Source organism: Bufo bufo, chromosome 6 (assembly GCF_905171765.1).
Source record: "Bufo bufo chromosome 6, aBufBuf1.1, whole genome shotgun sequence".
In the NCBI taxonomy this organism is placed as follows: Eukaryota; Metazoa; Chordata; class Amphibia; order Anura; family Bufonidae; genus Bufo; species Bufo bufo.
The window spans coordinates 298,883,877-298,955,965 of NC_053394.1; the positions used below are offsets into that span (position 1 = coordinate 298,883,877).

The window sequence follows — 72,089 nt, forward strand, 5'->3', positions numbered from 1 at the left end:
TAAACCAGTCCATAAAAATCAGCCCTCCAAAAACCAAATGGCGCACCTTTCACTCTACGCCCCGCTGTGTGGCCATACAGTAGTTTACGGCCACATATTGGGTGTTTCTGTAAACGGCAGAGTCAGGGCAATAAAGATACAGTCTTGTTTGGCTGTTAACCCTTGCTTTGTTAGTGGAAAAAATGGGTTAAAATGGAAAATTAGACAAAAAAATGAAATTCTCAAATTTCATCCCCATTTGCCAATAACTCTTGTGCAACACCTAAAGGGTTAACGACGTACAGTCGTGGCCAAAAGTTTTGAGAATTACATAAATATTGGAAATTGGAAAAGTTGCTGCTTAAGTTTTTAGAATAGCAATTTGCATATACTCCAGAATTTTATGAAGAGTGATCAGATGAATTGCATAGTCCTTCTTTGCCATGAAAATTAACTTAATGCCCAAAAAAACTTTCCACTGCATTTCATTGCTGTCATTAAAGGACCTGCTGAGATCATTTCAGTAATCGTCTTGTTAACTCAGTTGAGAATGTTGACGAGCACAAGGCTGGAGATCATTATGTCAGGCTGATTGGGTTAAAATGGCACACTTGACATGTTAAAAGGAGGGTGATGCTTGAAATCATTGTTCTTCCATTGTTAACCATGGTGACCTGCAAAGAAACGCGTGCAGCCATCATTGCGTTGCATAAAAATGGATTCACAGGCAAGGATATAGTGGCTACTAAGATTGCACCTCAATCAACAATTTATAGGATCATCAAGAACTTCAAGGAAAGAGGTTCAATTCTTGTTAAGAAGGCTTCAGGGCGTCCAAGAACGTCCAGCAAGCGCCAGGATCATCTCCTAAAGAGGATTCAGCTGCGGGATCGGAGTGCCACCAGTGCAGAGCTTGCTCAAGAATGGCAGTAGGCAAGTGTGAGCGCATCTGCACGCACAGTGAGGCGAAGACTTTTGGAAGATAGCCTGGTGTCAAGAAGGGCAGCAAAGAAGCCACTTCTCTCTAAAAAAAACATCAGGGACAGATTGATCTTCTGCAGAAAGTTTGGTGAATGGACTGCTGAGGACTGGGGCAAAGTCATATTCTCAGATGAAGCCTCTTTCCGATTGTTTGGGGCATCTGGAAAAAGGCTTGTCCGGAGAAGAAAAGGTGAGCGCTACCATCAGTCCTGTGTCATGCCAACAGTAAAGCATCCTGAGACCATTCATGTGTGGGGTTGCTTCTCATCCAAGGGAGTGGGCTCACTCACAATTTTGCCCGAAAACACAGCCATGAATAAAGAATGGTACCAAAACACCCTCCAACAGCAACTTCTTCCAACAATCCAACAACAGTTTGGTGAAGGACAATGCATTTTCGAGCACGATGAAGCACCGTGCCATAAGGCAAAAGTGATAACTAAGTGGCTCGGGGACCAAAACATTGACATTTTGGGTCCATGGCCTGGAAACTCCCCAGATCTTAATCCCATTGAGAACTTGTGGTCAATCCTCAAGAGGCGGGTGGACAAACAAAAACCCACTAATTCTGATAAACTCCAAGAAATTATTATGAAAGAATGGGTTGCTATCAGTCAGGAATTGGCCCAGAAGTTGATTGAGAGCATGCCCAGTAGAATTGCAGAGGTCCTGAAAAAGAAGGGCCAACACTGCAAATACTGACTCTTTTCATAAATGTCATGTAATTGTCCATAAAAGCCTTTGAAACGTATGAAGTGCGTGTAATTATATTTCACTACATCACAGAAACAACTGAAACAAAGATCTAAAAGCAGTTTAGCAGCAAACTTTGTGAAAACTAATATTTGTGTCATTCTCAAAACTTTTGGCCACGACTGTATGTAAAATCAGTTTTGAATACCTTGAGGGGTGTAGTTTCTTAGATGGGGTGACTTTTAGGGAGTTTCTACTCTAGGGGTGCATCAGGGGGCTTCAAATGGGACATGGTGTAAATAAACCAGTCCATAAAAATCAGCCCTCCAAAAACCAAACGGCGCACCTTTCACTCTACGCCCCGCTGTGTGGCCGTACAGTAGTTTACGGCCACATATTGGGTGTTTCTGTAAACGGCAGAGTCAGGGCAATAAAGATACAGTCTTGTTTGGCTGTTAACCCTTGCTTTGTTAGTGGAAAAAATGGGTTAAAATGGAAAATTAGACAAAAAAATGAAATTCTCAAATTTCATCCCCATTTGCCAATAACTCTTGTGCAACACCTAAAGGGTTAACAACGTATATAAAATCAGTTTTGAATACCTTGAGGGGTGTAGTTTCTTAGATGGGGTCATTTTTGGGTGATTTCTATTATGTAAGCCTCGCAAAGTGACTTCAGACCTGAACTGGTCCCTAAAAATTTAGTTTTTGTAAATTGCTGAAAAATTTCAAGATTTGCTTCTAAACTTCTAAGCCTTATAACATCCCCAAAAAATAAAATATCATTCCCAAAATAATTCAAACATAAAGTAGACATATGGGAAATGTAAAGTCATCACAATTTTTGGGGGTATTACTATGTATTACAGAAGTAGAGAAACTGAAACTTTGAAATTTGCAAATTTTTCAAAATTTTTGTTAAATTAGGTATTTTTTGGTGCAAAAAAAATATTTTTTTTTACTTCATTTTACCAGTGTCATGAAGTACAATATGTGACGAAAAAACAATCTCAGAACGGCCTGGATAAGTCAAAGCGTTTTAAAGTTATCAGCACTTAAAGTGACTCTGGTCAGATTTGCAAAAAATGGCCTGGTCATAAGGTGTAAAAAGGCTGTGTCCTTAAGGGGTTAAAAGGCATTCCGTTTTGCTTTCCGTCATAATAGAAGTCTATGGGAATCATAACGGATCCGTCTGGTCTCCGTTATGCAGAATGGAAAAAAAGTCCTGTCGACAGGACTTTGTTTTTCGTCTTGCATAACGGGAAGGCTTCCGTTTTGACCTCCGTCTAGTGGATTCCATTATTTTCTGTTATAACCATGTTATAACGGAAAACAAAAAACGGAATCCATAACGCTGATTAATTTTAGGGAAAGAGGGGTAATTTGAATTTTTGTATATTTTTTTTAATATGTTTAAAACTTTTTTTTTACTTTTTGAAGTTACCCTAGGTGACTATATCATTACATAATTGTATGCTGTAATGGATATTTATCCATCACAGAATTCGGCATTCAGTATATTAAAATGCAGTGCTGCCACCTGCAGGCCTGTATTGGAATATACTAATGATGGGCATCGGTGCCTCTGTGCACCCTAGTTCTGCTCCTTTGCTTTGCAGCCCCTCCCTCTCAAGGCTGATTAACAGGACCAGACTGTAGAATCATCATCTTGCCTGGATGTATAATCTCACACCTGCACTATTTGGTTCAATATTGGAGCATGCACTCTATAGAACATTTTTGCCTGGCAGCAACAATGTGCTGTACTGCGCATGCACTAAGGCTGTAACAAACAATGCAGGCGCAAGATTACACAGCCAGCGACAATGACAAATCTAAAGCCTTGTCCTATCAATCAGCTGCAAAGCAAAGTGAAGCATTGAGCTCGGGCCCACCATCAGTGCACTTAACAGCATCTTTCCATACAGTGTAAAAAATGTTTCTCTGCAATGATCAACTAATAAAAAGTATGGTTTTATAACATTGTGCTTGGTTTAACACTCATTTTTATGGTGGCAGAGTATAAGGCATTACTCCAGTAGCAGCAGTAACTGGTATCCAGCTCTGGATCCCTAATGGTCAAAAGAAACCCACCAGCACAATTCACACGTGGCACATCACAGTATAATAAACTTGGAACAATCTCAGAAGTATCCAGGAGGTCTCCACACCTTACACGGACCTAGACCAATACCCCAGTGCAATGCCAATACCCCAAGTATTCTTCAATAACACTGCTTCTGACTGGTATTAGTTCTGCTCCAGGGTGGCTTGCTTTGTGGTGGCTGTTACATGGCGACTACTTGACTGCTGTGCAGCAGGTAGGTTCTTCATGTGGTTATATATGTTGGGTGGCCTCTGTTACTCCACATCATGTTAACATTGGACCACTGACTGGATTGAAGGCCAGTATAGAAGACTATTTCCTCAGTGCTCTTCATTTTCTTTTATCATTTTACACAGTTTCTCCAAAGCTTCATGAAGACCTTCTCCTGTGATGCCAGAGCAACCACATACATCCCACTTTTTGGTTGTAAATTTATCAAGATTAAGATGAAGCACGAGTTCGGAAGGGCTACAAGCCCCGTCTAGATCCTGCTTATTGGCCAGTACAATGAAAGGCAAGTCCTGTGTGTCCAAGAAATGTACTGTGTATTGAAGCTTTTCCTGGACTTCTTTAAAAATCTCAGTGTCCTTACTGTCCACTACAAACAAAAAGCCTTGGCAACCCTCCAGAAAATGTCTTTTTAAGGGCCATCCCATGGCCCCTAAACTAACATCCCATACCAGAAGAGATAAGTCCTCAAATATGTCCAAGGTCTCTCTATTGAAACCAACTGTTGCGATAGTTTTCACGGTTTCATTCAGCTTTAGTCTGTACAGAATTGTGGTTTTGCCACTTCCATCAAGTCCAATCATTACAATAGCAGCTTCCCTTAGGTGTGTCCTTCTACACAGCCCCTGAACCCTGCTCACCAGGGTGCCCATGTTCTCTTCTGCAATGAAAATGTGGTGCATAGTAAGAAACATCCCAGGCTAGTGGCACGTGATCTCATGTGATCTCATTCTCCTCCTACTTCCTCCTAGTCATCGGTGTGCTATGCAATACTCTCCCTGCTGGACTCTGCTGTGTCACGTACAAACGCGAACAATGCAAAAAAAAAAAAAACTTTATTTATTCAGATGAAAACAAAAGCATTGAACTTTGACCCAGCTGTCAGGTTGCAAAACGATACAGATGCAGCTCTGTATACGAATTTAACTCCTTGTTTACAGCCTTAGGCTACTTTCACACTGGTGTTTCTGGGTCCGCTTGTGAGATCACAAGCGGCCCAAAACTGATCAGTTCAGCCCCAATGCATTCTGAATGGATAAGGATCTGTTCAGAATGCATCAATTTGGCTGCATTTGGTCTCTGTTGCGTTTCTTAGACGGTCATTAAAACGCAGCTTGCAGCTTTTTGGTGACTGTCTGACTATGCGGAGCCAAACGGATCCGTCCTGACTTACAATGTAAGTCAATGGGGATGGATTCGTTTTTCACTGACACAATATGGTGCAATTCAAAACGGATCCGTCCCCCAGTGACTTTCAATGTAAGTCAAGACGGATCCGTTTTGACTTAGACTTTTCTTTTAATGAATAATGCAAACAGATCCGTTCTAAACGGATACAAGCGTTTGTATTATAGGTGAAGATCCATCTGTGCAGATACAAGACGGATCCGCACCAAACGCGAGTGTGAAAGTAGCCTTAATGAGTACATTAGTAGTGGGAGATTTTGCTGCACCAAAGGGGGCCCTAAAGCCTGATAGACCAAGATCCTGAGGCATATTTAAATCCCTGACAGTCCAAGTCAGTCCCTGGTAATTTGTTGCGCCACCATGGAGTCATATCCTGGGGTTTCACCTGTGACATCATGTCCTCTGGGGCCCTCACCTGTTTCATTGTCAGGACTGGTTGCAGAGGAAACTTCTTATACATATTGGCCCCTGGCATCGCTCCCAGGAAATTCCACTGTAATGTAATAAAATTGTCTGTGAATTATGAATATGACTAGAGATTGTAATGCAAAGACATGTACTATAGCTATATGATATAATTAAATCTGCTTGCAGAGAACATTGTATAAATGAGTAGATTCACCATCTGGGCTTTAGGGAAATGACATGTCTGGGGCCAAGAGTCAGAGGTGGTTCACAACCCTTAAAGGGGTAGTCCAGCTATTTTTCTTAAAATGTGCACCCTAGCCAGCGGTACCTGTGGAAAAATTCATACTCAACTGCACTTCCCCACAGACAGGGTCACATGCCCAATCACCAAGGGGCACATCACATCACGTGCTGCTTGGGAACATGTCACTGCTGAGTCCAGTCATTGACTGCAGTGGCACACATGACCCATCCATCCAGAAGTTTACAGACACGGACCAAAATACCTATGAACAGAGCCAGGTAGCCAGACGACAGCAGTGGGGAGCCCCAGCAGAACCAAATACCACATTGCAGCACAAAATACCTCCCTAGAAGTTGCCCCTCTGTGGTGGCCATCGCCAACTGCCACGCTCCATCCTCCTACTGCAGATGCCTCAGCATGGCAATACAGTTGAGTGCAGAAGTCATGGGGGGGGGGGAAGGGCACCTGCGGCCACCAGCGGCCACCAGCCAGGTGCATAGGTTCTTGACATTCCATGTGTTAATTAATTCAGGGAGCGTCAGATCATTACTTACCTAGCTGGTGGCTATAAGTGAGGCCCTGGCCACTCTCTGGGCATCAGCCCAATGAGAAGTTTCCCTGTATGGTCTATGGCCAGTACACCCCTGGCAGCAGCTATCACCATGTGTATGGGCAGATGAAGTGTAGTGTACGGGAACTGTAATACCCGTCACTACCAAAGTGTCACTTGGTGTGCTGTCGTCCCTCCTTAGTTATGGAGGAGTTGGTATATGTCAGTTTTATAAATTGTCATGTAATGTAATGTTATGTATTTCCCTGTTACTGTGAAACTTGCATGTACAGGCCTGCAGGGGTGTCATTCCAGCTTCTAGTCGCTAGAGGGAGCTAGAGAGCCCTAGTTTATATAAGGCCCAAACAGGGAAGTGAAAGTCAGTCTTGTGGAGAGCTCAGAAGTTTCTAGAGCCTCAGGATGCAGAGAGAGAGACAGAGGCAAAGATCAGGAAAGCGAGAGGTACTAAGCAAGACAGAAGAGGTACTTATTAAAGCCATAGCCAAGGATATAAAGCCAGAATTAGGTTAATGGGCCTTGGTGAAGATATGCTATATTCCAGGATCAGACAGAATTAGAGTGCTAGCTCCTGTGCTGCAAGTCCTGTGTTCAACACTCTGTAATTACCTTGCTGTAACTGAATTGCCTGCATCGACCGAATTGCAAAATCGACTGTATGCCAAGGAACTGCGATTCCACTATTGTCTCTGCTGGAAAACTACTAAAGTTGGAGTTCTGTTTTAAGACTACGTTTCCTCGATTTATTCCTGCATCCGCAAACGGCGTGCCACCGTTTACTTGGCACTGGCGTCACGAACTATTCCTTACCTATACCTGCCCTTGCAGAGAGTCAGCTGTACCAGGTTAGTGTATATTGCACTACATCACCCAGAAACACCTACTACACACAACTTGAGTACGCTGCACCTCTCTTTTGGCGTCACGAACAGGATACGCACGCTTTCTAGTGCAAGAAGCGTGAACTTTGTGCCTTATACCGTTGCCCTGTGACCAAAGTGACAATTTTCCTGTTTTATTCAAATGGACTTTGTGGACTGAAAATCGTACCCAAAGTGTACCAAAAACCTCTAAAAAGCGCTGTGCAGTGTTGCGCTGCACAGAGGAAGAAAACCGCCGCATTGGAATGTGGTTTTGTGGACTTTTTGCAATCCTGCTTGCTGTCAGTGAATGGACAGCCTGGAGTAAAGTTTCCCGCGCCGCTGAGGACTTTCGTGGGCGGATCCCTGCAAAGACACAGAGTCCCGCCCCTCTTCATCATCGCACCGCCGCGGCCCTGCTTCTCCTGCGTCACCGCGGGCTCAGGACGTCCGGAATCTCGCGAGACTTGGCCTGCGCAAGACCAGCGATACCGGTAAGCACTTGTAACCGGAGGGAAGGGGAGTGTATCGGCCCCTTTAGTCGCCAGCGGTCACCTCTCAATAGACTACTATGTCAGAGCCAGGAGTGCCTGAGCAGCCGGCCCCAGGAGAGCTTGCGGCTCCTAATCAACCGACAGCCCCCAGCATGATGCCCTTTACCATGCCTTATTATTTCGGGGCCCCATGGTTCCCTCGCTACAGGGGAGAGACCCATACCCTAAGGGACTTTAAAGAAAAGTTGCTGGCACTATTCCGATTGTACCCTATAAATGCCGACCAGCAAATGGAAATCCTGCTGGCACAACTGGAGGGAGCTGCCCGTAGAGAAGTGTTATCCTGGCCTGCTACTGAGCGGAGTACTCTAGAACAGATATTCACCCGCCTCAGAGCCACTTTTGAAACTAGGACTGCCTCAGAGATAAAGATGCACTTCTTTGGCAAGAGACAGAAGCCCGGTGAGTCCCTCCGTGACTATGCCCTATCACTGCAGGAGGCTTTAGGGGCTGTAATCCAGATAGATCCCAAAGAGGCTGATAACCGGGACCAGACCCTGAGGGAACAATTTATCAACGGGGTGTCTAGTGAACAAATAAGGACCCAGTTAAAGATGCTGTCCGCCCAGCACCCTAACAGTGCCTTTCTGGACTTTAAAGAACTGGCTATAAAAATTCTGGGGTCCACAGTATCTCCTGAGTTGAGCGCCCTATCTGAGTCATCAGCCTGCAGGGTGAAACCACTTATCACTAATCGAGCTGAGGCCGGCCAAGCTGTTCAAGTGTCAGCTACTGATACTATTGCCATGCTGACAGAGCAAGTAAATCACCTCACTAAAAGTCTAGAGAAAGTGTGCAGAAAAATAGAGGAATGGGAAAAACCCATAAGGCTAGATGAAGAATTCCTGTCACCTCCTAGGCCGTTCCCACCTCCATACCAAGAGACTCACCCCAGGGATCCTGGGAGGCGTAATAGCGGTCGCAAGAAGCCCGTGTGTACATACTGCAAAAAGCTGGGACACACAGAATCCACGTGCTGGCAGTTAAACGGGCAACCCCTGAGGCTGAGGAGCAACCCTCGGGAGGTAGAACACTAGGTCCAGAGGATCCAAATTGGATGCCACGTTATGTAGGATCCCATCCTAAAATCAATATAGAGATCAATGGGATCCCCTTTGAAGCCCTATTAGATACTGGGTCTCAGGTCACTACTATTCAGCTGCCTGCATTTGAAAAGTTCTGGGACACCAACCAGTTGACTCAGCCGCCTGAATCCTGGGTGGAAATTATCGCCAGCAATGGCAAACCAGTAAAGACTCATGGATACTGGGAACCCACCCTGCAGGTGGGAGACGTAACCCTGCCTCAACAGGGAGTGATCGTAGTACAGGCCGGTGACAGAGGAGGACATCCTGTCATTCTAGGCACCAATGTCTTCAAAAACTGTTATTCAGAAATACTTGCTGTATTACATCAGACTTTGCCCACTGCTTCCTCTGCATCCAGGAGGGTGATTCAAAAGACTATTACTGTGTTAAGTGCCCAGCAGAGGTTTGCTAATGGGAAAGGAGAAATTTGTACTGCCAAGATCCGTGATAATAAACCTGTGACTTTGCCTCCTAATTCTCAAACTCTTTTATGGTGTCGTGCTGTCCTGGGAGTCCAAGGCCGAGATTATCCAGCCCTGGTGGAACCGATCCAGATGGAGGATTATCCTTATGTGAGAGCTGCCAAGTGCCTGGTGAACGTCTCCCAAGGTAAAGTACCTGTCCGTCTGATTAACCTGAGTAATCATCCTGTTGCACTTACTAAGCATTGCAGTGTTGCCCAGCTGTCCCAGGTGTCCTTCCAAGACGTCATTCGTCTTCCAGTGACAGAAAAGCCGCCAGCTGCAGTCAGCGGATGTTCGCCGGTGACCCAGCCACAAGTGCCCTGGTGGGAAGAGTTCCATGTAGGGGACGAGACTACCCCCCAACATCAACAAGAAGGGATTCTACAGCTTGTCAAGGAGCACCACCAGGCCTTCAGTAAGCATGCTACTGACTATGGAGAGGTTAGTGCCATACAACACACCATACCTACTGGCTCTCATCCTCCTATCAAGGAGAGATACAGACCCTTACCACCTACTTCATATCAGACTGTAAAGGAAATGATCCAAGAGATGAAAGACTCTAATGTGATCCGGGACAGCCGTAGTCCGTGGGCTGCACCCCTGGTTCTTGTAAAGAAGAAGGACGGTAGTATCCGTTTCTGTGTGGATTATAGGAAAATTAATCAAATAACCCACAAAGATGCATACCCACTGCCCCGCATTGAGGAGTCACTAACTGCTCTGGGCTCCTCTGCCTATTTCTCCACATTGGACTTGACCAGTGGCTACTGGCAAGTACCCATGGCCCCTGCAGATAGGGAAAAGACTGCCTTCACTACTCCCATGGGTCTGTTCGAATTCAATTGTATGCCGTTCGGGCTATGTAATGCCCCAGGAACTTTCCAGAGACTAATGGAACGGTGTTTGGGTCACAAAAACTTTGAAACAGTGCTGCTGTATCTAGATGACGTCATTGTGTATTCAAAAACATATGAAGACCATCTGAAACATTTGGCAGAAGTATTTGAAATCCTTATCAAATATGGCTTGAAGGTAAAGCCATCCAAGTGTCACCTGCTCAAACCTGCAGTAAGATACCTGGGGCATGTAGTAAGCGGAGAGGGAGTGCAACCTGACCCTGATAAATTAGCAGCTGTCCGTAATTGGCCGGTTCCTACTACCGTCAAAGAGGTGAGGAGTTTCCTTGGTTTTGCCGGCTACTATAGACGTTTTATCCCCCATTTTGCTCAAATAGCAATTTGGGGTCAACCCAAAAAGAGTCCTAGAACTCCGGTGCCCATTGAGTGGAATGAGAAAAGAGAGATAGCGTTCCAATTGCTAAAAAAGAAACTGACCGAGCCTCCAGTGTTAGGTTATCCAGATTATAGCAAGCCCTTCCATCTCTATACTGATGCTAGCAAGCGAGGCCTGGGAGCTGTGTTAGCCCAAATCCAAGAGGGAAAAGAGAGAGTGATAGCATATGCCAGCCGCTCCCTGAAAGGAGCTGAGAAAAATGACCAGAATTATAGTTCCTTCAAACTAGAGTTCCTGGCATTAGTGTGGGCGGTGACAGAAAAATTCAAGGATTATCTAGCCGCCACCCCGTTCATTGCATTCACTGACAATAACCCTCTGGCGCATCTAAATACAGCTAAATTGGGGGCCTTGGAGCAGAGATGGGCCTCTCGCCTTGCCAACTATAATTTCTCTGTAAAGTATCGTGCTGGACGTACTAATGATAATGCTGATGCTTTATCCAGGCTTCCCACGGAGACAGCTCCTGATGATGTGCGAGATGCTTGGGAAGATGTAGAGATGCCGGCTTTCTATAACAAATTTGCTCAACAGGATCAGGCTCGAGCTACCAATAACAGAGCTACAGTTCCTTCACCCTCCAGTAGGCCTGATCCTAAAGAAGAAAGGTGGGTGAAACTACAGTCTGAAAGTAGAGTGCTGGGTGAGTTGTTGGACTTCATTACTAGTGGCAGAGCCCCTGAGAGGATTCGGCGTAAGAGTGCAGATCCTGAGCTCATCAAACTGTGGAGACAGCGCCATCAACTCTTCATACAAAAGGGCCTATTACTACGGAGAAGCCTAGACCCAGTGTCCAACGAGAGAGTGCACCAGATTCTCATACCCCGACGAGATGCAGGTATGGTGTTGGAGATGTACCACAATCAATCCGGTCACTTTGGGGTCCAAAAAACTGAGGCTACTATCCGCCAGCGGTTTTACTGGGTAGGCATGAGAGAAGACATGGAGAAGTGGTGTCGAGAGTGTGTAGCCTGTGCCTTGAAACGAAGTGAGCACCATGATCAGAGGGCACCACTGAGACCCATTGTAAGTACCCGTCCTCTTGAACTTGTCGCCATCGACCATGTAAAACTGGAGCCTAGTCGCTCGGGGTATGCTTATGCCATGACTGTTATTGATCATTTCACAAAGTTTGTTGTAGCAGTGCCTGTGAGAGACCAGACAGCCAAGACTACAGCCGAAATGTTCTGGAAGCACTTCCTCCTGCCCTATGGATGTCCAGAAAAGATCCTCACCGATCAAGGACCTGCTTTTGAGTCCCATCTGTTCCATGAACTGTGCCGCTTACACAACTGTAAGAAGATCCGGACAACGGCCTACCATCCTCAAGGTAACGGATTATGTGAAAAAATGAATCAGACCTTGATAGAGATGCTGAGGGCCGTGCCTCCTGAGAGCAGAGGAGATTGGCCCAGTCTGTTGCCACAGCTCATGTTCACATACAATCATACCATACATTGTTCCACCGGGTATACCCCTTTTTACTTGATGTTTGGGCGCCAAGGGACATTGCCTGCTGATCATTCATTGGACATACACGTACCTGATTGCATTAACCCATTACCTAACACCGACTGGGTTGCTGAGCACCAAAGGCGATTGGAGGCCGCCAAAGCCATTGTTCAGGAACGTATGGACTTTGCTAGAGACCGACAGCAGAGAGACTATGATCAGGCAGCCCATGCAGAACCCTTGACCATAGGGGCTGTGGTATGGTTAAAGAATAACCGTCGTACCAGCAAATTGGACAGTAAGTGGGAACGAAGTCCTTATGTTGTCACTGCAATCCCAAATGTTGGAACTCACACTTATGAGATCACCCGGGAAGGCAAGGGATCCCAAATTGTACACCGAAACCGGTTAAAGCTCTGCCTGACACCAGAACCTAGTGACGAGAGTTCTGGATCTGAGTATCCTGTGTCGGAGTCAGCAATACAGCCCGAGGATCCTATGCAGGCTGTTAGTAATCTGAGGTATGACGCGGATCCCATGCATTGGCTTCTGACACCTTGGTTGAACTTGCTGGTGCCTGCTCCGGCACCTACTGTAGCTTCACCTCCAGAAGAGCCGGTTCAAGATGCTCCGGATCCAGTTCCCCCTCTCGTGGATATTGTTGTTCCAGTACTTCCTGTTGTTCCAGTTGTTCCTGACCGAGGTCTCACGGATGGAGACCCTCCTGTTGCTCCTCTCCCTTCTACCTCGTTGCTAAGGGAAGAGGAGACCCCTGTTTTGAGAAGGTCTACCCGGATGACCAGGGGACGTCCGCCAGTCCGTTTAGGAGACTTTGATTATTCTGGTGGTGTCTCCTCCCAAACAGTTGCCACGGGCAATACCTTACTTGACATTTGTGCGCAAGAATGGACTCCTCCACGTGAGCCCTTGCCTGTGATACACCCACGGGAAACTCCTGGGTAGTTCCGTTATTTTGCTGTTCTATCATGGACTTATTCATTGTCATGGACTATCCTGGTTATAATGTTACGCTGTGCCAGGTCAGCGCCCCCGTTCCATTCATTATCCTGAGAGAAGAGAACGACGCCCCTTGTCACTACCCTTCGCCAATTGGACCTGATGTAAATGCAGATGAATTACATGTATGTATGCCTGCATGTCTCTATTTTCTATTTCAGGTAGAGATTCCAGTTGGGAGACCCATGATGGAGTACGAGGTCGTACTCAGCTTAAAGCAGTGGGGTATGTAGTGTACGGGAACTGTAATACCCGTCACTACCAAAGTGTCACTTGGTGTGCTGTCGTCCCTCCTTAGTTATGGAGGAGTTGGTATATGTCAGTTTTATAAATTGTCATGTAATGTAATGTTATGTATTTCCCTGTTACTGTGAAACTTGCATGTACAGGCCTGCAGGGGTGTCATTCCAGCTTCTAGTCGCTAGAGGGAGCTAGAGAGCCCTAGTTTATATAAGGCCCAAACAGGGAAGTGAAAGTCAGTCTTGTGGAGAGCTCAGAAGTTTCTAGAGCCTCAGGAAGCAGAGAGAGAGACAGAGGCAAAGATCAGGAAAGCGAGAGGTACTAAGCAAGACAGAAGAGGTACTTATTAAAGCCATAGCCAAGGATATAAAGCCAGAATTAGGTTAATGGGCCTTGGTGAAGATATGCTATATTCCAGGATCAGACAGAATTAGAGTGCTAGCTCCTGTGCTGCAAGTCCTGTGTTCAACACTCTGTAATTACCTTGCTGTAACTGAATTGCCTGCATCGACCGAATTGCAAAATCGACTGTATGCCAAGGAACTGCGATTCCACTATTGTCTCTGCTGGAAAACTACTAAAGTTGGAGTTCTGTTTTAAGACTACGTTTCCTCGATTTATTCCTGCATCCGCAAACGGCGTGCCACCGTTTACTTGGCACTGGCGTCACGAACTATTCCTTACCTATACCTGCCCTTGCAGAGAGTCAGCTGTACCAGGTTAGTGTATATTGCACTACATCACCCAGAAACACCTACTACACACAACTTGAGTACGCTGCAGAAGTCTCCTACAGCATTCACAAAGTTTGCATTTGTGTGTAGTGTATGTGAAAACACAAGTGACAAGTGTGCCTTAATTTGGGGTATCATAGCTACAGTGGAGGACAAGGGGCCCCCAACCTTTGGTGTTTGGAGACTTTTGATGCCAGGGAGATCATTGGTGTAAAGACCATGGGCCAGATTTATCGTTAGGATACACCACAAATGCGTGTTTGCGACTTTTTCAAAAAGGTGCATGGTGAGGGCGGGGAGAGTGTAGGCCCGGTGACCATGCTTCATTCATCATCTTCTACGCCAGAAGAACACTGAAATCTATGCCAGCCAGACATACGCACAGACTGCCGGATGCTGCTCTTCATTTATGACGAGGCGTACATCTCATCATAAAACTTAGGTGCGCCATCCAGCAGTGCTGGTTATCATAGCTTAGTTTACGCTGCCGGGCTATAATAAATCTTCCCCATGTTATAAAGCAGCACTTTGACAGGAGAGCGTGAATATGTATGGGACGTTCAGGAGAGACATCTGTTAGCCAAACAAGAATTTAGCCGACAGTTATCTGGGACAGTTTGCTGGGACCATTCCTAAATATCAAAGACAGTCCCAGCAAAGTCAGGCAGTCCCAGGCTTAAAATGGGTGGGGCTTATTTGGGCCCTGTCCATAAGTGGGGCTCATTTCTATAGGTAGAAAAGAAAATCCCATTCCCAGTGTAAGCCGTGCACCGGGGTGGGCTCCCCAGGATACAGCGAAGTCACGAACGAGGAAAGCAATTTTGACACCAGCTTTTGTGAATCAGATTTCTTTTTACTGTAACAAGGTATTAAACAAAAACCCCAAAATGAACAAAAAATCAGGTTACATGCACTCAGCCGCAGCTGAGAACCCCTGTGCTGCACAGCAAGATGCCCCCCGGTGGATACCGAGGCAGTTTGCCGTAATTTGCCTATTGGCGGACACAACTAGAACTGTCCCACCGTACCTGTTATTACCCTTTGCAGAACGCTAACGATTGTGTGTATGCTTAGTTCTGGGTCATCTGCAGTACAGCACAGAAGCTTACAAACTTATCACTTCTATACAATATTTTCCCCTTATAATAACACTAGAGTTGTTGCGATACCAAATTTTTGATTCGATTTCGATACCATAAAAAAGTATTGCGATACTCGATACCATGCAAAAAAAAATAAACCAAAAAAGCCACGTGCATTCCGTATTTTAAAAAAATGGCGAATTGCGCTTTTTTTTTTCCTGTTCCGTCATTTACCGCATAGATTTTTTTCTATTTTAATAGTTTGGACTTTTCCGACGTGGCGATATGTGATATGTTTATTTATTTATTGTTTTTATATTTTATATGTAATTTATACTTAATATTTATTTATTTTTTTTACTTTTTATTTAATAACTATTTCCCCCTTAGGGGCTAGAACCTGGGATTTTGTCATCCCTTGTCCTATTCACCCTGATAGAGCTCTATCAGGGTGAGTAGGACTTTACACTCTCCCTGTTGCTCTGTGCTCTGTTCACACAGCAGCAGGGAGCCGACTATGGCAGCCAGGGCTTCAGTAGTGTCCTGGCTGCCATGGTAACTGATCGGAGCCCCAAGCTTGCACTGCTGGGGCTCCGATCAGAAGCTGCCACCAATGAAGAGGAGGGGACCCTGTGGCCACTGCCACCAATGATTTTAATAATGGGGGGGTTGAGGGGGGGAGGGGGCACTGAGCCACCAATGATAATTAACCTTTAATACAGAAGGCGGGTACTGGCAGCAAATCAGCGGCAGTTAACTGCCGTTGATCACAACTCCCTGTGAAAGGCAGGGTGCTGGCAATGTGATTCTGCTGCCGGCACCTGCCTCCTGTATTAAAAGTTAAAGACTACCTTTCGTGGGTTCGGACTTAGTTAAGTTAACAGGCTACATAGAGTGGCGCCCAGGGATCTCCCTGCACCTACTATTATTCCTGTGCGCCGCTCCGTTCGCCCGCTGTGCCCCAGTTACAGTCTCTTGCTCCGTATGCTAATTACTATTTTTGGAGCGATGGGGAGGAGACATCAGCTTCTATCCTGGACGTTCCTTCTCGGAACCCTGACTGACTAACTACAGGCCTAATCTTTAGGCACCAAACATCACTAGGTGGTGCGTGCACGATATTACTGACCCGGGTCTTGATCTGTATCCGATCCAACTGAACAACGACAAGTCCTTTCAGCAACTATGAGGTACTGCAGGTGAGGTAGTTCTCCGTTCCTCAGCTCCTATCAGCCTTCCTTTTCCTCCGGACAGGATCTGTACTGGACGGTGATTACTCAGCTGCCATTCCTGAAACTCTAGGACGCACTGACACCCTGGATGCAAGCAGATTCAGTTTACACACAGTCTCTTGCAAGATGTCTGCTCTCCTGCTTCCTGTTTCTTGCTTCTTCAGCTCAGCTCCACCTCCTATGAATATGCAAAAGCTTGCAGTCTGTTAGCAGTGTGGAGAAACAGCGGCCTCTTGTGGTCAAAACTCAGTATGACAATTACACACAAAGAGTGAATAATGAGAGCTGTTTCACAATCTCACACCAGCACAAGGGGCTCCATAATGAAGTACGTTCAATATAGGCACAAGACAGACAGAGATCAGGTTACTGCTCACCGGATGGTGAGAAAAGCACATGTGGGTAATCTGAAGGGAACAGCAGGTAATTGCAGCACCACCCGCTGGTGAGCCAAAGGAACTCCGATTATGTGGATGAAAAAGCAGGCTGAGGAAGTGCAGGATACCTAATAAAAAACTTCAGTGTCGCATATCTGATGAAGAAGTTTTTGTTTCTGGTATCCTGCACTTCCTCACCCTACTTTTTGTCACTGTTTACTACATGTTTAGGGCTCATGCGCACAAACAAAGTTTTTCCCGTGTCCTTTCTGGTTGTTTATGTGGCCCATAAGCAGAACTATTCACTTCAATGGAGCTGCAAAAAGACGGACATTCCATGTCCGTATGTTCGCATGGCCGTTCCGCAGAAAAACAGAACATGTCCTGTTATTGTTTCCATTATGAACAAGGATAGGACTGTTCTATTAGGGGCTGGCCATTCTGTTCCGCAAAATGCCAGTATCTGTGTTTTCCAAATCCGCAATTTGTGCATGAGCCCTTATAGGAGGGCAGCTGTCAATCGACTTGCATTTGTGACACATAAGCAATGTTAGCATATGCTGCTTTCTCCCTGATCCTGTTATGCTAGTTGTCTGTAAGGCCTCATGCACAAGGCCGTTGTGCAGCCGTTCCGTGCATTCCACGGGCAACATCCGTGGAATGCACGGGCGGACCCATTCAACTTAAGATGGGTCCGTGGTATGTCCGCACCGCGAAAAAATATGACATGTCATATTTTTTTAGGAATTACTGCAAATCTGCTGCCCGTTTGTGTCTACACTCCATAGCTGAAGGACCTTCGACGCCATCATAGTCATGTGATCTTTTCAGCAGTGGAAGCGGAGGTAGGACCTGTGATGAGGTCACAGTCATGTGACCAGTACAGAAAGCTCAGCAGTGGAAACCTATGATGCCATGGAATGAATGTAAGTGTCCGAGAAATGCTGGGAGATGTGGTTCTCCCCATTATACTTCCTCCCTGCTTAGTGGGAGGGAAATATGTTATTTAACTGGGACTGTATGTTAGAGGGGCTGAAGGGAGGGGAGGGGTGTCAGTTACATAGGACTGGATATTTTAGAAGACTGGAGGGTAAGGAGTAATGTTATTTATATAGGACTATGTGTTGGGGGGGGATTTAAGTTTCATACATGGGACTATATGTTATAGAGAACTGTAAGGAAGAGAAGGTATTTACATAGGACTGTAGGGAGAGGACTGGTGTTATTTACATGGGACTGCATGGTATAGAAGACTGAAGGGAGAGGACTGGTGTTATTTACATGGGACTGCATGGTATAGAAGACTGGAGGGAGAGGACGGGCATTTTAATTTATGGGGGCACTACAGAGATGATTATAACTCCAGGGGGTACGGCAGGAGGTATTATAATTACAGGGGGCACTGCAGGGAACATTATGAATACTGTGGGCAGTGGTTGAGGGCATTACTACTACTAAGGGCTCTATAGAAGTGCCTTATAGATTATAAGAGGTGCCCTATAGGGAGGCCTTATTAGTACTGAGGGCACTGTAGGGAGCCTTATAACCACTGGAGATACTATTTGGGGGTGGCTTCCGCCTGGCAGTGAGCCCGGTGATGTCACTGGCACTAATGGACATGCTTTAGCGCTCCCTTAGCCTGTAAAATGGCTAGGGCAGCGCCAAAGCCACCCATCAGTGCCGGTCTGTGTTGGGCCCATGTTCATATATGCCTGCATCATTGAGAGAAAAAATGAATATTTAAATATATGCAAATGATCCTCTAGGAGGGGCGTTACCATTACACCTAGAGGCTCTGCTGTCTCTGCAACTGCCTACTTTGACTTCCAGATAGAATTGACTATTCCATCTATTCAGATTCCCCCCCCCCCCCCCCCCCCTACCCTGTTTGCCTGCCTGCCAATAGCGAAGCAACGTCTTCTGCACTTAGAACTACTCTCCCTTCTCCGGAATAGTGCGATAGAGCGAGCTCCGCCTCATTCCACTGGAATAATCAGCAGCATCTTTCTGGTGGCAAAAAAGGACGGCCAGATGCGCCCGGTGATAAATCTCCGTCCTCTGAATTATGTCCGTTATCGCCATTTCAAAATGGAGGGCATGCACCTTCTCCGGGACATGCTTCTCCTAAACGACTGGATGGCCAAACTGGATTTGAAGGATGCTTATCTGACGGTCCCAGTTGCAGAGTCCTCCAGGGACCTCCTACAATTCTTTTGGGGCGATGAGACTTGGAGGTTTACCTGCCTCCCATTCGGCCTGTCATCGGCCCCTTGGTGCTACACCAAGCTAATGCGACCGGTCATGGCCTTCCTCCGCAGTCGCGGGATTCGTCTTATTATCTATCTAGACGACATCCTGCTCATGGCCCAGGATCGCAGTCTTCTCCTGGAGCACCTATCGTCTGCAATAGATCTTCTCTCCCGGTTAGGATTTCTCATCAATCTGGAGAAATCTTGATTAGTCCCATCTCACTCCATGGAGTTCCTGGGTTTTCGGATCGACTCCTCCTCAGAGTCTCTCAGTCTACCTTCTTCCAAGGTTCGCTCTATTCGCAGGGAACTTCGTCAGACTTTGTCTCTTCCACAGATCTCTCTTCGTCAGCTTGCCCGCGTCATAGGTCTACTAGGTCTACTATCCTCCTCCATCCAGGCGGTCTTCCCGGCCCTGTTACACTATCGGGCCCTTCAACACCTCAAACTGGCACACCTGCGGACTGGTGCTACGTACGAGGACCTGATTTGTCTGGACAGAGATACCAAGGACGAACTACGGTGGTGGATCCAGAATCTGGATGCCTGGAACGGCAAGGCGATTTCACGATAGAGTCGGACGCCAGCCTTTCGGGATGGGGTGCTTACTGCAACAGTGTCTCTACCGGCAGCCGTTGGTCTCCTACGGAAGCGAATCTACACATCAACTCCCTGGAGTTGCTGGCCGGCTCCTTTGCCATTCGCAGCTTTACGAACGGTATGGCCAACGCATGCGTCAGACTGCGGATGGACAACATTTCGGCTGTACGTTATGTCAACGCCATGGGAGGAACACGCTCTTCAGTCCTCTCCCACCTAGCGAGGGACTTCTGGGAGTTTTGCCTACAGAAGGACATCAGTGTTGTGGCGGAGTATCTTCCGGGCTTGCACAATACTCACGCGGATTGGTCCTCTCGTTTTCTGATGGATGCCAGCGATTGGAGGTTAGACGGGATGATATTTTCCTCCATTTCTTCCCGTTTGGGTCCTATGTGTAATCGACCTTTTCGCTTCCCGCCTGAACGCGCAGCTCCCGAGATTCTACAGCTGGAGACCGGATCCGGACGCGGAGGCGGTGGACGCATTCCTCCAGGATTGGTCCAATCTTCTGTTGTATGCGTTTCCTCCGTTCATGATGATCCCAAGGGTCCTGGCTCAACTTCGTCTTCAGACAGCCGAGATGGTCCTACTGGTTCCGTTCTGGACGGCCCAATCATGGTTTCCGCAACTGCTAGAGAGTCTGATCCTTCCTCCATTGCTGCTGCCATCGTTCCCGGACCTTCTTTTCGACCCGTCAGGTCGCCAACATCCGCTCGTTCTGGACGGTTCTCTACGCCTACTCGCCTGCAGGGTTTCAGGGGTTCCTGGGAAGTCTCGGATGTTCCGGAAGCAACTAGACGTCTTCTGGAGAACGCTTGGGCCCCTGGGACCAGAAGATCTTACCGTGCTGCCTGGCGATCTTGGGCTGACTGGTGCCTGGCAAGGGACCTGGATCCCTTTTCAGCCCCTGTGATGGAGATCTTACAGTTTCTCACGTCTCTTTTTGAATCCTGTAAGGCATACCGTACGATTAACTTGTTCCGTTCCTCCATATCTGCCTTTCATTCGGGTTTTTGACGGCCGTCCTGCTGGTCAACACCCGTTAGTTTGTCGCCTTCTCAGGGGTTCCCGCCTTTCTCGTTCCCCTCGTCCACGTTTTTCTGGAACTTGGGATGTCTCTTTGGTTCTCTCCCTTTTTTCCTCCTGGCCCTCCAATGACCAACTGTCCTTGCGACAATTGTCTGCCAAGTTGGTTACTTTGTTTTGTTTGATTTCGTGCAAACGGGTTTCTGACGTTAGGGCCTTGGATTATGATGCTAGGTCCTTTACTCCCGAGGGTGTCATTTTTAACATTTCTCGACGTACCAAGACCAACATTAGGTCGGTTTCTTACCCTAGTTTCCCAGAGGTTCCTGCCCTTTGCCCGGTCGCGTGCCTTCAGGTGTATGAAGCTCGTACATCTTCTCATCGTTTATCATCATCATCCGGAATTATTTCTTTCCTATCGTCGTCCCTTTGCTCCAGTTACTTGTGTCACTTTGGCCAGATGGGTCAAATGGATTATGTCCTTGGCTGGAGTGGATACATCTATTTTCACGGCTCACTCCACGAGAGGCGCCGCTTCTACATCTATGGCGGTTGCTGGTGCTCGCTTAGAGGATGTTCTTCGGTTGGCTAACTGGTCCCGAGTTTCCACATTTCGGGAGTTTTATTTCCGTCCTGCCACTCATGCTTTTTCTTCTATTATCCAGCAGCTTCAAACTTGCAATAGGAGCCTCCGTGTCATGTAATAAAATTACATGATTTTCCTAGTGTATGACGTAAAGTCCTGATTTTATTAAAGACACAGAGGCGAGTATTGCCCCTCCCTTTTAGGTTTTTCCCCGCCCTTATTTCGACTATGGTATTTATATAATTGTTGTTTTTATTGTTTTTTTGCTCCTTTATTTGTGCTGTTATTTACCCATATTTTGGCGCCATTTATACATGTATTTATTGTTATTGTTATCCGCCATTTGCTTATAATTTATTGACATGTTTACTCTACATTACTCTAGATTTTCATTGGATCTACGGTACGTTGGATCTATATTAGTCATTATTTCCTTTGTTTTTCTTTTTTCTTAGAATGAATGCCCACATGTTCTTGGAGCTTGAGGTCGTCTAGTTCCATTACTTTATCTGCAGTCATCCCCGTTGGATGTATTCCGATTGAGTTGGTTCGTGTTTGGAGTTAATCCTGTATGGTTCTCGGTTGTTGGAGGACGTTCTTCATCAAAGAAAGAGGAAGAGCTGTTGGATTCCAGGACTCTTATACTGGGTTAGGGGAGGGCTTGTTACCATAGTTACTCTGTGTGGTAAGGTTTTTCTCTTTGCTGCTATAGATTTTCAGTAAAGAAAGAGAATGCAATACTCGCCTCCGTGTCTTTAATAAAATCATGACTTTACGTCATACACTAGGAAAATCATGCAATTTTATTTGATACATTTGTGCAGATTCTTTTTTTTTTCTCTATATTAAGGGACACTTTAGTCACCAGAACCACAACAGCTAAACGTAGTAGTTCTGGTGTCTATAGCATGTCTCTGCAAGCTTTTTAATGTAAGCACTGCCTTTTCTGGAAAAAAAGGCAGTATTTACATTGCTGCCAAGGAACACCTCTAGTGGCCACTCATAATTATTAAAGTTTACTACTCTACGAGGTGTGTGGATAATTCATTTTTTTGTGTGTGTTGTGGTGGAGGCCGTGATTGCATGCTAGGGTGTGGGAAGGTGGGATCCAGGGGGCCCAAGTAAATTCTTGCCCAGGGTCCAATTAATATTAAGGATGGCCCTGAGTACAGAGGCGATCTGTCAGTTTTGCCAAACTGAAAGTACTGCCCATCCGCTTCACTACGGGCTCCTCGGCAGTCAGCGGCCAAGTGAATCTTCCCCCGCCCACCTCAGCTGCTATTGGATGAGAGGGAGAGGGCAGCACTGCTATTGGCTGCCTGTGTATTTCAGCCTATCAGGGCCTGCAGAGGCAGAAAAGAATGCGGTTTGGGGATTTAACATCAGAACGCAGGGGGCGGTGGTCAGGGGTGCATGTAACGCAGGGGTGGTGGTCAGGGGTGCATGTTATGCGGGGGCGCTGGTCAGGGGTGCTTCGCAGATAGAAAAGGTACTTTCAGTTCTGATGTGCTCTGTCCTCGTGCCTTCTTTCTCTAGGCATGGTGGCATGAGAGGGGCACCTTAGTATATGACCCAGCAGCCCAACAAGACTCCTGCTGTCAGACTAAGCCCCCTTGGCACTGGGCACCACCAGCCCTCTGGCTCAGTGTCACAGCAACAATAGCCACCATGGAGCACTGTTCTGTGTGAACAGATCTCAAAAGCTCACCTTTCCATGTTGAGTCAGAAACCAGACTAAGACCAAGTAGGTATTAATCCTTATGTAGTCTAATTAAAAACACCTATGTCAGGGGAGGAGTGCTGATACCATGAAACAAAATGAGGAAACAGAACTGTTCCCAGTACTGTAAGTGACTGTTGTTGCGGCCGTGGTGGTTGCCATGTGGCGCTGCACCAAACTGGAGTAATAATTAATAGCAGACTGTATTGGGGTTAATACCCACTTGGTCTCAATCTGGTTTCTAGAAATGACACAGTGTGATCTCTTGTTAATTCATTTTTCCACTTTTTCTCCACTGTGAGTTCTACCTCTTTTGTAGTCAACAATGCACTACAACAATGTTGTAGTGCTGGAGTAAATTTTGTTTTAAACAAACAAAAACAATATCACAGTAAAAATGTTTTTTTTTCTGTTTTGTTTTTTCTTTGTGTGACTGAGTGCAGTAAAGTAGCATTTACCAAATTAATCTTCTATATTTCTGCAATAAAGTTGCATGTATACAAACTCAGGAAGGATAGTAATGAAGTCATTTCCCTTGCAGTGCTCATCAGAGTCACTGTCATAACAGGTTGCAGTGAAATCTTCCAACACAACACAGAATGACAGAGCAACCAGGAAATACTAGACACGTGTTTTTGTCGTTATCAGCACTGGTAGGATTGACATGTGTATAAATATAGGTGAAGTCTACATACAGAATGCACAAGAGCAACCTGCTTTTTGATCCAGAAGAAAACATTCTTCAGCTATGGGTCTACTCCTGAGCAGCCTCCACCAAGCCCTAAAGAAGTTTACTGGATACGAAGCACGGCTCCTGATGCTGGGTCTAGATGCTGCTGGGAAGACAACAATCCTGTACAAACTAAAGATGCATGAGACAGTCACTACAATCCCCACCATTGGGTTCAACGTAGAAACTCTAGAACCCATGCGTAATGTCACCTTCACCGTGTGGGATATGGGCAGTCAGGACAGGATTAGAGCTCTGTGGAAACATTACTATCAAAACACAGATGGGCTTATATTTGTCGTGGACAGTGCTGACCCTGAGAGATTTCTAGAAGCCAACTCAGAGCTCACTGCCATACTTGAGAGTGATGAAAGAAGAGGAGTCCCCTTTGTGGTGATGGCCAATAAGCAAGATCTACCAGGTGCCAGGCGCTCCGGAGAACTCTCCGAAGAGCTGGGACTAAGGAAGATAAAAGGACACCAATGGCATGTCCAAGGATGTTGTGCTACCACTGGAGATGGACTTATTGAGGGGTTGGAGGTCCTTACTGACTTGGTGAAACAAGTTAAGAACAAGGCATTCTGACTATGTCAACAGGACTAAAAAATGTTGCATGCTACTCAAATCTTTTAATATCACCATAATGTAAAACACAACAATGTGACTTCCATTCTAGATCTTCTTTTAATGTAAAAATATGACTTGAGCACACCACAATGAACATAATACATTCATGTAAGGTATGAGCTGAGAATCACAATACACATGTACAGTATATATGCTGACTGACTATTGACATTTCATCGCAACACCTTATTACACTAGTGAATGGGTTAATACAGTATACTGGGTATGACAATGTATCATTCCCTGTCATTTCTATTGCTTCTCTGAATATTAACATTTGATTTCATAAATAAATTGCAATATAAAAATATCTGAAATATGAATATTATTATTGTCTGTCCTCTTTTTTATGAAAGCAAACTTAACCCAGCACAGTAGGCTCCTACATTAAACATGTACAGTTGTGTTCAAAATAATAGCAATGTGTTTACAAAAATTAACAAAGCTCAAAATCCTTCTAATAGCTTTTATTTCCATACACACAAATGCATTGGGAAGACTACACATTCTATTCTAAATCAAAACATGAAAAAAATATATATAAAATTTGTGTTGTTCCTCTAAAAAAAAATGAAGAAAAGTGAATATTAGACTGTTCAAAAAAAATAGCAGTGTTTGTATTCTTCTTTACAATCTCAAACATTCACTATATAAACTGAAAAATGTTTGAAGATTTTGCTCTACTTTGAATCACTTAAAGGGGTTCTGCACTTTGTTTTAACTGATGATCTATCCTCTGGATAGATCATCAGCTTCTAATTGGCGGGGTTCCGACACCCGGGACCCCCACCGATCAGCTGTTTGAGAAGGCAGCGGTGCTCCAGTAGCGCCTCGGCCTTCTCAATGTTTACCGCCGGCTCACTGACATCACGACTAGTATCAACTAGCATGGGTGGGCTAAGCTAGTGAACAGAGCTCAGCCCTGCCCACGCTAGTTGATACTAGTCGTGACGTCAGTGGGCCGGCGGTAAACAGTGAGAAGGCCGCGGCGCTACTGCCAGTGTCGCTGCCTTCTCAAACAGCTGATCGGCAGGGGTCCCGGGTGTCGGACCTCCGCCGATCAGATGCTGATGATCTATCCAGAGGATAGATCATCAGTTAAAACAAAGTACAGAACCCCTTTAACTAATATTTAGTTGTATAAACACTGTTTCTGAGAACTGCTGTACATCTGTGTTGCATGGAGTCAACCAACTTCTAGCAACTGTGAACAGGTATTCCAGCCCAGGATGATTGGACTACATTCCACAGTTCTTCTCTATTTCTTGGTTTTGCCTCAGAAACTGCATTTTGTATGTCACCCCACAAGTTTTCTATTGGATTAAGATCCGGGGATTGGGCTGGCCACTCCATAACGTCAATCTTGTTGGTCTGGAACCAATATATTGCATGTTTACTGGTGTGTTTGGGGTTGTTGTCTTGTTGGAACACACATTTCAAGGGCATTTCCTCTTCAGCAAAAGGCAACCACCGCCTGTCAACTCCCGGCAGAGATACGGCCGCACAGAATAGAGGATTGCCACATATGTAAGCAAGGTAAGAAAGGCTACTTAAAACAGGAGACCATGCCAAGGAATCAAAGGGGGTAAGGGATGAAGATACAGTCTGTCTATCCAATCTTTGCTGAGATCAAAACCATAGTCACAAACCCAGCAGTACCAAGCTTAGATATAGTGAAAACGATGGTAATTTATAATACCAGGGGCGTGTTGGTATATATATCCTCTTGCCAGATGAACCATATTGCGTATTGCTCGTCCAAGGGGCACCAGATGAGATATAACTTGTCCCCCCAAAGAGAAGACAATATATGGATAATGGATACCGACAGGTACTTAAAGTCTACCAACGTGCTGATGATAAATAAAACACCTTGTGGAAAACATCGCATATGGATCAATCGATAAAGCTGACATAGGAGATATGATCATTAAGTCCATGAGGTCGTAGCGTCTCTAATTTGAAGGTCCACTGGGCCTCCTTCTGTAGGATTCTTTGATCTAGATTACCTCCACGAGGCGAAAGGTCGTACCACCTCGATCCCCTGAAAAGATATTGCCCGTATGTCACCTGAATGACAGGTGTTAATGTGACGGACAACCGGGGTGTCAGCTGTTTTGCGGACAACATTTAAATGCTCTCCGATACGACGTCGGAACTCGCGTATGATTTTTCCCACGTATTGTATAATAAATATTGTAAGGGATTCGTCAACCAGGTAGATGACACTGGTGTCTGAAAAAAGCTGTGGCAGAGTCGATCTTTAAGATTGCGACCTCTTCTGTACGTAACCGCTGGCGTGGGACTAACGAGATGACCAACGTCGGGATCCATCTGCAAAATACCCCAGTATTTGTGAAGGATTTTACGGATTGGGTCATTGACCTCATCATAAGTGCCAATCAACCGAACATGACCCTGAGCACTATCCCCTTCATGAGTATTGAGAAGTGATTCCCGGGTACATGATAACGCATGCTGATACACTGAAGAAAGTACTTTCCGGGGATAGCCTCTAACTTCTTTATTAACTTCAACCTTTCTTCATATATAACACTGCCGCCTCCGCAGCAGATAGTCCATGTAGAAAACACGTGTTGAAAAGATATCACTAAAATGGCGGTATGCATAAGATTGTGGTTCAACTGTTCAATCTTGTCATTCAACATAAAATGGTGGATATATTTCTCTCTTGAGTATCTGTACTCTCACTTTAAGTTATTTATGAACCTTATGATCTCTCTAAGAGGTATATCTAAGATTTGACCGATAGTTCTACTGATCTGTATGCAATTTGTATGGATTGCTATTTGTAGTTTGCAATTGGTGGAACTGCAAGTAAACACATATAACCAGTTCAGTATACAGCTCTAATCACACTATTAACAATAGGAACACATCATAACTGTATTAAATACCTATTTTGGCCTCTTTGCTTCCATAAAACTAAACTCTGGCTGGATCTGTTTGTGTTCAGCTCCTGTCTCTGGTGAATAATGATTCTAGCAGCTCCTGCTAGGGGAATTCCCAGACATGCTGTGTGTGAGGCTGGCTGTGATTGGTCTAGACTTCTGCCCAGCAAAAACAGATTAACACTATGCTTTCTGTTGTTTCTGCTGTGTCACTAAGCTTACCTTTCATTACAAAATGAATCTTAAAGGCATATTATCTTTTTCTGTTTCTGTGAACACAAAATATAACCGTTATATGACATCCAAAACATGATGTCACAGTAAATAACTCTGCTTTTGTCTTTAACACATAAACATAGGAACTGTATTATGGTTATTAGCAGGTTTAGCTGTATACACATATAATGCATATTAGCAAACTAGGACAGGTCTTAGCTGGCCAGCTACACCCCTGACCAGCATATCCTGAGTTACACGCACCCCTGACCGCCGCATTCTGCGTTACAAGCCGAATAAGTCGTATTAGTTGCACACACCAACAACACCCACAGGGTTATTTCACAAAAGGGTGAAGAGTTTGGAGAAGTGAACAATATAGGACAACATAGCTGATTTGAAAAAAATTCTCCAATTCAGCTCACTTTCCTTTTCAGTTATGTTGTCCTAGATTGTTCCCTTCTCCAAACTCTTCACCCTATTTGTGAATAAGCATGTGAGCGTCTGTTCATTGGTCTTCTTTAGTGAAATGTTTAACATATGGGATTATTTACACAGCCCTGGTGTTTGCTGAAACTGCTTTAAACTATAAAGAAAAGTTTTCGAGAGTGTTTTTCTCTTTCTTAGGTCTGAAGCAATACAGAGAAAGAAAGGAAAACTCTCAAAAAATTGTTTTTTAAGTATTAGGTTAGTACAATAAAAAGGTATCCCAGCATACCGCAATACTCTCGTATTTTCTCATCTTATTTATAGAGTCGCCACTACTGACATGTGAAGGAAGGTTTATATGTTTAGTAGAAAGGATTAGATGTCGCTAAACCACCAGCAACCCCCTTACCAAGTAAATACGTCTGGAAACTGTTTGTTCCAGGGGGTTTACTGGCACTGGAGAAGCACTATTATATTTGGCTTTGTTCTGTTTGCCATGTGGTTCACAATTACTCATCCCTTGCATGTGCTGTGCCTTTAACAGTTCACTGCAGGTTATGGATGGTGTGGGATGTGGCCCCACACAGGTTCTATATAGGGTAGGGCCAGACTATATATATATATATGGGGCTGCTTTGCACACTTGGGGAGTCTGTGATTGTGTGCCAAGCAGTGAGGGGCACAGAAGTGTCAGATGTGATTTTGGCTAGCTGCACAGGACCAATGAGAGCTGCAGAGCAGACTGACCTACTCTGCAAGTGTGGAGTTTTGTTCGAAGTTTTGTTCGGTATTTTGTCATCTTATTTATATATACTTACTAGCAGAAGGACCCGGCTTCATTTAGGTATATTTAATCTATTTAATTTAATGTTTGTGTGTGTCGTTAACCCCTTCAGGACCGGGCTCATTTTCACCTTAAGGACCAGGCCATTTTTTGGAAATCTGACCAGTGTCACTTTAAGTGCTAATAACTTTAAAACGCTTTGACTTATCCAGGCCATTCTGAGATTGTTTTTTCGTCACATATTGTACTTCATGACACTGGTAAAATGAAGTCCAAAAAATTATTTTTTTTGCACAAAAAAAATACCTAATTTACCAAAAATTTGGAAAAATTTGCAAATTTCAAAGTTTCAGTTTCTCTACTTCTGTAATACATAGTAATACCCCAAAAAATTGTGATGACTTTACATTCCCCATATGTCTACTTCATGCTTGAATTGTTTTGGGAATGATATTTTATTTTTTGGGGATGTTATAAGGCTTAGAAGTTTAGAAGCAAATCTTGAAATTTTTCCAAAATTTACAAAAACTCAATTTTTAGGGACCAGTTCAGGTCTGAAGTCACTTTGCGAGGCTTACATAATAGAAACCACCCAAAAATGACTCCATCTAAGAAACTACACCCCTCAAGGTATTCAAAACTGATTTTGCATACATTGTTAACCCTTTAGGTGTTGCACAGAAGTTATTGGCAAATGGGGAGGAAATTTGAGAATTTCATTTTTTTGTCTAATTTTTCATTTTAACCCATTTTTTCCACTAACAAAGCAAGGGTTAACAGCCAAACAAGACTGTATCTTTATTGCCCTGACTCTGCCGTTTACAGAAACACCCAATATGTGGCCGTAAACTACTGTACGGCCACACAGCGGGGCGTAGAGTGAAAGGTGCGCCGTTTGGTTTTTGGAAGGCTGATTTTTATGGACTGGTTTATTTACACCATGTCCCATTTGAAGCCCCCTGATGCACCCCTAGAGTAGAAACTCCCTAAAAGTGACCCCATCTAAGAAACTACACCCCTCAAGGTATTCAAAACTGATTTTACATACGTCATTAACCCTTTAGGTGTTGCACAAGAGTTATTGGCAAATGGAGATGAAATTTGAGAATTTCATTTTTTTGCCTAATTTTCAATTTTAACCCATTTTTTCCACTAACAAAGCAAGGGTTAACAGCCAAACAAGACTGTATCTTTATTGCCCTGACTCTGATGTTCACAGAAACACCCCATATGTGGCCGTAAACTACTGTATGGCCACACAGCGGGGCGTAGAGTGAAAGGTGCGCCGTTTGGTTTCTGGAGGGCTAATTTTGCTGGACTGTTTTTTTTACACCATGTCCCATTTGAAGCCCCCCTGATGCACCCCTAGAGTAGAAACTCCATAAAAGTGACCCCATCTAAGAAACTACACCCCTCAAGGTATTCAAAACTGATTTTACAAACTTTGTTAACCCTTTAGGTGTTGCACAAGATTTAATGGAAAATAGAGACACAATTTCAAAATTTCAAATTTTTGGCAGATTTTCCATTTTAATATTTTTTTTCCAGTTACAAAGCAAGGGTTAACAGCCAAACAAAACTCATTATTTATGGCCCTGATTCTGTAGTTTACAGAAGCACCCCATATGTGGTCGTAAACCGCTGTACGGGCACACGGCAGGGCGCAGAAGGAAAGGAATGCCATACGGTTTTTGGAAGGCAGGTTTTGCTGGACTGTTTTTTTTGACACCATGTCCCATTTGAAGCCCCCCTGATGCACCCCTAGAGTGGAAACTCCATAAAAGGGACGCCATCTAGGAAACTACACCCCTAAAGGTATTCAAAACTGATTTTACAAACGTTGTTAACCCTTTAGGTGTTCCACAAGAATAAATGGAAAATAGAGATTAAATTTCAAAATTTCACTTTTTCTGCAGATTTTCCATTTTAATATTTTTTTTCCAGTAACAAAGCAAGGGTTAACAGCCAAACAAAACTCTTTATTTATGGCCCTGATTCTGTAGTTTACAGAAACACCCCATATGTGGTCGTAAACTGCTGTATGGCCACACGGCAGGGCGCAGAAGGAAAGGAACACCATATGGTTTCTGGAAGGCAGATTTTGCTGGATTGTTTTTAGACACCATGTCCCATTTAAAGCCCCCTGATGCACCCCTAGGTTAGAAACTCCAAAAAAGTGGCCCCATTTTGGAAACTACGGGATAAGGTGGCAGTTTTGTTGGTACTATTTTAGGGTACATATGATTTTTGGTTGCTCTATATTACACTTTTTTGTGAGGCAAAGTAACAAAAAATAGAAATTCTGAAATTTCATCTCCATTTGCCATTAATTCTTGTGGAGCACTTAAAGGGTTAACAAAGTTTGTAAAATCAGTTTTGAATGCCTTAAGGGGTGTAGTTTCCAAAATGGGGTCATTTTTTGGAGTTTATACTCTAGGGGTGCATCGGGGGGGGCTTCAAATGGGACATGGTGTCAAAAAACCAGTCCAGCAAAAACTGCCTTCCAAAAACCATGTGGCGCTCCTTTCCTTCTGCGCCCTGCCGTGTGGCCATACAGCAGTTTACGACCACATATGGGGTATTTCTATAAACTAAAGAATCAGGGCAATAAATATTGAGTTTTGTTTGGCTGTTAACCCTTGCTTTGTTATGGGAAAAAATGAATTAAAATGGAAAATTTGCCAAAAAATAGCTGTTTTGGCACAGTTTTTATTTTTTATTATTTACAACGTTCATCTGACAGGTTAGATCATGTGCTATTTTTATAGAGCAGGTTTTTACGGACGTGACGATACCTAATATGTATACTTTTTTATTTATTTAGGTTTTACACAATAATATCATTTTTGACACAAAAAAAAACATGTTTTAGTGTCTCCATAGTCTGAGAGCCATAGTTCTTTCAGTTTTTTGGCGATTGTCTCAGGTTGGGTATCATTTTTGCGGGATGAGATGACGGTTAGATTGGCACTATTTTGGGGTGCACATGACTTTTTGATCGCTTGCTATTACACTTTTTGTGATGTAAGGTAACAAAAAAATAGCTTTTTTGACACTGTTTTTATTTAATTTTTTTTACAGTGTTCACCTGAGGGGTTAGGTCATGTGGTATTTTTATAGATCAGGTTCTTACGGACATGGCAATACCTAATATGTCTACCTTCTTATAATTTATCAGGGTTTTACACAATAATATTTTTGAAACAAACAAAAAAATCATGTTTTAGTATCTCCATAGTCTGAGACCCATAGTTTTTTTATTTTTTGGGGCATTGTCTCATGTAAGGGCTCATTTTTTGCGGGATGAGGTGACGGTTCGATTGGTACTTTTTTGGCGTACATGCGACTTTTTTGATCACTTTTATTACCTTTTTTGTGAAGTAAGGTGGGCAAAATTTCAATTTCTTATAGTTTTTATTTTTTTATTTTTATGGCGTTCACCGTGCGGGGAAAGTAACATGACCGTTTTATAGATAAGGTCGTTACGGACGCGGCGATACCTAATATGTGTAGTGTATTTATTTTTTTATTTTTTTATTCAGTGATAAATGTGTTTATTTGAAACTTTACTTTTTTCACTTTTTTTTTTGACCCAGACCCACTTGGTTCTTGAAGATCCAGTGGGTCTGATGTCTGTATAATACAGTACAGTACAATATATATTGCACTGTACTGTATTTTACTTACACTGAACAGATCTATGCTTTTAGCATAGATCTGTTCAGCACCATAGACAGCAGGACGCCTGAGAGGCGTCCTGTTGCCATGGGAACCTTCCCCGTCTGCTCAGTACTGGTCAGAACTGCGCAGACGGGGAAGGGTAAGCACAGGGCTGAGGGGGGCTCTCTGGGGGCTCTCTCCCTCTCCCATCGGGGGGCTGCAAAGGCACAGCAGCCCCCCGATGGGAGAGGGAGGGAGCTCCCTGCGCTGTTAACCTTTTCCATACAGCGGTCCGTACGGACCGCTGTATGGAAAGGGTTAAACGGCTGACATCGCAGATGTCAGCCGTTTATACCAGGGTGCCAGCAATGTGCTGGCACCCTGGTATCCCCACTAGACACCAACGATCATTGAAGGGGAGGCGGGGGATCGCGATCCCGCCTGCCGCACCGCCCGCCTCCCGCAGCTTACCGCACCTCCCCACCGCCTGCGACACCCCCCCTGCACCACCCGCCCACATAACATCATTCAGGGGTGCAGGGGGGGTGAAACCTCTTTATTTTGGGCATACTAAAGTTTCTGATCCCCGCGGTCAGGGACCACGGGGATCAGAAACCGCAGAAAGCGCTACAAACCGCAGGTCTGAATTGACCTGCGGTTTGCAGCGATCGCCGACATGGGGGGGTCACAGGACCCCCCTCGGCATTGACCTAAGGTGCCCGGCTGTGTGTGACAGCCGGGATCTCAGCGCTGTCACCATGTCTGCAGACATGGTGACAGTTTATTCCATGACGTGTATACTCATCATGGCGCGCTAAGTAGCAGTGCGCCATGACGAGTATACTCGTCATAGGTGGGGAATATTTTCACACTTTCTCCTTCTCTGATCGCTTCCCTGACAGGAATTGGGGCGATCAGAGAAGGAGAAGCACATAGTCCCTCCCTAACCCCCCCTTACCTGCCCCGATGCGCTGCGATTGGTCCCTCTGCAGTAATGGACCAGTCACAGCGATCGTGGGCGGGTCAGAGCTCCAATACAGCTCCTGCCGGCTTCTCTGGTTGCCTAGCAACCCCAGCACGCCGGCTTCACTGGAGCTTCAGCGCTTCGCTCCCTGCGCTGACAGTGAAACCCGATCACGTACATGCACGTGGGAATGCGGTGAGGCACCACATTCCCCCACGTACATGTACGTGATGTTGCGTGAAGGGGTTAAAAGATATCAACACTATCCACTATAACAGTGACATCTACAGCACTCCACCCCATAACACTGACCCCCTTAGTCCCCCTCCACAGCAGCCCACCCCCTTAACTTTGACCTTTACAGCAGCCTTCCCCTTTAACAGTGACTTTCAGAGCATACCACCCCCTTGACAGTGACCTCCACAGGGGCCTGCCCCTTAACAGTGGCCTTTACTGGATCGGGGGCGTGTCCTTTTGAACAGCTCACTCTAAGACAGCAGCACTATGCTGTCTGAGTGTGAGCTGCAGGGAGAAAGTCACCCTCCCTCCCACCCCTGCAGCTGACAGAAGTTAATTTTTGCCTTCATTTTTTCCAATCCCTGTTGGCTCAGGAGTGGGAGGGGGCATGGCCAAACTGGATCAGAGGCATGGCTTAATGGGACCTGGGAGTGGGGTTTTAAGTCTTTTGAGGGTGGACACATTGTGGCAGGGGGCGCCCCTCTGGGCACCTTATTGGCTCATTTGCATACCAAATAAACTGGATTTTTAGAGGATACAAACATCTATTGCTGGAACAAAAGCACATCTCGAAATAAGGTACTAAGTGCTATTACGCCATGGCTTGGTGTGGGTGTGGTCGCTTTGGGCTATTTAGCTTCTGCTTGATGCCTGTAGCTCAGTGTTCCTCCAGGCTTGGTGTGTGCTGGTGGTTCACTGCTCCTGGCTTTACCATCTGTCCAGTGAGGGCCACCCTTGTGGTCATCAAGATCTTCTCAAGTCTCTCCTTCCTATCCTATCCTTTGTTGATTGGTGTGGGTTTTGTCCAGGATGTATTTATGTCTAGTGTGTTGTGACTGTCTGGTCTGTTTATGTAGTTTTCAGCATGTCTGCTAGATATTCCCCTGTTGTATGTTGTACCTCCGTGAGGGGTCTGGTTTCCCGGAGGGGTGAACCGTAAGCCTGTATGCAGCGCTGCCTGGGGCTGCCGTGCACTTTGCTGCATGGGGGTCCAGGCAGTAACTGGTATGCTGGTTTCCTGTATGCGTTGTTTGTGTTGTGCCCTGTTTGGTGTGTGGGCTCCGGTTCGTATGCACGGATTCCAGTCGTGGTGGCAGCGGCAGGAAAGTGAGTTTTCCGGTGTTCTTACCTGCCGATCCAGTTGCTGCATATTCCTGACCTCTATGCCAGGGACCGTCAGGGTCAGCAGGATCCAGGTTCCAGTGCATGAGCCCTCCCACCTTGGCACTGGGCACCACCAGCCCTCTGGCTCAGTGTCACAGCAACAATAGCCACCATGGAGCACTGTTCTGTGTGAACAGATCTCAAAAGCTCAGAAACCAGACTAAGATCAAGTAGGTATTAATCCTTATGTAGTCTAATTAAAAACACCTATGTCAGGGGAGGAGTGCTGATACCATGAAACAAAATGAGGAAACAGAACTGTTCCCAGTACTGTAAGTGACTGTTGTTGCGGCCGTGGTGGTTGCCATGTGGCGCTGCACAAAACTAGAGTAAGAATTAATAGCAGACTGTATTGGGGTTAATACCCACTTGGTCTCAGTCTGGTTTCTGGAAATAACACAGTGTGATCTCTTGTTAGTTTACTGTTTTCAACTTTTTCTCCACTGTAAGTTCTACCTCTTTTGTAGTCCACCATTTTTAGGTGCTGGAGTAAATTTTGTTTTAAACATACAAAACAATATCACAGTAAAAATATGTTTTTTCTCTGTTTTGTTTTTTCTTTGTGTGACTGAGTGCAGTAAAGTAGCATTTACCATATGAATCTTCTATATTTCTGCAATAAAGTTGCATGTATACAAACTCAGGAAGGATAGTAATGAAGTCATTTCCCTTGCAGTGCTCATCAGAGTCACTGTCATAACAGGTTGCAGTGAAATCTTCCAACACAGCACAGAATGACAGAGCAACCAGGAAATACTAGACACGTGCTTTTGTCTTTTTCAGCACTGGTAGGATTGACATGTGTATAAATATAGGTGAAGTCTACATACAGAATGCACGAGCACAAGAGCAACCTGCTTTTTGATCCAGAAGAGAACATTCTTCAGCTATGGGTCTACTCCTGAGCAGCCTCCACCAAACCCTAAAGAAGTTTACTGGATACGAAGCACGGATCCTGATGCTGGGTCTAGATGCTGCTGGGAAGACAACGATCCTGTACAAACTAAAGCTGCATGAGACAGTCACTACAATCCCCACCATTGGGTTCAACGTAGAAACTGTAGAACCCATGCGTAATGTCACCTTCACCGTGTGGGATGTGGGCGGTCAGGACAGGATTAGAGCTCTATGGAAACATTACTATCAAAACACAGATGGGCTTATATTTGTCGTGGACAGTGCTGACCCTGAGAGATATCTAGAAGCCAACTCAGAGCTCACTGCCATACTTGAGAATGATGAAATGAGAGGAGTCCCCTTTGTGGTGATGGCCAATAAGCAAGATCTACCAGGTGCCAGGCGCCCCGGAGAACTCTCCGAAGAGCTGGGACTAAGGAAGATAAAAGGACACCAGTGGCATGTCCAAGGATGTTGTGCTACCACTGGAGATGGACTTATTGAGGGGTTGGAGGTCCTTACTGACTTGGTGAAACAAGTTAAGAACAAGGCATTCTGACTATGTCAACAGGACTAAAAAATGTTGCATGCTACTCAAATCTTTTAAAATCACAATAATGTAAAACGCAACAATGTGACTTCCATTCTAGATCTTCTTTTAATGTAAAAATATGACTTGAGCACACCACAATGAACATAATACATTCATGTAAGGTATGAGCTGAAGATCACAATACACATGTACAGTATATATGCTGCCTAACTATTGACATTTTATCGCAACACCTTATTAGACTGGTGAATGGGTTCATACAGTATACTGGGTATGACAATGTATCATTTCCTGTCATTTCTATTGCTTCTCTGAATATTAACATTTGATTTTATAAATAAATTTCAATATAAAAATATCTGAAATATGAATATTATTATTGTCTGTCCTCTTTTTTATGAAAGCAAACTTAACCCAGCACAGTAGGCTCCTACATTAAACATGTACAGTTGTGTTCAAAATAATAGCAGTGTTTACAAAAATAAACAAAGCTCAAAATCCCTCTAATAGCTTTTATTTCCATACACACAAATGCATTGGGAAGACTACACATTCTATTCCAAATCAAAACATGAAGACAAATATATCAAATTTGTGTTGTTGCTCTAAAAAAAATTGAAGAAAGGTGAATATTAGACTGTTCAAAAAAATAGCAGTGTTTGTATTCTTCTTTACAATCTCAAACATTCACTATATAAACAGAGAAATGTTTGAAGTTTTTGCTTTACTTTGAATCACTTAACTAATATTTAGTTGTATAACCACTGTTTCTGAGAACTGCTGTACATATGTGTTGCATGGAGTCAACCAACTTCTGGCACCTGTGAACAGGTATTCCAGTCCAGGATGATTGAACTACATTCCACAGTTCTTGTCTATTTCTTGGTTTTGCCTCAGAAACTGCATTTTTTATGTCACCCCACAAGTTTTCTATTGGATTAGGAGTCGGGGATTGGGCTGACCACTCCATAACGTCAATCTTGTTGGTCTGGAACCAAGATGTCGCACGTTTACTGGTGTGTTTGGGGTCGTTGTCTTGTTGGAACACCCATTTCAAGGGCATTTCCTCTTCAGCATAAGGCATCATGACCTCTTCAAGTATTCTGATGTATTCAAACTGATCCATGATCCCTGGTATGCGATAAATAGGCCCAACACCTTAGTATGAAAAACATCCCCATATCATGATGCTTGCGCCACCATGCTTCACTGTCTTCACAGTGTACTTGTGGCTTGAATTCAGTGTTTGGGGGTCATCTGACAAACTGTTTCCGGCCACTAAACCCAAAAAGAACAATACTTTCATTAGTCCACAAAATGTCTCTTTAGGCCAGTCAATGTGCTTTTTGGCAAATTGTAACCTCTTCAGCACGTCTTTTTTAAAACAGTGGGACTTTACGGGGGCTTCTTGCAGATAGCTTGGCTTCACATAGGCATCTTCTAATTGTAACAGTACTCACAGGTAACTTTAGACCTTCTTTGATCTTCCTGGAACTGATTGTTGGCCGAGTCCTTGCCATTTTGGCTGTTCTTTTATCCATTAGAATGAAAGCTTTTCGCTTTCTTCCACGTCTTTCAGCTTTTGGTTGCCATTTTAAAGCATTTGCGATCATTTTAGCTGAGCAGCCTATCATTTTTGCACTTCTTTATATGTTTTCCCCTCTCCAATCAACTTTTTAATCAAGGTACGCTGTTCTTCTGAACAATGTCTGGAACAAACCATTTTCCTCAGAATTTCAGAGAGAAATGCACTGTAACCAGCATGTACAACATTCGCTTCCTTCCTTCCTTCCTTAAATAAGGGCAATAATTGCCTCCTGATTTTCAAAGAATAAATGAGCTCACTCATTGAACTCCACACTGCTATTATTTTTTTATATGCCCCTTTCAATTAGTGATTCAATTACACAGAATCAGCAGCATGCATGTCATGACTGTTGGGTCTGTTGGATTTCTATTACTCTACTACACCTGCTAGTAAATTATTTTCCATGTAGAAATTTCCTTTCTACTAAAAACAGTGATTGATCAGGTTAGTGATGTCTGACTGCTATTATTTTGAACACAACTGTATATGCATATATAAATATAGAAACTAGATAGGACTGCGTGACTAACTCCTATAAGAGTCGAACCATCCACCCATATATGTACAAATAGAGCATCAGATTTTCCAAATATCCTCCTACCACAACAGCTCCTGTGAAAAAAGAGGCACTAATAGCGAAGCACTGCGAATGCTTCTCACACGCGCTTATAGCTGATATACTCACAAGCGCAGGTGCGAGTCAGGCACATCAAACCAGTATATTCATCTGAAATTCCTCCAAATATGTCTCTTCAATTGCTGTTCTCTAGAACATAAATCACTCCAATAGTGAAGAACCGCTGTTTACTTTTTTAAACAGGGCAGGAGCACATTGCTGTGAATTTATTTATCGGTTTTATACTAACTTACCCTTGTGAGTATATTAAAAGGATTTAAAAAAAGTAAACAGCGGTTCTTCACTATTGGAGTGATTTATGCTCTAGAGAACAGCAACTGAAGAGACATATTTGGAGGAATTTCAGATGAATATACTGGTTTGATGTGCCTGACTCGCACCTGCGCTTGTGAGTATCTCAGCTTTAAGCGCGTGTGAGAAGCATTCGCAGTGCTTCGCTATTAGTGCCTATTTTTTCGCAGGAGCTGTTGTGGGAAGAGGATATTTGGAAAATCTGATGCTCTATTTGTACATACAGTATATGAGTGGATGGTTCGACTCAGAGGAAATCTTATAGGAGTTAGTCACGCGGTCCTATCTAGTTTCTGTACTATATGAGTGGATGGTGGCAATGCAAGCCCAGGAGAGGACAAGCAACCAGGTAGACATCAGAGGCAGGGCCTCTGGGCCTAGCAGAGCAGGCAGCGCCCTGCTAGCCAGCACACAACCTCTCCCTAAGGAGGGTAGAGTAGAACTACTCACTAAGTAACTAAGGCTACTTTCACACTGGCGTTTTGGCTTTCCGTTTGTAAGATCCGTTCAGGGCTCTAACAAGCGGTCCAAAACGGATCAGTTTTGCCCTAATGCATTCTAAGGTTCCTGTCCTTGGTGGAGTAAAAGCCAGTTTTCATGTGTCAGCAGCAGTTGCCGTTTAACACTTTGCTATTTAGTATGGCTGTAAATAGCTGATCCGGAACGGCTCTTACTGGGAGTAGTCAAAGTGCTGGGTGGGTGACTACTCCCCTCGTTCCAGGCCAGGTTTTTTCAGACCTATAAAAAACAGCCAGCAGTGTCAGGTGTGGGGAATTATCTCTCTCTGGCATTGGAGCTCTGGCAATCTCTGTACCGGGATCTGAGCCTTGTGCCAGGCTGGAGGCCTGAATCTGGGAGGACTGCTCTGTTCTGAGCTATGCCGGTCGGATGTGGATTAACACCCAGGACAAAAGGTGACTGTTTTGTTGTTGAGCTATCTGGGTGTGAACTAACAGCAATACTGCAAATGAACTGTCGTGCTGTGTACTTGCAACAAGTGTGAATAAACACTGAAGTTTTTGAGTTATAAACTGGTCTTTGCCTCTATACTGCGTCCACTTGTCCTCACTACAAGAGCGAGTCCCCACAATATATACAGTACAGACCAAAAGTTTGGACACACCTTCTCATTCAAAGAGTTTTCTTTATTTTCATGACTATGAAGGCATCAAAACTATGAATTAACACATGTGGAATTATATACATAACAAACAAGTGTGAATCAACTGAAAATATGTCATATTCTAGGTTCTTCAAAGTAGCCACCTTTTGCTTTGATTACTGCTTTGCACACTCTTGGCATTCTCTTGATGAGCTTCAAGAGGTAGTCCCCTGAAATGGTCTTCCAACAGTCTTGAAGGAGTTCCCAGAGATGCTTAGCACTTGTTGGCCCTTTTGCCTTCACTCTGCGGTCCAGCTCACCCCAAACCATCTTGATTGGGTTCAGGTCCGGTGACTGTGGAGGCCAGGTCATCTGGCGCAGCCCCCCATCACTCTCCTTCATGGTCAAATAGCCCTTACTTTCAAAGTTTTCCCAATTTTTCGGCTGACTGACCTTCATTTCTTAAAGTAATGATGGCCACTTGTTTTTCTTTACTTAGAATTTGTTTTATGGCAAGAAAAAAGCAGCTAACAGTCTATTCAGTAGGACTATCAGCTGTGTATCCACCTGACTTCTCCTCAGCGCAACTGATGGTCCCAACCCCATTTATAAGGCAAGAAATCCCACTTATTAAACCTGACAGGGCACACCTGTGAAGTGAAAACCATTTCAGGGGACTACCTCTTGAAGCTCATCAAGAGAATGCCAAGAGTGTGCAAAGCAGTAATCAAAGCAAAAGATGGCTACTTTGAAGAACCTAGAATATGATATATTTTCAGTTGTTTCACACTTGTTTGTTATGTATAAAATTCCACATGTGTTAATTCATAGTTTTGATGCCTTCAGTGTGAATCTAAAATTTTCATAGTCATGAAAATAAAGAAAACTCTTTGAATGAGAAGGTGTGTCCAAACTTTTGGTCTGTACTGTATATACACTGCTCAAAAAAATAAAGGGAACACTTAAACAACACAATGTAACTCCAAGTCAATCACACTTCTGTGAAATCAAACTGTCCACTTAGGAAGCAACACTGAGTGACAATCAATTGCACATGCTGTTGAGCAAATGGGATAGACAACAGGTGGAAATTATAGGCAATTAGCAAGACACCCCCAATAAAGGAGTGGTTCTGCATGTGGTAACCACAGACCACTTCTCAGTTCCTATGCTTCCTGACTGATGTTTTGGCCACTTTTGAATGCTGGCGGTGCTTTCACTCTAGTGGTAGCATGAGACGGAGTCTACAACCCACACAAGTGGCTCAGGTAGTGCAGCTTATCCAGGATGGCACATCAATGCGAGCTGTGGCAAGAAGGTTTGCTGTGTCTGTCAGCGTAGTGTCCAGAGCATGGAGGCGCTACCAGGAGACAGGCCAGTACATCAGGAGACGTGGAGGAGGCCGTAGGAGGGCAACAACCCAGCAGCAGGACCGCTACCTCCGCCTTTGTGCAAGGAGGAACAGGAGGAGCACTGCCAGAGCCCTGCAAAATGACCTCCAGCAGGCCACAAATGTGCATGTGTCTGTTCAAACGGTCAGAAACAGACTCCATGAGGGTGATATGAGGGCCCGACGTCCACAGGTGGGGGTTGTGCTTACAGCCGAACACCGTGCAGGACGTTTGGCATTTGCCAGAGAACACCAAGATTGGCAAATTCGCCACTGGTGCCCTGTGCTCTTCACAGATGAAAGCAGGTTCACACTGAGCACATGTGACAGACGTGACAGAGTCTGGAGACGCCGTGGAGAACGTTCTGCTGCCTGCAACATCCTCCAGCATGACCGGTTTGGCATTGGGTATGTAATGGTGTGGGGTGGCATTTCTTTGGAGGGCTGCACAGCCCTCCATGTGCTCGCCAGAGGTAGCCTGACTGCCATTAGGTACCGAGATGAGATCCTCAGACCCCTTGTGAGACCATATGCTGGTGCGGTTGGCCCTGGGTTCCTCCTAATGCAAGACAATGCTAGACCTCATGCGGCTGGAGTGTGTCAGCAGTTCCTGCAAGACGAAGGCATTGATGCTATGGACTGGCCCGCCCGTTCCCCAGACCTGAATCCAATTGAGCACATCTGGGACATCATGTCTCACTCTATCCACCAACGTCATGTTGCACCACAGACTGTCCAGGAGTTGGCAGATGCTTTAGTCCAGGTCTGGGAGGAGATCCCTCAGGAGACCGTCCGCCACCTCATCAGGAGCATGCACAGGCGTTGTAGGGAGGTCATACAGGCACGTGGAGGCCACACACACTACTGAGCCTCATTTTGACTTGTTTTAAGGACATTACATCAAAGTTGGATCAGGCTGTAGTGTGTTTTTCCACTTTAATTTTGAGTGTGACTCCAAATCCAGGCCTCCATGGGTTAAAAAATTAGATTTCCATTTTTTTATTTTTGTGTGATTTTGTTGTCAGCAGATTCAACTATGTAAAGAACAAAGTATTTCAGAAGAATATTTAATTAACTCAGATCTAGGATGTGTTATTTTTGTGTTCCCTTTATTTTTTTGAGCAGTGTGTATGTATATATATATATATATATATATATATATTAGGGGTGCACCGAAATTCCGGCAGCCGAAAATATCGGCCGAAAATGTACCTAATCCATTTCGGCCGATATTGTTACATATCGGCCGAAAATATGGGGTGTGGGATTTGTCACCCGCAAAGTAGCTCACCATCTGCGGGCGGACGCCGGGCGGGCGGTTTACTTTAAGTCACTGCATCTTTATTTTACCTTACAATCGTGACGCTCCAGTAACAACTCTGCAGGCAGAGCGGAGGGCGGTGTAACGTCACTTACTCACGTGACGCGCCTGCTCCGCCTCCTTCATTCATAAAGTGGGCGGAGCAGGTGCGTCACGTGAGTAAGTGACGTTATGCCGCCCTCCGCTCTGCCTGCAGAGTTGTTACTGGAGCGTCACGATTGTAAGGTAAAATAAAGATGCAGTGAGTGATTAGTCTGCTGTGAGCAGCAGGGCCGGGGCTGTTATGGGTAGGGGGATCGGTCTATGGCACTGCTATGGGGAGGGGGGATCTGTGCACTGTTATGCCCATAACAGTGCACATATCCCCCTCTCCATAACAGCGCCACCCACAGATCCACCTCTCCATAACAGAGCCACCCACAGATCCCCCTCTCCATAACAGAGCCACCCACAGATCCCCCCCTCCATAACAGCGCCACCCACAGATCCCCCTCTCCATAACAGCGCCACCCACAGATCCCCCTCTCCATAACAGAGCCACCCACAGATCCCCCCTCTCCATAACAGCGCCACCCACAGATCCCCCCTCTCCATAACAGCGCCACCCACAGATCCCCCTCTCCATAACAGAGCCACCCACAGATCCCCCCTCTCCATAACAGCGCCACCCACAGATCCCCCTCTCCATAACAGCGCCACCCACAGATCCCCCTCTCCATAACAGAGCCACCCACAGATCCCCCTCTCCATATATAATATGATTTATTAAATTCATGAAAAAGAATTATTAATAAAATCATTAAAAAAAAGTATTTTAAAAGTATTTGGGCAAAAAGGCAGTTTCGGTTTCGGTTTCGGTTTTCGGTCAAGGGCATCCTGAATTTTCGGTTTCGGACCAGAATTTTCATTTCGGTGCACCCCTAATATATATATATATATATATATATATATATAAAAGTATATATACACAGTATATAGAATTGTGCTGTTATATTACCGGCACTATAATATCTCTCTGTGCTGCTGCATTATTTGTCACCCCACTGTGGACCCTTGACTCAGCCCAGAATTCCAGCCCGTGTGGCAATCAACCCCTTACTTCCAGGCACATGCCAACAATTGAAAGTGCAGTTCCTCAACACATGCAATAGCATCCTTTCTGCGAATATATGGCTCCGACGGTCATAATCTCTGTTGCACAGGCCACCTGTGATATGTGAGCAATATGCATCTCAAACATGGCATGGATAACCAGGAGGCAGTTTAACCCACAGTGGTGCATACAAGGTACATTAGATGTCATATCATACAAAGCATATCAAATTGTGTCACAAATATGTGAGGTAAAAGGCCACATAACAATCCTGGCACTTTAGTCAAAAGGCATATAACAGTCCATCAGTTCAACATGGTGGCAATGCCACAGTAATAGGTCAATGGTAACTCATAGCAACTGAAGAATAACTGTAGAAGGATACAGATTTCTCTACAAGGAGGTACGAGCATTTTCAATCCTCTTAGGCTACATAAACACAACCATCCACAAACTACGGATCCACAAAATACGGATATTGTTCTTCCGCATTTCGCACACCCTTAACTAGAGCTGGTTTTTCGTGTCCACAAAACAGACAATAGGACATATTTTTGTGGACCCATAGAAATGAATGGATCTGTGTGCGATCCACAAAAAATTCCGATCGGACAATGGGCCAAAATACGGTAGTGTGCATGAGGCCATACATACAATACAATAAAGTTGCATGTGTACAAAAAGGTGATTCAAGAGGTCACTTCCGTGACAGTTCTCACCAGGCACTGTCATAACAGGTTGTGGTGAAATCTTCCAACACAGCACAGAATGACAGAGCAACCAGGAAATACCAGCTAAAAGCTTCCGTGGTATCAGTTGAGGATAAGACTGCATAAAGATGCAAACTAATATATTGTTCTGCCTGAAAAGCGTCAATTTTGACGTAAATTAGTTTTCCCTTAGTCCTAACAGCAGCACAAGTGGGGGTATTTGCCCCTGTGAAGCTGGTCAGGACAGGCGGAATTTTAATGAACAAAAATTTCTGCCTAAGTATCTTAATTAACAATTAGCCAATTAAGCCCCTACCCCATATAACCCGGCCCCAACTGGACGGGGTTGCTTTATAACAAGTAAATGACAAAAAAATCATACAAGGGGAGGGAAATTTGTGTGCTGCTGTTAGGACTAAGGGAAAACAAATTTACGTCAAAATTGACGCTTCCCTTACGTCCTAACCAGCAGCACAAGTGGGGAAGTAGCAAGAACCTCACCCAAATTGGGAGGGCTCCCTACTCCCCTCTCAGGAGAGGGCGGCACTTAAAACGGATTGTCCAAAGGCCATTCCCTCCGTCTGTCTAGACTCTAGACGGTAATGCGAAATGAAGGTGTTCAGAGAACTCCAAGAAGCGGCTGCACAAATCTGATCCAGGGGAATCAGTTTCTTCTCCGCATAAGAGGTGGATACAGCCCTGGTAGAATGGGCGGAGACGAAAGAAGGAGGCGTCAAATCTTGGAACAGAAAAGCCAGACGGATTGCCTCTTTAATCCACCTACTCAGCGTGGGTTTTGAGGCCTTCAGACCCCTGTTTTTCCCTGTATAGGTCAGAAGGAGGTTTTCCGATCTTCTAAAATCGCTTGTTCTGTCCAAATATATTCTAAGACCTCTTGAAATGTCCAATGTACGGAGCCTTTCCTCCTCGGGAGAAGTTGCAGCCGGTGAAAAGGTGGGCAGACATATTGTCTGATTAATATTAGAAAAGGTAGGAACCTTTGGTAAAAAGGTTGGTAAAAACCTTAACAGGACCTTGTCCTGAAGGATTTTTAAATAGGGCTCAGAAGCCCCCAGAGCCTGAAGTTCCCCAACTCTCTTAGCTGATGTGATAGCCAGTAAGAATGTGATCTTTAGGGATAGGAACCTCAAGTCCACTTCATTCAAAGGCTCAAAAGGGGGGACACATAACCCTTTTAGAACCACCGATAAGTCCCACTGTGGGATTGGTCTCAGGACTCTGGGTTTAAGTCTTTCGGCTCCCTTCAGGAACCTCTTGATTAGGGGGTCCTGAGACATCGGTCTGCCAAGGCATGCCGATAAGGCAGAGATGTGAGCTCTGATAGTAGATGGGCTTAGACCCTTGTCTAGACCATCCTGTAGGAATTGTAGAATAGCGGAGAGAGGAGGGTCTGAGGCAACTACCTCTCTGTTATTGCACCATTGCAGGAATATTCTGTAGATTCTAGAATACTTCTTGCTTGTAGATTCCGCTCTGGAGTGAGAGATTGTTCTCAGGACCTCCACAGATAACCCTCTAGCTTCTAGAAGGGACCTGTCAATCTCCAGGCCGTCAGATTGAGTCTCCTCAGATCTAGACAGGGACCTGTGTCCTGATACACAAGGTCCTGTATTAGGGGAAGTCTCCAATAATTGCCCTGACTCATCTTCATGAGCTGGGTGAACCAAGACCTCTTTGGCCAGAATGGCATGATGGCAACCACCGAGGTCTGGTCTTGTTTGATCTTCATCAATACCCTCGGTATCATGGAAATTGGAGGGAAGATGTATGCCAGCCTGAACCTCCATGTTATGGACAGAGCGTCTATCGCTACCGGGTTGTCCTCCCTGTAAAGGGAACAGAACCTGCTCACCTTGGCGTTCAATCGGGTAGCCATCAGGTCGATTTCCGGCGTGCTCCACCGCTGGACAATCATAGAGAAGATGTTCTCGTTCAGGGACCACTCCCCTGGAACTGGTAGACCCCGACTCAGGCGATCTGCCAGTACATTGAGATCCCCTCTGATATGGACTGCCATCAGGTGGGATAGATTGATCTCTGCCCAAGAAAGAATAGAACCCGCCTCCCTCAGGAGGGTTAGGGACTTCGTCCCTCCCTGTCTGTTTAGGTAAGCGACCACAGTAGTGTTGTCTGTTCGGACTCTCACCGCCTGACCGCGGATGAGAGGAGCAAAATGAAGGAGGGCTAGTTTGACCGCTCTCAGCTCTCTCCAGTTGGATGAGAGGATTTTCTCCTGGGGATTCCAAGTACCCTGTACTGGATAGTCCTCCAGATGGGCCCCCCAGCCCAGCAGAGAAGCGTCCGTGGTCAAGGTGATCCAACGAGGTTGGATCAGAGACCTCCCATCCTTTAGGTTCTTCCACCACTTGAGCGAAGAACGGACTTCTACCGACAGGGAGTGCATCCTGTCTAGGTCTTTGGGCTTGCGAGTCCAAGCTGCTAAGACCTCCTCCTGAAGAGGGCGTAAGTGCCATAAGGCCCACGGAACTGCCTCTGCAGATGCTGACATGTGGCCTAACATCCTCATAAGAACCCTTATGGAGACTCGTCTGGGTGGCATAAGAGACTGTGCGGCTTTTATTACTTTGTCCCTCCTTTGAGGGGATAGGTATAGGGTCATCAGTTGCTGGGAGACTCCAGTAAGGAGTCTAGCCTGTCCTGGAGTCCACAGGACAATAAAAAAGCAACCCCGTCCAGTTGGGGCCGGGTTATATGGGGTAGGGGCTTAATTGGCTAATTGTTAATTAAGATACTTAGGCAGAAATTTTTGTTCATTAAAATTCCGCCTGTCCTGACCAGCTTCACAGGGGCAAATACCCCCACTTGTGCTGCTGGTTAGGACGTAAGGGAAGAAAACATTCTTCAGCATTGGATCTACTGAGCAGCCTCCACCAAACCAAGCACAGATCCTGATGTCGGGCTTGATGGCTGCTGGGAAGACTTTACTATGTGGAATGTGGGTCTTGTTGAGGGGATGGAGATCCTTGCTGATTTTGTGAAACACTCTAAGGGCTCATGCACACGAACGTATTTTCTTGCCGTGTCCGTTCTGTTTTTTTGGGGGGGATTGTATGTCAATGGCTCCGCAAAATAAAATGGAATTTACTCCGTGTGCATTTAGTTTCCGTATGTCTGTATTTTCGTTCGCAAAAAAATAGAACATGTCCTATTATTGTCCGCATTACGGACAAGGATAGTACTGTTCTATGAAGGACCAGCTGTTCTGTTCCGTAAAATATGGAATGCACACGGATGTCATCCAGATTTGTTGTGGATCCGTTTTTTTGCGGACCGCAAAATACATACGGTCGTGTGCATGAGCCCTAAGAACATGGGTTTCTTCTCTAGCAACTGCCTCTCAACATATACACAAGTTAATATTATTTATATTAGTTCCCAGAAAAGCTAGGTGACAACCAATATGGCCGCCATCATAGCTCACTGGTTATACAGAAATATCGAGAAGGAATATCAGTGCATTATTAAAGATTGGAAGCCTTTATGGGATCTATTAGGCTAGTATCATGCCATGTTTTTGCATCCTGTTGACAGGCAATTATTTTTTTATATTTCTTGACAAATTTACCATTAAAACAGGATGCAACAGGACACAAAAATGATGCACGTTCCTGCTCAAGAACAGGATCCAAATGCATCCTGTTTTTTTTTTTTGTAAAAATTACAGTCAATGGCAACAAGATCGGTATCGTGTTGCATCCTGTTTTGGACATACCTTTTCTCAAATCTTAAAAAACTGTACGTTTCAACAGAATGAAAAAACATATTGTGAACAGGGTCTTAAAGTGACAATAAACTCTCACAGATCTTTCCCAGAAACAGATCGAACAGAATTTTTTGTCTTTCTAGCCTCAACCTTTCTGATGACATCACCAGTTGCTTGGTCAGAACAGGTTTAGCAGAATCTTCCAGCACGGCACAGAATGACTGAGCAAACAGGAAATTCCTTCATTGTGCTCCAGTCTGGCAAATGTAATCTCACATCTCACATATAAACTTTGTTTAGGAAAGTGTTTGTAGTGCAGAGCAAGTAGTTAAATTCAGTTTATGACTTCTTGTCAGGTTTACAGGAATGCCTGGTCACTGGAAGAATAATGAAATATATAACAATAAAGGTTAAAATCAGCTTACACTATGATGTAAACCAGAGCAAGCAGTTATCTACCTGACTGGCCTACAAGAACATCTATTTCATCTATGGGTGTGCTCCTAAGCATCTACCAAACTGTAGAGGACACATGTAAAACCAAAGTTTGGATCCTGATGTTTGGTGGAGATTTTGCTGAAAAGACTACCACCATGTTCAGGTTAAAGCTGAACAAAACAGTCATTAAGATCCCTACCGCTGGATTAAGGCTACAAACGGTGGGACCAGTTCATAACGTAATCTTAACTACAGTATTTAGGCTGTTTAAATGAACACAAAAGTGTGTCCTTGTTTCTATCAAATGGAGATGAGACTATCTTTGTGGACAATGCCCAGAAAAGGTGCCCCATTCCTAGTGCCGATTAATACGCAAGATCACTGTTATCATAGATCTTGTGGAAGGGATAGAAGTTCTCACTTCCTTAGTGACAGAATTTAAAAGGGTCCTTTGCATTGACCAATGTCTACTTGTAAAAGGGGTTCCATTGACAACTAGAATGCAAAGAAAATAGTAAAACAGCAGGTACTTAAAGGGCTTCTGTCACCCCACTAAAGTGTTTTTTTTTTTTTGGGCTAGTTAAATTAGTTATATTGCGATATATGACAATATAATTGTGTTACTTACTTTGATCCAGCAGTTTCTGCAAAAAACGAAGTTTTATAATATGTAAATTCGGTCTCTACCAGCAAGTAGGGCGGCTACTTGCTGGTAGCTGCTGCAGAAATCCGCCCCCTCGTCGTTTTGATTGACAGGGCCAGCCGGGATCTCCTCCTCCGGCCAGCCCTGTCGGCATTTCAAAAATCGCGCGCCTGTGTTCATTCGGCGCAGGCGCTCTGAGATGAGGAGGCTCGTCTCCTCAGCACTCCCTCAGTGCGCCTGCGCCGATGACGTCTTCTATTTCGGTGATGTCATCGGCGCAGGCGCACTGAGGGAGTGCTGAGTGCTCCTCATCTCAGAGCGCCTGCGCCGAATGAACACAGGCGCGCGATTTTTGAAATGCCGACAGGGCTGGCCGGAGGAGGAGATCGCGGCTGGCCCTGTCAATCAACAAGAGGAGGGGGCGGATTTCTGCAGCAGCTACCAGCAAGTAACCGCCCTACTTGCTGGTAGAGACCGAATTTACATATTATAAAACTTCGTTTTTTGCAGAAACTGCTGGATCAAAGTAAGTAACACAATTATATTGTCATATATCGCAATATAACTAATTTAACTAGCCCAAAAAAAAAATCACTTTAGTGGGGTGACAGAAGCCCTTTAAGGTGTTGGTGGCAACAGTTCACTGAGGCCAGACTGATGCACTCAACAGATTTATTGATGCTACGCAGTTATAGTGCCAGACTGGTACCTTCTTCAGTATACAAACACATTGACACACAAGGTTTGTATGTCGCAAGGATGGAGTGGGCACAGCAGTTGTGCCCGTACCATCTGTATCAGAAGACAGCTGTAATGTAAAGCTTGGGCCCTGCTACTAATGTGCTATCTCCGATCCTAGCCATTTAGCCTGCTAGATGCCATGGTCAAAGGCAAGTGAAGGATCTAAGCAGTTAGACGCGAACATGGGGTACTGATGGTTGACAGCTGGGGGTGGTCTGCTGAGTAATAAAGCCTATTCGTCCCTTCAGTGGGTGACTGCATCTTTTTTGCATCAAAAAAAGTCACCATTTGCCACGAGAACATCGCTTCGTGTGAATGGGAATGATCTGCTGGCAAACACTGAATCAGTATGGGGCAGAACAATCACAGCATTGATTGTTTGTCACCATACAGAGGAGATGATTGCTGTATGTAAAATTATTGAGAATACATGGTTTGTTTCTGACAATTTTGAGATCCGGCAGAAGACAAAACTGAATTGAACAGAACTGAATACTCCAAAATGCATTCTGTTCCATTTGGTTGCGTTCCCATACCGGAGAGGTTTTTTTTACAGCATGGGATCCGGACACCATAGAAAACACATCCGGCATGAACACTATTGAAAGTGAATAGGTGTCGGTCCATTTTCTATGGTGCTATTTTAAAGATAATAGAACTGCATCCGTTCACAGTGGGTGCAGCCAGCTGTATCAGAAACTGAAGCGTTTTTGCTGATCCCTGCCGGATCAGGCAAAAACGCAAGTGTGAAAGTAGCCTTAAGCAACAGTACTGTGTCTAATCAAGGTTCCATGGTCTGCCTGAGCTAATGACTGCTGTGGCATATAAACCAAAAATAAAATAAAATTAAAAGAGACAGAAGAGAATAAATTAAAGGGAATCTGTCACCGTTGAAATGCAGTGTAATCTGCTGGCAGCATTTTATAGAGCTGAAGGACCTGAGCAGCAAAACTTTAATTTATTCATTTAAATGCCTGCTCGTTCTAAGCTTTGAAATCAGGCAGGCAGTCCTATCAGTGATTGACAGCCTTCCCTTTAAGATGGTGCATACTGAGGTAGCTGTCATCACAAATAGGACAACCTCCTGGACATCAAAGCCCAGAATGAGTAGGAATTTAACCACCTCAGCCCCCATAGCTTAAACACCCTGAATGACCAGGCCACTTTTTACACTTCTGACCTACACTACTTTCACCGTTTATTGCTCGGTCATGCAACTTACCACCCAAATGAATTTTACCTCCTTTTCTTCTCACTAATAGAGCTTTCATTTGGTGGTATTTCATTGCTGCTGACATTTTTACTTTTTTTGTTATTAATTGAAATTTAACAATTTTTTTGCAAAAAAATGACATTTTTCACTTTCAGTTGTAAAATTTGGCAAAAAAAAACGACATCCATATATAAATTTTGCTCTAAATTTATTGTTCTACATGTCTTTGATAAAAAAAAAATTTGGGTAAAAAAAAAATGATTTGGGTAAAAGTTATAGCGTTTACAAACTATGGTACAAAAATGTGAATTTCCGCTTTTTGAAGCAGCTCTGACTTTCTGAGCACCTCTCATGTTTCCTGAGGTTCTACAATGGCCAGACAGTACAAACACCCCACAAATGACCCCATTTCGGAAAGTAGACACCCTAAGGTATTCGCTGATGGGCATAGTGAGTTCATAAAACTTTTTATTTTTTGTCACAAGTTAGCGGAAAATGATGATTTTTTTTTTCTTACAAAGTCTCATATTCCACTAACTTGTGACAAAAAATAAAAACTTCCATGAACTCACTATGCCCATCAGCGAAAACCTTGGGGTGTCTTCTTTCCAAAATGGGGTCACTTGTGGGGTAGTTATACTGCCCTGGCATTCTAGGGGCCCAAATGTGTGGTAAGGAGTTTGAAATCAAATTCTGTAAAAAATGGCCAGTGAAATCCGAAAGGTGCTCTTTGGAATGTGGGCCCCTTTGCCCACCTAGGCTGCAAAAAAGTGTCACACATCTGGTATCTCCGTATTCAGGAGAAGTTGGGGAATGTGTTTTGGGGTGTCATTTTACATATACCCATGCTGGGTGAGAGAAATATCTTGGTCAAATGCCAACTTTGTATAAAAAAATGGGAAAAGTTGTCTTTTGCCAAGATATTTCTCTCACCCAGCATGGGTATATGTAAAATGACACCCCAAAACACATTGCCCAACTTCTCCTGAGTACGGCGATCCCAGATGTGACACTTTTTTGCAGCCTAGATGCGCAAAGGGGCCCACATTCCTTTTATGAGGGCATTTTTAGGCATTTGGATCCCAGACTTCTTCTCATGCTTTAGGGCCCCTAAAATGCCAGGGCAGTATAAATACCCCACATGTGACCCCATTTTGGAAAGAAGACACCCCAAGGTATTCAAAGAGGGGCATGGCGAGTTCATAGAATTATTTTTTTTTTGCACAAGTTAGCGGAAATTGATTTTATTTATTTTTTTCTCACAAAGTCTCCCTTTCCGCTAACTTGGGACAAAAATTTCAATCTTTCATGGACTCAATATGCCCCTCACGGAATACCTGGGGGTGTCTTCTTTCCGAAATGGGGTCACATGTGGGGTATTTATACTGCCCTGCCATTCTAGGGGCCCTAAAGCGTGAGAAGAAGTCTGGAATATAAATGTCTAAAAAATTTTACGCATTTGGATTCCGTGAGGGGTATGGTGAGTTCATGTGAGATTTAATTTTTTGACACAAGTTAGTGGAATATGAGACTTTGTAAGAAAAAAAATATAATCCGCTAACTTGGGCCAAAAAAATGTCTGAATGGAGTCTTACAGGGGGGTGATCAATGACAGGGGGGTGATCAATGACAGGGGGGTGATCAGGGAGTCTATATGGGGTGATCACCCCCCTGTCATTGATCACCCCCCTATAAGGCTCCATTCAGATGTCCGTATGTGTTTTGCGGATCCGATCCATGTATCCGTGGATCTGTAAAAATCATACGGACATCTGAATGCAGCCTGAATGCAGGGGGGGGTGATCAATGACAGGGGGGTGATCAGGGAGTCTATATGGGGTGATCACCCCCCCGGAAGGCTCCAGGGAGACGCCTGTATGTGTTTTGCGGATCCGATCCATCTATCAGTGGATCCGTAAAAATCATGCGGACATCTGAATGGAGCTTTACAGGGGGGTGATCAATGACAGGGGGGTAATCAATGACAGGGGGGTGATCAGGGAGTCTATATGGGGTGATCACCACAGTCATTGATCACGCCCCTGTAAGGCTCCATTCAGACATCCGTATGCGTTTTGCGGATCCGATCCATCTATCAGTGGATCCGTAAAAATCATGTGGACATCTGAATGGAGCTTTACAGGGGGGTGATCAATGACAGGGGCGTAATCAATGACAGGGGGGTGATCAGGGAGTCTATATGGGGTGATCACCACAGTCATTGATCACGCCCCTGTAAGGCTCCATTCAGACGTCCGTATGCGTTTTGCGGATCCGATCCATCTATCAGTGGATCCGTAAAAATCATGCAGACATCTGAATGGAGCTTTACAGGGGGGTGATCAATGACAGGGGGGTAATCAATGACAGGGGGGTGATCAGGGAGTCTATAAGGGGTGATCAGGGGTGATCAAGGGTGATCAAGGGTGAATAAGGGGTTAATAAGTGACAGGGGGGGTGTAGTGTAGTGGTGCTTGGTGCAACATATTACTGAGCTACCTGTGTCCTCTGGTGGTCGATCCAAACAAAGGGGACCACCAGAGGACCAGGTAGCAGGTATATTAGACGCTGTTATCATAACAGCGTCTAATATACCTGTTAGGGGTTAAAAAAAATCACATCTCCAGCCTGCCAGCGAACGCCGCTGGCAGGCTGGAGATCCACTCTCTTACCTTCCGTTCCTGTGAGAGCGCGCGCCTGTGTGCGCGCGTTCACAGGAAATCTCGGCTCGCGCGAGATGACGCATATATGCGTGACTCTGCGCAGGGCTGCCGCCTCCGGAACGCGAATCTGCAAGTTATACTGAATTTTTTCCTATAAAACTATGTATCAATCTGCTCAGCTACTCCTGCTCTATAATATGCCGCCTGCAGATTACACTGCATTTTCATGCTGACAGGTTGCCTTTAATAAAGAACTATGAAATAAATAGACATATTCGGTATCCCCTTTATTGTTACAGGGCATACAATAAAATGAAGATGTAATTTAATTCTGAAAATTACGTAAAAAAAATTGTCAGAAACTTTTTTTTCTTTTTGCTGCAAAAAGAAGTCAAGGATTTAAATGAATTGCTGTTATACAGTATGTACAGAAAATTATATCATTAAAAATGCTCACTGAAACACAAAAAAAAACAAGACCTCATATAGCAAGTGAGTAAAAGAGTTACCGCTCTCAGAATGCGGTAGGGCGAAAATTTGAAGAATATGTTTTATCCCAAGATATCTGCCTGCATCTTGTACAATCATAACATTTGTCCTTTACTTCTACCAGAATATAACATTATATATCTTTAAAAAATTATAATAATCTTTATTTATATAGTGCCAATATATTCCATAGCAAGGTACAGAAAGCTTTATTCTGCAGTATTATATTCACTGTGATCTGTGAAGTGAGGTCACTTCCTGTGCTTCTCTCACTACTGACAATGTAACAACTGCTTGTAGAGAAAGTTCCAACACAGCAAGAGTGACAGAGCAACCAGGAAATTCCTCAAGAGCGCCCATGGTTGCTAGGTAACATGGGTTTGGTCAGCAAATGAACAGTGTATATATAATAAGAGAGCTTTCATGCAACATGCACAGCTACATACTCAAGACCTACGAGATCCTTACAGAGAGGAGCATCTACTGCAGCAGATATGGGTGGTCTCCTGAGCAGCCTCTACCAAACCCTAATGAACTTCTCTGGAACCAAGGCTCGGATCCTGCTATTGGGTCTTGATGCAGCTGGAAAGACAACTTTACTTTATAAACTAAAGCTCAATGAGACGGTCTGTACAATTCCTACTATCGGATTCAATGTAGAAACCGTGGAACCCATCCCTAATGTCACCTTCACCGTCTGGGATGTGGGAGGTCAGGACAAGATCAGAGTCCTGTGGAAGCATTACTTTATGAATACAGATGGGCTTGTTTTTGTGGTGGACAGTGCCGACCCAGAGAGATTTGAGGAGGCAAGGGCAGAGCTCGACGCCATCCTGGAAAACGATGAAATGAGAAGAGTCCCCTTCGTGGTAATGGCTAACAAGCAAGACTTACCAGGTGCCAGGAACCCCATGGACCTGGCAGACACATTGGGACTGATGAAAATTAAAGGACACCAGTGGCATGTCCAGGGCTGTTGTGCCGCCACTGGAGATGGACTTGTGGAGGGACTGGAGGTACTCACCAATTTGGTAAAACAATTTCAAAAGAACAAACAGTTCTGAATGAAGAACATATCTAGAATGACTAGACTTGGCGCCACGTTTATTTGGACAAATGTCCTGTGGGCAACACCAGTTCCAATGGCCTACTCTCAAGCCATGAAAAATTAGGGGAACATATACCCCTAAAACATTACATTGTGTGTGGATAATTGTCCACCTAGTGGTGCTCTTATAGCAAAGCTGAATCTGGAGACTCAGTGTGGACAATGAGAACTGAATACATGGGACTGGATGGGAAGATTTGATTAATTTTATATTTCTCCATAGTAACTTACTAATTGCAATACCTCACCCTTCTAAAAAAAAGTCTTGTGAGTCATACATATTGTTTATACTGAGTATAAAGATGTAATCATATTTTTCACAGTTTACAGTTTTATTGTGCATATATACTGCTTGTAATTTATTCTTGCTAATAAATGTTAGTTCTAAGATGAATAAATCATGTCATGCTGTACTTCTTGAAAGATAGTCTCAAAAAGTGGGATAATCTAACTCCATATGATTAATATTCCAACAAGTTAGAAATCTCCTTACATATTTAATTCCTGCATTATTAATGGGTAGGTGCACCGTTCCATAGCCCTAGCTCTAAAGGGGATTGGTGGGCTCCTGTTATTGATGACCTAGGATAGGTAATTCATATTTGATTAATGGGGTGTTCTGGGTGTCGAACCCCCAATCAGCTGCTCCCTGCAGTCAAAGGTGCTGGAACTACCACTGAAAACAGAGCTAGAAGCACATTTCCATTCAAAGTGTAGTGGCCGTGCTGGGTTAATACTTCTCCTATCCCCATTCAACATGTAACTATTTTCTTAAAGGGGTTTTCCAGCTCTACAAATCTGATGACCTTTTATTAGGATAGGGCATTAATATAAGCTCCATACATTTAGTAGCGACTGTGCCTAGTATTGCTACTCTGTCCTATTCATTCAGCTGATCTGAGCTGTAATAGGAGGCACTGCTGCATCACTTGCCTTCAATCAGTTAATTTGTGTGGTTGCTGAGCGTTGAACCCCACCAATTTTTTATTGATGGCCTATTCTAATGATACACTATCAATTTTGTAGAGCTGGGGGCCCGCTGTATACTTCACCATGTACTGATGATTACAGGTTATGAGAAGGTAGCCTGATGCCATCTAGTGGTCATTTCAATAATTAATATAGTAACAACCTGACCATAAGGATTAAACACATTGGGGCAGATTTACTAAGCCTGTAGAAATGGTGTAAACTTGGACAGGCTGTCTAGACCTCCAGCACATTTATCAGTGGGGCTCAGGATAGATGATAAACTTGGTACTGAGTCAATTTTATCTTACGCTGTACCAAATATTGGTTGGCTTACTTTAAGGCAAAATTTTACTCCAGAATGGTGGTGCAATTTTGGTGCAAAATGGCGTATCTTAGGTCACAACCCTTTCCTTTGAAACCACACAGTCGCCGGACTAGGCACATTAGTAAATGTGGGCCAAATGTAATTATACTGGAGTCAAATATACGAGAATGCTGTAATAAGAAAAAAAAAAAGAATAAGAATGGGGATTTAGAGCCCCTTGTTCTAGGCAAAGAGGGGGGTCCCAGAGAGTATAAAAAGGGTTGCTTTAAGCAGGGCCGTCTTTAATATTGATTGGACCCTGGGCAAGAATTTACTTGGGCCCCCTGGATCCCGCCTTTCCCACACCCTAGCATGCAAACACGCCCTCCACCACAACACACAGTGAATGGGTCCGCATCCGAGCCGCCAAAATGGCGGCTCGGATGCGGACCCAAACAACGGCCGTGTGCATGAGGCCTGAGCACATGCAGTCTCAGGAGTGGTCGAATCCACACCCCTGCCTTGCAGCCTCACATCCTCACAGGAGTACAGGACCAGTATCTGCACACGTATGTATGGCATAATTGGGATGCACTGCACACATGACATGACACGGGTGACACATTATTATTGCCACATGTGTCACATGCCACTACTGACTGTACAGTCATTCAGAATTCAGACAGTTCACAGTTTCACTTCCTTCAGAAAAGCGAGCCTGCCGTGCACTCCAGCGACTTACAGATAGAGGCAGTGGCGTTGCTATGGCTGGTGTCACCCTTTGCTCAGGGGGAGCCCTCATGGTGTGGTGTGGAGTGGTCATTTTTACTAAGGAATATAGTTTAACCGTTTATGTCCAAAAGAGAAAAAAAGAAGTCACTAAGTCAGCTCCAATCAGATATCTGCACGCAAGACTCTTGGTCTATGTGCAGATATCTGATTGGGGCTGACTTCTTATTTTCTCTTTTGCACATAAATGGTTAAACTATATTCCTTAGTGAAAATGACCACTCCACACCACACCATGAGGGCCCCCCAGGCCCCCCCTGAGCAAAGATTAGTAAATGTGGCAGGTGGTGGCCCCAGGCCACAGTTCAGCAGACAGAGAGAACCCAACTCCTTTGTCTCTCTTCTCTCTAATAATCCACCAGTAATTTAAATAACCCCATTAGTGGGGGATTATTATAGAGATGGGAGACAAAGAAGTTGGGTTCTCTCTGTCTGCTGAACTGTGGCCTGGGGCCGGCCGGCCACATTTACTAATCTTTGCTCAGGGGGGCCCTCATAAATATAGACCCACCTGGTGTGGACTGGTCATTTTTTCTAAGGAATATAGTTTAACCGTTTATGTGCAAAAGAGAAAAAAAGAGATCACTAAGTCAGCTCCAATCAGATATCTGCACATAGACCCAGAGTCTTGGTCTATGTGCAGATATCTGATTGGAGCTGACTTCTTATTTTCTCTTTTGCACATAAATGGTTAAACTATTCCTTAGTGAAAATGACCAGTCCAGTCCACACCATGAGGGCCCCCCTGAGCAAAGATTAGTAAATGTGGCAAGTGATGGCCCCAGGCCACAGTTCAGCAGCAGAGTCAGGCCTCTTTCACACGGCCGTTTTTTTTTCCCGTTTACTGGCCGTTTTTTGCGGTCCGTATACGGTCCGTATACGGAACCATTGATTTCAATGGGTCCGCAAAAAAAACGGAATGTACTCCGTATGCATTCCGTTTCCGTTTTTCCGTTTTTCCGTTCCGTTTTAACATAGAACATGTCCTATATTTGGCCGCAAATCACGTTCCGTGGCTCCATTAAAGTCTATGGGTCCGCAAAAAAACGGAATGCATACGGAAGTGCATCCGTATGTCTTCCGTATCCGTTCCGTTTTTTGCGGATCCATCTATTGAAAATGTTATGCCCAGCCCAATTTTTTCTATGAAATTACTGTATACTGTATTTGCCATACGGAAAAACGGAACGGAAAAACGGAATGGAAACGGAAACACAACGGAAACAAAAAACGGAACAACGGATCCGTTTAAAACGGACCGCAAAACACTGAAAAAGACATACGGTCGTGTGCAATAGGCCTCAGACAGAGAGAAGAACCCAACCCCTGCCCTTGTCGCCTGGGGCTCTCTATAATAATCCCCCACAAATTTATGAATGGTCGGATCTGGTGACCTGACCGGTTTCTTCTAAAATAAAAATAAAGTCAATATATATATGCCTATGCGCAGCGTGCCACTGCTTTTTGCTTACCTCCTCCTCAGTCCTGTCCTCCCCTCCTGGCGCGGCAGTGGCAGGTCGACTCTGGCTGGCTGCCTGACTGTACTATTATTAGGTAGGTCAGGTCAGCAGGTCAGTGACTTGAGACTGGTCTGGTTCTTGTCTGGTAAGTGGTCACGTCACGTGAGGCTGTGACTCACTCACCACCGCCACCCAATCCCTTTAGCCTCAGGACCGGAGGCGGGGACTTAGTCCCTGCTGATGCCTGCTCCGCCGTGGCGCTTCACCAGGCTGCGGTGACTCACACAAGACACACACCCTTTTACCACGTGAGTGACGGGGGCGGGGGGCCGAAGTGCTTCGCCTTCGCTGTAAGTTCAAGTTGTCTAGTCTGTGAAGAGTAGACTGTGCTGCGCTGCTGCATATTAGATACATAGAGTCAGAGTCGCGAGTTGGGCCAGGGCCCCCATGAGCAACTGGGCCCGGGGCAGCTGCCCCTTTTGCCCTGTGGCAAAGACGGCCCTGGTTTTAAGATAAACCATAAAAAGGTACTAACATTTTGAACCAAGGTAAATTTAATGCCATCACATGTACCATATACCTATATTTATTTAAGGGGTATTCAGGTTTCAAAAATTGATTACCTAGCCTCATGAACAAAAGCACCGTGGCCCCTTCAAACTGCTTATCGGCAGAGGTGCCTAGAATCGAAGACCTTGCAACCCGATGACCTATCATGAAGATATGTCTTCAATAATCAGTACTACTCATTCTAATAATGGTCAAACAGAATAAGCCCCGTGGCATGACAAGGATAGATTTTTAGTCACTGGAAATGAACATTGAAGGATTCAATTGAATTACAGCAAGCAGAAATCTGCAAAAACATGAGGAATTAATTCAGAAAGTATATTGGAAAACTTTGCGGGCTTCATTCTAAGCACCTCTGGGACCCGCATCTATCAGACACTGGGGGCATATCATAACGATATGCTCCCAATGTCTGAGACGGGAATAACCCTTTAATTCATCACTGTTCTACAGAGTACTGCAGAGTACTGCAGATTGAAGGGATATTTAAGCCAGATAAAAAAGGGTTGCAGTGGAATACAAAATATCGCACAATCAATTACTAGCGGCAGTGAGGACCATCATCCTCCAATGATTGACTTCCCGGACATTTCCTACCATCTCGGTGCAGCGTGCTGCCCCCCAGGACAGATCAGCTCCCAGTGCTTTAGAGATGCAGAGTGGTGATGTGGCCTTAATAGTCTGTGTGTCACAGTGCTCCTACCTGAGTACCGTCACTCATCAGGGTTAGGCTCCATAGCATTCAAAGGAGCTGTCGTTGGAGGAATAAGTCAAGTCCAGACTTGGTAAAGTTCAGAAGTTTTACTTGGATAAACTTGCATCCAGACAATACTTGATCTTTTTCTTTGCTCCAGCAGGGTTTAGGGTGCACTGGCAGGTGAACTTGAATATTCTGCTTTATCCCTCTCTGCTGTACTACGGTAATCTCTGGCTTCCGTGTGGTTACTGGACTTTCTGACAGTTTGGGTACGTTTGAGTGGGGTGCCTTTGGCTGTTGACCCCCTCGTAATACTGTGTCTGTGAACTGCCTGGAGCCATGGTGCTCTACGAGCTGCTTCCCCTGAAAGGCTCCTGCTGCAGGAGTGGGGGCGCTCCCCTCACTGTGCCATGTCTGCTCCCCTTCCAACTCTCAACTCACCCTATCTTCCTGAAACCCCTCCCCTGGATTAGCCCACTTCTGCCCAAAGGGGGGAAGAATGGAATGGTAAATTCCATTCTATCTAAAGATCTCTCTCTGCCAGATACAAAGCCAACTGCTGTACAACCAGACACAGTACATGTAATACAATAAATTACAGTTACGTAGCACTTTTATTAAGGCACAGTATAAGAGGACCTGGAATAAATACACAGATGACATTAATGGGTTAGTCTACAGACCGTAGCAGGAGGTAGGAAGGGTGGTGCCTGCTCTGGGGTACTACATCAGGATGTCAGCAGGAAGGGGAGCCCCTTTAACTTTAAATGTAAAGTAAATCTATTTGAGGAAAGGGCTCTAATTCCATTCTATGGCCTGAGCTGATAAAGGGTGAACTCAGGGCGTGTTTTGTTGTAGTCTACAAAAAGATAAGAACGCCAAGTGCCAAAGGTTATTAAGACACTCGTGCTGTATTCAGCTTATGAATAAGTCTGTTCTCCGACATATGACAAAAGTCATCGAAGTATCTGGAAATCAGCCTTCCCTTACCTACAATGGCAGGAACAGGCTATAAGAAGACTGTTTTGCTATTGTTTTTCATATTGGAAGGCTTGCTAGTACCAGGACAGGCACAGTGGTGGCTATTTGGAAACCGGGCAAAGGAGGAAGCCACAACTGTACATAAGAATCCACAGGACACAGGTACAGAATGGCAAAATCGAAGGGGGGGGGGGGGGGGGGGCTGGCAAGATTATGTATTGTCTAAATATTACTCAGTGACTCTATCCTAATCCTCTTTTCTGATTGGTACCATTTTTAGAGACTTAAAACTGTATATGATGTGTGGAACGTCTGAACATCTACTAATAGATAGTAAAGTAACAGGTGTCAGCTGGAGTCACTACACAATATCACAATATCCATACACTTTAGACAGAACTATGGAAATTTCCACTTTTGCTTAGGGTACACTTGTCAAAGAAAATCACACAAGCAGTACAACCAGCAACAGTTTGTAATACATTGCATTACATCTGTGACATTCACCTTCATATTATTTTGAGACAGTACTTGAGTTGCTGTGTTTTCCAATAAAACTTTTTTGTCAAAACATTTTTTGTTATGATTATATCATAAAGTTCCCTGCAGATTCACTGTTAAGCAGGTTTATATTCAGGCTCACCACTGAGCACCATGTATCCCAAAAGGTTATATATACTGTAGGTAGGAACTAGTTAAACTGGTAGTCTTTAATTGGTTGCTGGGAGACTGGCTGGTCTTGCCCACCTCTGGCTTGTAGAGAAGGGAGTGCATAGCCAGCAAAGCTAGGGACAAGACCTATTTCTGTGTGCTCCTGGGGCATGGGCCTGAAGAAAAGCCTTATCCAGGAAGGCACCATTCCTGAGAGTGGAAAACTGCCAGAAAGCAATTTTACTAAGGATTATCCCCAGAGAGAAAGAAAGCATTGAATATTTACAGAAGGTTGAGAACCATTTTAAAGACTGTGCAGGACTGAGTCAGTAAAATGGATGCATGCATATGAAAAAAGACTTTACTGCACGTTGATAGTAAGTTCATTGCTTCAGGCGCCCACCACACTTCTGGGACAGACTGCTCATCTAATCCCTGACTGCACCCTGCAACTGGGAACTGAAGTATATTGAGAGTGATTGCACACCTGGGGTTATTTGGATAGATTGCAATTTGTATCTAGAGAGTGACTCAAGGAGTAAAACTGCCATCATTACCACCTTCTATATACAGCTTTTTTAAATAAATCAACTCTGAGAAACACCTCAAGATTGTGCCTGCTGGAAGTAATTAATTTACCTTAGGGGAAATTAGGCATTGCATAGTGATCAATGAAATCAATGGGCTGTCTGTGTAATGTCAGGACAGGGCTGGTCCTCCACAGAAAAAAACACTTTGTAGCTGCTCTTTGTTATGACTGAGGGACCTCTTTCTAATAACTTAGAACATTCTAATACAGTATAAAATAATCCTAGTATTAGCTCACTAAACACAAACTATCTGACTCTTTCCCAACATCCGCCATGTTTGTATGGTGAATGTCGGATCTTAAAAGGTGTTACAGCTGAGGGGCTAAGTATTTGCCATAGCCGCCAGTTGCTTCCTTTTTTACACAGCAGACACTTGCCGGCACTGTCCATGACCACATGAGACAACTCTAGTCATGGACATTTAATCTCTCATATGCCATAATCAATTGAGACCATGGTATCTAAGCAGTCACTTACACAGAGCGGGCTGCTCCTGGTGACCAAGCACCACAAGTTAATTGGAGCCATTCAGTTGCTAAGGCAGCAGGGTGCCTTGAAAAGACTTCAAGGCCTGCCATAGCTACCACAGACTGCAGTAGTAAGCCATTGGTAGATGCAGTCTAATGACTGCAAGTTCAAGTCCCCTAATGGGGGCTAAATAAAGTTTAAGAAAAAAAAGATTTTAGAAATATAAAAAAATAAGAATTCAAATCACCTATATTTTCCCATTAATAAAATAAACAATAAAAAAAAAAGCATCATTATTATCGGTTCTAATAACTATTATACTTTTACATCATTTCCCTAGACACAGAAAAGGACAACTGGGAGGATGACTTTATAGTGACTTCTACACCACAGAACTTTCATCAGGAAGAACATCCTGATGATGTCAGAGAGTCAACAATCACTGAACAACAACCTACTACACTTAAAAAAACAACTGAAGTGTCACAAAAGTCTACAATTAAGAGGGAGGATGAACGCTTGTGGAATGACCCCAAGGGTTATCAAAAGATAAAGGTCTTGGAAAAAAATTTAGAGAAGGAGTGGGAAGAATATGATTCCAGACACTCCACTCCTCTAGTTGTGGAGCAAAAAGAGGAGCCACGACGTTCCACTTTTTCAACCAGATCTCAACTTGTGGAAGAAAAAGAGAAACCAGAAATACTGGCTACTTCTGCAAAACTAGATAAGGAGGAAGGAGTGCAGCCAGAAGATACTGGACCTTCCATTAGACCACCAGAACTAGAGATCAAGGAGGAGTCTACACATCCTACCACTAAGAGAGAGACAACACCTCCTATAACATCTACCCAACATCATGTTGATGGTAAAACTACAAGGAAGGTAACACGGTCTAGATCTAAGCTAGGTATAAGAAAATCAGATAGTAGAAGACATGTAGCCAATGTCAAACACTTGACTATTTGTTAGCTTGGGTCCCTAATAATGCATTGATAGTTGTATGAGATTAGAAAAAAGCTTGTCTTTTTTTGACAAATAAGGTCACTTTTGCCCATGAACTGTGGTATTGTAGCTCCATGCAAGTAACGGGGCTAAGCTGCAATACTAGACACAGCTTATAGAGAAAAGTGGCACTATACATTCAGGCTTGGTTATGGTCTGATCTAACTGGTATTAAAATCATACCCTATTCTATTACAATATCATGATTGTTAGTAGGGAGGCCCTTGCCCGCCACTATCCCACTCTCTAAGGCAGGCACAGGAGCTGCCTTACTTGCCCCTTTTGTCCTGTCCGGTGGCAGGGACCTGCTACCCCTCCTCTTCCTTGCCCACAGTGGGCCTGGCCACTAGAGTCTTATTCTCCCCCTACAGGCCATAGCCTGTTCTTTGCTGCCCATAGGTTGTGCATGCCTCCCGGCTCCTAAAGGGCCATCGTGTGTGTGTTCTAATTCTATACCAGCCTATAGCTGGCCATCTCAAGATATATAAGGCACCTTCCCCAGTGGGAGGGTGCCTGAGTTTTAGGTTGTTCTATATAGGCTTGCTAGTTCCAAGAGAAGGTGTGCTGTTCCTGTTTGTCTGCTTATGTACCAAACGCTGCCTGTCTACCAATTCTGACCTGACCACTGCCTGTTTACTGTACTGACCTTTGCTGCCTTGACCTTGGATTTTGTTCAGGAATTTGAATGAACTTTGCCTGCCCTGACTTCTGCCTATTTCCTGACTATATGTATTGCCTGATCCCTTGGCAGTTCTCACCGGTGTCTCTGACCCCTGTTGGTCAACAGCCAGCCATACTGGGACTATTCCAAGAGGTAGTGGCCTGGTGGGTCCCCTGCAGCAAAGGCCAGATCCCTGTATAAAGGTTAAAGGGTGAAAATGAGGGGACTGCCAAAATAACAACCTCAGTACTTGCTCAAAGTCACACTGGTTAGTTGGAACACCCCCACTGTCCACAACAATGATAGGACCAATAATGGTACCAATAACTGTTCTCTCTATGGCACCAATGGGATAAGATATTTAAAATTCATAAACATTTATTGACAGTCTTTTTACTGTATATTGATGGTACAGCAGCAAGTAGAAATAAAAAAAACTCCATCAAGGCCCTTTTGTAGATATCAGCAGAAAGTATTGTGGATTTTGTAAAGTGTCCCTCCCAGATATGGTTTTAAATGGATCTGTTTTCTGTAGAAATGTATGACTTTACATCTCAGGTTACTAGGCCCAACCCTAGTGGAGACATTTTTGTAGTCATACTAATCTCAGAAATTATTACCAGAAATGAACAAGGAGCAAAGTCTTATGATAAGGCAGCAACCCACTCCTTGTATACAATTTTAGAAACATGCTCCCTTCTTGTACATTTATAGTAACACACTCCAGAGCGTGTTCTTCAGTGTTCTTCATATAAACCCTAATATAGTTCCCTCAAATGTCTAGTGCACTAGATTTTTTTACTAAAGTGGTTACGAAGAGGTAGTACATTATTGAATATTTGCATTTCACTGATTTGTTGTGCTTCATTTTAATTTCCTGGAGTTTTCTGAATCTTGTCCAATATTATAAAAAACCTGATAACCTAATATATTTTCTCTCAAGAGTGGTCAGTCACACTCTGGTGTGATAACAGGTGTAAAATGGCAGAAGTGACAATGACTTGTCTATGAGACATCACAGTTGCGAATGTCCGCACAGCCTACAACCACTGGATAAGGCAGCGACAAAATGTGATACTTGTAACTACTACCCAGTAGTGATGAGCGAGCACCAAAGTATTCGGGTGTTCGGCCCGAACACATTGCTATATTCGTGTGCTTGGCCGAGCATAATGGAAGTCAATGGGAGACAACCAGGCACCCCCTGCTCGGAAGAGGGGAGGGTGCCTGGTTCATAAAAAAAGATTAGAAATTGATGGAAACCCCATCAAAATGGTTTGGAAACAGCATTAAGAGGATAGCTGGATGCGTCTTAAATTCCTATTATGTATGACATACAATAGACAACCACACAAAGGCTGTATGCCAAAAGCCAGGTATGTGCAAACCATCAATCTATCCATGAGATAGATGACAGGATTAGTCAGCATACCTTACAATGGCAGCCTTGTGTACTATGAGATATTCCAAACCAGCTCTCATCTGACTGAGAACCAGTAAACCTCAAAGTTGGATGGCTTGGGTGGACCTGCACACCTAGATCAATATGATTAGGGTGACAAAAAGTTTCCTGATTGTCCTAACATAATATTCATTAACCTTTCTATACAGTTTTGTCATGTAAAAACTCATTTGCATAAACATGGGCATATGGGAAAGACATGCAAATGAGCAGAATCTGCCTTGTTTCTTTGTTTTTTGTCATAAGACTATGAAAACCAATAGAGGGTGCTATTGAGTTATGAACAGCGCCCTCTATTGGTTTTATAGTCTTCTGACAAGAATATTTGTCTTCTCATAAGACTGTAAAACCAATAGAGGGAGCTGTTCATAATCATAACTCAATAGTGCCCTCTATTGGTTTCATAGTCTTCTGACAAGAATATTAGATTGAGTCTTATGACAAGCTTATTAGTGTATCCTTTTGCATGGAAAATTTGCGATTAGAATATTCGCGATCTACAGTAGGATAATATCTGACACTGGGAAAGTTGGGTAATAACTCGGTGATAAAATCTGACACTAGGAAAGCTGGGTAATAACTCGCAATCTACACTGAGTTATTACCGAGCTTTTCCAGTGTCAGATATTATCACTGACTTACTATATATTTATTACATAATATTCGCTATATTGCTATATATTCGTTTTTTTAGAATATCTGTAATATTCAAAAAAATGTATATATAGCAATATAGCGAATCCCCCCCCCCCCCCCCCCGCCCCCCCCCCCCCCATCTCCTCACTGCGGAGGTACAGGCAGCACGGAGCAAAAGGGGGAAGGGGAAGGCACTTCTTAGATAAGGAAGAAGCAGCTTGAAGTAACTACATAGGAAAATCAATAAAACAAAGATATTCACACATCTCTATCAGTCCCATGAATAGCATATATCTAAACTCTATACCCTCTCATGGCTAAAGAGATAAATGGTTAAAGGAGTATTCCAGGATTCCAGGAACTCAATTCCTCCAAGAGAGGAAGGGGTGGTGCCAGTCCTGCCTATCAACAGTAGGTAGGAACCTCCTACTTTCTCCATACATGACCTGCATGAAATATAATACATTTACACTTGCAGTGGGGACATTTTAAAGCTACTCGGGAACAGCTCATTGGTGGCGATGTGGTGTGTTGGACCTCCTCCAATTAGATATTGATGGCCTATCCTGAGAACAGGCCATCATCAGTTCTGACAGATAGCATCCACCACTAGTAGGAGCTTATGGCATATGGGGACTGTTTAAATCTGTATGCAGTGAACTCCCACTACATGTAACTGCAAACGCCCAGAAATGTATTATGCATGATGAGAAGACTCTATAAAAAAGTATACAATCAGTATTATTAAGGAATAATAAATGAACTATACTGATATATTATCTTATTACATATAGGCTAATATAGAAGAAACAACCCCACTGCTGCCACCATCTGACCCAGAAGCATTAATTACTCAAACGAAACAGAAAGGAGACATTGGTGAGAGAAAATTAAATTTAACAAAAATCTAACAAAAATATTAAAAAAAAAGGTCTCTTCAAACTTCAAGCACTACTATATACAGGTATTTGCAAAATTAAGGACAAGAAAGGAGCATTTCAGGACTGAATCTTTGATTGAATATTTCTGGGCATAATTCAAAGGGTTTTCCAAGACTTTAATAATGATGATCTATCCTCAGGATAGGTCATCAGTATCTGATCGGTAGGGGTCTGACACCCAGGACCCCCACCAAACAGCTGTTTGAGAAGGCACCAGCGCTCCTGTGAGTGCTACGGCCTACTCTCTGCTCATCAAGCACAACACCATACATTTATTAGCAGTTGTGCTTGGAATCGTGCTCAGCCCCATTCACTTCTATTGGGTTGAGCTGCGCTTAGGCCATGTGACCGATGAATGTGTCGTCACTAGCCTAGGAAAAGCCTTCTCAAACAGCTGATCATCAGATAATAGGTGGTCAGTATTAAAGACCCGGAAAACCCTTTTAAGGCTGGGTTTTTGCCATCCGTTTAACATATACAAAAAAAGTATATGTTAAAGGATGCCTCAGACAGATGCCATACAGTGGCATCCGTTCACCAGAGGTTCATTGTAAAAAAAAAAAAAAAACATTAACGTATATGTTTGTTTACCAGCCTTGGACTTGGTGTACTATGCTTTTGTATCCTTTTTTCCCCAACATATATGTTCAGCGGATGGCAAAAACGTGATGTGAACCCCCCCCCCCCCAGCTGGGTATTAACATTCACTTTCTCAATTGGCTGTGTTTTTATATACTCTCACGCTGTCTAATCAATAGCTACAATGTCAGACACACAATGAGCATCTGTCATCATAACACCGTGCAACAATGATTTTGCTACTGAGAAAAACATGTGATTTATACTAAAAAGAGCGCGCTGATTCCAAATATGAACTCGGAATTTGCCTGACACGTCTAGATTTTATTTGTAAAACGTATTTTATTTCAGGTTTCCATCATAACAATAGATACCTAAAGTAAGACATATAATAACTACCGGTAGGTATACATGTTGTTCTCCAACAGTAAAATGTTATCAATTTAACATTTTCGAACACCCCCCTCAACTCCCCCTCTCAACCCCTCCCCTTCCCTTTTCAACCCCCCCCCTTTACTCCCCCCACTCATCTCAGAAATGGAAAATGCCATCCTTATGCATAGTGATGTTTGTTACCTATATGAAAATGGTGATTAGGCTGTGATATAAAATATCTCAATAATCACATTCCAGATTATGTCTCAAATGTCTAATTTTTCATTTTTCCTGATCCTTATACATTTTGTGCCATGGGTCTGCAGATACTGAGATCCCTAGCTTGATAAACCATTCCATAGCTATAAACGGCTTAACAGTGGCAAGAATCTCCACGTTCGAGAAAATAGTTGTCATGTACGTTTTCCACTTGTTAAAAAAAGGGGCGGTCATTGAGGATTTACAGTAGTCTGCTTCTATACGTTCTAATGTTAGACACTTAGTTGTCTGCTGGATGACCTCATTCAATGGAGGAGTGTCAGGTTTAAGCCAATGACTTAAAAGGCATCTTTTGGCTGCCAGTAACATCACATGTATTGCTGCCAGTATTTTAGTGATGGTTGTGTCTCTCCCTACATGAAATAGTATTATTTCTGGGTCCATCGGAAGTGTCACATTTTTGATTGATCATTGAGATAAAGGAATGCCAGAAAATGTGCACACTTGTGTAGGACCATATACCATGTGTAATATCTGTGTTGGGTAGTTGGCATTTTGGACACTGAGTTATCCTGTCATCTGACCTTCCCTTTGTGCTGTCGCGGGGTTTATAAAAACCATTTATGGCTCTATGGATCATTTTGAAATATGATTCTCTCCAGACTTCGCTACTCACGATTTTCCTGATCAATGTCCACCCATCCAATAGTTGATCTGGGAGTTGTAGGTTCGGGAAGTCTTTAAGCCAAGGCTTGAATAGCTAGGAGTCTCCTAGTTTAGAGCTTAGATCCCTCATAGATCCATATATGGTCATCAGGTCCTTTCTAATGTTGTTGGAGTCAATGAATACAGGGAGTGCAGAATTATTAGGCAAGTTGTATTTTTGAGGATTAATTTTATTATTGAACAACAACCATGTTCTCAATGAACCCAAAAAAACTCATTAATATCAAAGCTGAATATTTTTGGAAGTAGTTTTTAGTTTGTTTTTAGTTTTAGCTATTTTAGGGGGATATCTGTGTGTGCAGGTGACTATTACTGTGCATAATTATTAGGCAACTTAACAAAAAACAAATACTGTATATACCCATTTCAATTATTTATTTTTACCAGTGAAACCAATATACCATCTCAACATTCACAAATATACATTTCTGACATTCAAAAACAAAACAAAAACAAATCAGTGACCAATATAGCCACCTTTCTTTGCAAGGACACTCAAAAGCCTGCCATCCATGGATTCTGTCAGTGTTTTGATCTGTTCACCATCAACATTGCGTGCAGCAGCAACCACAGCCTCCCAGACACTGTTCAGAGAGGTGTACTGTTTTCCCTCCTTGTAAATCTCACATTTGATGATGGACCACAGGTTCTCAATGGGGTTCAGATCAGGTGAACAAGGAGGCCATGTCATTAGATTTTCTTCTTTTATACCCTTTCTTGCCAGCCACGCTGTGGAGTACTTGGACGCGTGTGATGGAGCATTATCCTGCATGAAAATCATGTTTTTCTTGAAGGATGCAGACTTCTTCCTGTACCACTGCTTGAAGAAGGTGTCTTCCAGAAACTGGCAGTAGGACTGGGAGTTGAGCTTGACTCCATCCTCAACCAGAAAAGGCCCCACAAGCTCATATTTGATGATACCAGCCCAAACCAGTACTCCACCTCCACCTTGCTGGCGTCTGAGTCGGACTGGAGCTCTCTGCCCTTTACCAATCCAGCCACGGGCCCATCCATCTGGCCCATCAAGACTCACTCTTATTTCATCAGTCCATAAAACCTTAGAAAAATCAGTCTTGAGATATTTCTTTGCCCAGTCTTGACGTTTCAGCTTGTGAGTCTTGTTCAGTGGTGGTCGTCTTTCAGCCTTTCTTACCTTGGCCATGTCTCTGAGTATTGCACACCTTGTGCTTTTGGGCACTCCAGTGATGTTGCAGCTCTGAAATATGGCCAAACTGGTGGCAAGTGGCATCTTGGCAGCTGCACGCTTGACTTTTCTCAGTTCATGGGCAGTTATTTTGTGCCTTGGTTTTTCCACACACTTCTTGCGACCCTGTTGACTATTTTGAATGAATTGCTTGATTGTTCGATGATCACGCTTCAGAAGCTTTGCAATTTTAAGAGTGCTGCATCCCTCTGCAAGATATCTCACTATTTTTGACTTTTCTGAGCCTGTCAAGTCCTTCTTTTGACCCATTTTGCCAAAGGAAAGGAAGTTGCCTAATAATTATGCACACCTAATATAGGGTGTTGATGTCATTAGACCACACCCCTTCTCATTACAGAGATGCACATCACCTAATATGCTTAATTGGTAGTAGGCTTTCGAGCCTATACAGCTTGGAGTAAGACAACATGCATAAAGACTATGATGTGGTCAAAATACTAATTTGCCTAATAATTCTGCACGCAGTGTATATCAAAGGTGGTAATGGTAAATTCTCGTGTCAAATTCACCGCCCTAGGCCATAAGAATGCCATGATCTGGTGGTATGCCAGAAAATGACCGGGGGGTAACCCGTACAAGGATTGTAATTCTTGGAAGTTATAGTATCTTTTCTCCGATAGATTCCATAAATGCCTAACTTCCTTCAGTCCTCTTTCTTCCCAATTAGCAAACTGTTTATTTATCAAAGTTGCTCTAAATTCCGGGTGTTTCCATATTGTCATCTTTTTGGATATCAGAAATGGAAGATTGTAGGTTTTTCTGACCGCTTTCCAATTGGCTATTGTGTTCGCATTAGTGTACTGTGTTTTATCGAGTTAGGTAACAAGGCATATTTGGTATGTAATAGGGCGTCTAGATTCCAAGGTTTAGCCATCTCTTTCTCTAAGGGTAGCACTGAGTAGTGTGAGGTTTTATTCAACCAGTCTGGACTATATCTCATCAGACTGGCTAGATTATATTTCCTGATATCTGGAAAGCGGACGCCTCCTCTGCTTCTATGCCTTTTCAAAGTTGCTAAAGATATTCTGCTCCGTTTAGTTAGCCAAATAAAGGCTCGAAACGCTTTCAGTAGTGCTTGTATGTCAGCATGTTTCAGTAGAATAGGGAGCGTTTGCATGGGGTAAAGGAGTTTTCCAATACTCATCATCTTCAGTAGATGACATCTACCCGAGAATGAGATAGGCAGGTTTGACCAGGAATTGATCTCAGAGATCACTTTCTTGACTAGTGGAGGATAATTCAGCATATAAAGGGACTCTGGCGTCTTACCTATTTTGATTCCCAAGTACTTAAAATGGTTGGGGGCCACCATAACAGAGGCATCCAGAGATCCTCCCCTATGAATAAGTTGTGATGGGGAAAGATCTAGTATTTTGCATTTGGACAAATTTACCTTAAACCCCGAAAATTGGCCAAATTGCGTCAGGAGGTTGAATAAGGTTGGAAGATCTCTCTGGGGTTTAG

General features: G+C 44.1%; 4 protein-coding genes across 6 annotated transcripts; 3 read left to right on the plus strand and 1 right to left on the minus strand.

Annotated features, from left to right (window-relative positions):
• Positions 1 to 3,639: 3,639 nt before the first annotated feature.
• LOC121005125 (ADP-ribosylation factor-like) lies at positions 3,640 to 16,424 on the minus strand. Of its 2 annotated transcripts, XR_005779874.1 has the most exons (3): positions 16,312 to 16,424; positions 5,591 to 5,668; positions 3,640 to 4,648 (listed from the first exon to the last, which is right to left on the minus strand). XR_005779874.1 is itself a non-coding variant. In XM_040437688.1 (2 exons), exon 2 carries the CDS (start codon positions 4,638 to 4,640, stop codon positions 4,080 to 4,082), a length of 561 nt encoding a protein of 186 aa, XP_040293622.1. In that variant the 5' UTR covers positions 4,641 to 4,648; positions 5,591 to 5,985; the 3' UTR covers positions 3,640 to 4,079. The 2 variants fall into 2 exon arrangements, 1 of the variants encoding a protein (XP_040293622.1); XM_040437688.1 differs by lacking the exon at positions 16,312 to 16,424 and having other exon boundaries at positions 5,591 to 5,985.
• LOC121005126 (ADP-ribosylation factor 1-like) lies at positions 8,772 to 24,639 on the plus strand. The gene is made up of 2 exons (XM_040437689.1): positions 8,772 to 8,782; positions 23,670 to 24,639. The coding sequence occupies exon 2, from the start codon at positions 23,721 to 23,723 to the stop codon at positions 24,285 to 24,287; it is 567 nt and encodes a 188-aa protein (XP_040293623.1). The 5' UTR covers positions 8,772 to 8,782; positions 23,670 to 23,720; the 3' UTR covers positions 24,288 to 24,639.
• A 10,700-nt stretch (positions 24,640 to 35,339) lies between these two features.
• LOC121004883 (ADP-ribosylation factor 1-like) lies at positions 35,340 to 36,503 on the plus strand. 2 transcript variants are annotated; one of them, XM_040437304.1, is made up of 2 exons: positions 35,340 to 36,171; positions 36,218 to 36,503. In XM_040437304.1, exon 1 carries the CDS (start codon positions 35,585 to 35,587, stop codon positions 36,149 to 36,151), a length of 567 nt encoding a protein of 188 aa, XP_040293238.1. In that variant the 5' UTR covers positions 35,340 to 35,584; the 3' UTR covers positions 36,152 to 36,171; positions 36,218 to 36,503. The 2 variants fall into 2 exon arrangements, with proteins under 2 accessions (XP_040293238.1, XP_040293237.1); XM_040437303.1 differs by having other exon boundaries at positions 35,340 to 36,166; positions 36,213 to 36,503.
• Positions 36,504 to 54,537: 18,034 nt separating this feature from the next.
• Positions 54,538 to 55,700, plus strand: LOC121005147 (ADP-ribosylation factor 1-like). The gene has a single exon (XM_040437714.1). It carries the CDS (start codon positions 54,704 to 54,706, stop codon positions 55,271 to 55,273), a length of 570 nt encoding a protein of 189 aa, XP_040293648.1. The 5' UTR covers positions 54,538 to 54,703; the 3' UTR covers positions 55,274 to 55,700.
• The last annotated feature ends 16,389 nt before the right edge of the window (positions 55,701 to 72,089 follow it).

Excerpts from the sequence above, each read along its gene's own strand:
- LOC121005125 (XM_040437688.1), bottom strand. The coding sequence starts at position 4,640 with ATGGGCACCCTGGTGAGCAGGGTTCAGGGGCTGTGTAGAAGGACACAC.
- LOC121005126 (XM_040437689.1), top strand. The coding sequence starts at position 23,721 with ATGGGTCTACTCCTGAGCAGCCTCCACCAAGCCCTAAAGAAGTTTACT.
- LOC121004883 (XM_040437304.1), top strand. The coding sequence starts at position 35,585 with ATGGGTCTACTCCTGAGCAGCCTCCACCAAACCCTAAAGAAGTTTACT.
- LOC121005147 (XM_040437714.1), top strand. The coding sequence starts at position 54,704 with ATGGGTGGTCTCCTGAGCAGCCTCTACCAAACCCTAATGAACTTCTCT.